Source organism: Equus caballus, chromosome 1, assembly GCF_041296265.1.
Source record: "Equus caballus isolate H_3958 breed thoroughbred chromosome 1, TB-T2T, whole genome shotgun sequence".
NCBI classification, from domain to species: domain Eukaryota; kingdom Metazoa; phylum Chordata; class Mammalia; order Perissodactyla; family Equidae; genus Equus; species Equus caballus.
This window is the reverse complement of record NC_091684.1, coordinates 121,665,023-121,737,111: the sequence shown is the minus strand read 5'-3', so window position 1 is coordinate 121,737,111 and position 72,089 is coordinate 121,665,023.

Genomic DNA, 72,089 nt, shown 5'->3' with positions numbered 1-72,089 from the left:
AAAGCATGTATTGATTTATAATGATCACATGCTAGAAGGGTTTAACTAGGAAAGGGCTATTTAGTATAATAAGATGCCTCACTTATGTTCACATAAAATTTCCTCACTGTCAGTAATAACCCATAATCCTATGGTCAAGGGGGAGATGAGGCATTGCAATTCCTCTAGCTAGTTCCTGCTGAATCGGGACATCATAGGGGAACCATAGCTTGGAAAAGAGTTGCTTTACTTTTGAATTCATCAGAGGGGTCCCTTAAGGAGAGCTGTCAAGCTGTTGACTTGATGAATTTGGAGCTTATGGCAGATAGGCATTTTACGCCCAACTTAAGAATGAGAAAGATTAATACCCCAATAAATAGCAGTGTAAGGCCCCCTTTTATGACTCCCATTAAAACGGAGTGGACCCCTGTTGGTATCCAGGAAAATAGGTTAGTAAACCAGTCACATAAGCCAGAGAAAAAAGGAGTTTTGTGATCAAGGGTTGTCTGTATCCATGTGGCTTGTTCTTTTATTTTGTTGATGCTAGTCTCCACCTGGAAGGAAGTATTTAGGTAAGTGCAACAGGTAGTGTTTGCCACCATGCATACCCCCTTTGCTGGGCTAGGACATAGTCAACAGCTATCCTGTTATCAAGAACCACCTTGGCCAGGGAATTTAGTGATGTTTATAAGTTTATTAGAGAGATAACAGTTTTGTTAGCTATAATTTCTAACATTCTGGACAAATTTCAGCGAACATGCTCATGAGAAGCTAACTCCCACCAAAGTAAGAGGCTATAACCAAAAAAGTAGTCATCACAATCAGGGATTCCACCTGGCAAATCTCGACTCACTCAGGTGAGTAATTTAAGTGAGTCTCTCTGATGTTTAGTATCTTCATTTGACTATAAATTGAAGGGTACTATAAGGATTCCCAGTAGGCATTGCCTTGAGCTGGTCAAGTTTCATAAACAGAGAGGTCATGATATATTTCTGTTGTTTCCTTCTCAGGGGTAGGGTGAGGCACAGAAATGTTCCCTCGTTTTCAGTAGAGAATTGTGCTATTTGCACTCTACATATAATCTTCCTGGTAATTGGCTTCCTGGTCTACCCCTAGGGAAGAAGGGAGAAGTCATGTACTTGTTGAACTAAGGGGTCCCCATGTTCTAGGACAGAGAGGATTTTGGGTGACAGATCCAGAAATTTGTGACATTGGTAGAGGAAGCAATGGCCTGGATGATTCAAACTGGGGCATTATCTTCCCATGCCACTGTAACTGTGAGAGGAAGGGTTAGATAGGAGAGGTCGAAGTTTCCTTTTAAAGAGATATTTTAGCTTTCCAAGTGGTTGTGCCACCTACTCTTCAGTTAATACAGATACAGGTGGGATACTTTCCTGTGATTTTAGGCCTGCCTTGATCTGGGAGAGATGTATCCAGGGTTTCATTCCTGCAAGTTTTATAGGTGAGTGACTGGTGAGAAGAATCTCAAAGGGGCCCATCCATTTATATGACAACTGGCTTTTGGATCCCTGGTCTCTCCAAGATTTCAGCAAAACAGGATCACCAGGTCAGAAGGCATTTGGAGGGACATCAGATGGGTATGCAGACCTATGAGAAGCAAACTCATGGACAGAAATTAATACAGAGCTTAATGATTTAACATAATATGCCATCACAATGTTTCTTAAAACGTCCAAAGATTCAGTTCCAGGGGAAAATGCCTGAAAGAGCCTCCCATATAGAATTTCAAAAGGACTCAATTTAAGTCCACTTTGGGAAGCTACTCTAACCCGTAGCAGGGCAAAGGGCAGTGCCTCATCCTAAGTTAGCTGTGTTTCCTGACAGATTTTGGGAATAGTCTTCTTTAAGGTGTGATTTATTTTCTCTATCTTTCCAGTTGATTGGGGTTTCCAAGTTGAACATAGTAACCATTGGGATGTCTAGGCTTTTGGAAATTGTTGGGTTATTTGGGAGACAAAAGCTGATCCATTATCACTCTGCAAGGTATTAGGTAGACCAAACCAAGGGATGATTTCTTTTAGCAACAAGCAAATGACTTTTAATGCTTTTTCAGTCCAAGTGGGAAAGGCTTCTACCCACCCAGTGAAGGTGTCCACAAACACTAACAAAAACCTGAAATTGCCAGTTACCCAGGACATCTGGGTAAAGTCTATTTGCCAGTCTTCAGTAGGCCAATTTCCTTTATCTTGGATGCCCAGAAGAACAGGAAGACATCTTAGGGTTCTTCTTGAGATTATGCAATTTTTAGTCACCTGTTGTATAGTCTTTTGTGGGCGGGGCCCTATGATGTACTTCTGAACCCACTGGAGGGCAGCATCTCTTCCATAATGAGTGCTCTCATGTACTTGACTCAAAATAGAATATAAGAAGGCCTCAGGTATTAGAATTATCCCACGGGCATCCCCTTTTTATCCTTGTGGGTTTTCAATGTTGTATTCCCATTCTTTGCCTGTTCCTTATCCTTTTCAGAAGATACTGGCTTGTAGGCAGTAAAGTCTAACTGTGGCAATAGGGATTCCATCATAGCTCAATGTCTGTCTCAGCAGCCCATTTAGTTGCTTGATCAGCCCGTCTGTTTTCTCAGGCAACAGAGGTATTATCCCTCTGGTGACCAGGGCAATGCATGATAGCTACATGAGCAGGCTCATTAATAGCATCAAGCAGTTCTGGAATTTCAAGGTCATGTTTGATTTCTCTTTTCCCTGCTGTTAAGAGTTCCCTTTCCTTCCAGACTACTGCATGAGCATGAACTACAGCAAAGGCATAATGGGAATCTGTATATGTATTTACTCTTTTCCCTCAAGCTAGGTGTAGAGCCCGAGCCCGGGTGATGATTTTTGCCTTTTGAGTCAATGTCCCTGTGAGTAGGGCTTTAGCCTCTAAATTCTCTTGTAAAATTATGACCATGTACCCCATGCGTCTCTTACCTCGGTCCATGAAACTGCTGCCAACTGTGAGGAGTTCCAAGTCTGTTATTTCCAATGGACAGTCCAACAAATCAGGTTGTCTAGAATACACTGTCTCAATAACTTGTAATTAGTCATCTTCTAAGGCCTCTGATGTCTCCTTAGGGAGCAAGGTGGTTGGGTCTAGGGAGGATGACACTTGCATCCATATATTTGGATTGTCCAAAAGGAGGGCCTGGTATTTTCTCATCCATCCTGAAGTGGGCCAGTGTCTCCCTTTTTTGTTCTAATAATGTGAGTACTTGATGTGGCACGTATACTGTGGTGAGTTGGCCCCGAGTAAACTTTTCAGCTTCCTGCAGGAAGTTGCAGGTAGCAGCCACTTCCGTAAGGCAGGGGATCCAGCCCTTGACAGTATGATCCAATTTCTTAGGAAAATAAGCCACTGGCCAGGGGGTCATGCCTAGTTTCTGAGGTAAAACACCCAAGTTTATTCCCTGTACAGATACTCAGAAGGGCGTGTCCAAGTTAGGAAGCCCCAAGTTTGTGGCTGAAATTAAGTTTGTCTTGATGGTATCCAAGGCCACCTGACATTCTTTTGTCCTTTCTACTGGGTCTTATTATAGCACTTTAGAGCCTCATTGAGGTGTTTTACTATGAAACCATATTTATGAATCCAGATCTGACAGACCTAGCCATGCCCAAGAATCCTCATAGTTGTACATGGGTGGTGGGAGGGCTTACATGGGCTATAGCTTTCTTTCAACCTGGCAACATTTCCCTTTGGCCTTTTGATAAGGTAAATCCTAAGTATGTAAGTTTTTGTTTGCAGATCTGTGCTTTCTTTTGTGAGATCTTGTACCCACATTTAGGCAAATTATTTGAGGTTTTTATTTTGTTGCTGCTCTTAAGTGGGGCTCATTATCAGCAAGTCATCCACGTACTGTAACAGCAATCCTTCTTGTAATTGTAAGTGGCTCAAGTCTTTAGCTAGGGCCTCCCAATTAGTGTAGGGGAGTTTTTGAAGCCCTGGGGAGCACTATCCAACAATATTGTTGACTGGTCTGAGTATCTGGGTCACATCATTCAAAGGCAAAGAGTAGTTGCAATTCTTCCACAAGCAGTATGCAGAAGAATGCATCCTTTAAGTTCAAAACTGAAAACCATTCATATTCGCCTGGAGTGTTGGCCAGCAATGTGTAAGGGCTGAGCACCACAGGGTGTAAGTCCTGAACTACCTCATTTATGGCACGAAGGTCCTGAACAAACTGATATTCATCTGAAATGAGTTTCTTGACCAGGAGAATAGGAATATTATATGGTGACTGGCAAGGTCTGATTAATTCTGCCACTAGGAGTTTCTGCAGAACTGGCTGAATGCCCTTCTGAGCCTCCTGCTTCAGCAGATATTGTTTCAGACTAGGTTTTATCTTTTTTTTTTTTAAGGATTAACACCTGGGCTAACAACTGTTGCCAATCTTTTTTTTTTTTTTTTTTCTGCTTTGTCTCCCCAAAGCTCCTCCCCCACCCCGTACACAGTTATATATCTTAGTTGCAGGTCCTTCTAGTTGTGGGATGTGGGACGCCGCCTCAACGTGGCCTGACGAGTGGTGCCATGTCCGCCCCAGGATCCGAACCCTGGGCCGCTGCAGCAGAGCGCGCGAACTTAACCACTCGGCCACGGAGCTGGCCCCAAGGTTTTATCTTTTGCGTTTTCAAGGATATATGTATTGGCTGGACCTTCTTTGCTTCCCCAGGCTTCCCATCTGCCCACACATCCAGTCTTACCTCTTTGATTATCTCCAGTGGCAAGGAGACTGGCGGTGATGTTTGACAATCTAGTGGGGCCATCTGGAGCCATAAGGATTGCTCCAGTGGCATTTGCACCTCTAGCTTTCCTGGAGAAAAAGTCACTTTAGCATTCAGTTTACATACAAATTCTTATCCCAGTAGGAGAATAGGGCATTCAGGCATACATAAAAAACTATGTTGTAATGTCTTGCCCCTGACTTGGAATTCCAGAGGTTGGAGAAAAGACCACTGTTGAATTTGTCCTGATACTCCAGTCACCAGAGGGAATCTCACTGTCTTTTGTGTCAATTTGGTGTTCAAAAGCAAAAAAGTGGTTCCTGTATCTATCAAAAAGTCAACAAGCTATTTCCCCACTGTCAATTGTACCCAGATCTCTTGTGGGGAAATGGAGATAAGATGATGAAAGTCCAGTTGAGTCCCCAGACACCCTCCTTCTTCATCTGAATTTCCAGTTCTGCTAACCATTTGAGTTTTTCCTCTCCTCCTACCATAATTACTTTCCTTTCCCTTTTGGGGGGCATTCTCTTGCCCAGTGTCCTTCCTTGCAGTAGGCACACTGATTTTTTTTTTCCCAAAGGAGGCTTGCCTCCATTCCTCTGAGTGAAAGTCTTGTTTTTGAGAATTATTCCCCTCCAAGTCAGACCAGCTACAAGGAGGACAGCAGTCCATTTTGCATCCTCTTGCTTTGTTTTGCACTCACTGTTGTTATACACCTTGAAAGCAATATCTACCAGCTGGGAGAGATTCATGCCCATGCCCCATCAAGATTTCGCAGTTTCTTCTGGATGTTGGAGTGCTTTGTCCTATGAAGGTCATATTGATGTTTTGGATGTTCTCTTGGGCCTCAGGGCCAGCATCTGTGTAATGCCTATAAGCCTCATGTATGTGCTCAAGGAACTCAGGGGGATCCTCATCAGGATTCTGCTGAATCCCCTGTACTCTATTAGGCTTTTCTGTTTAGGGACCCCATTTTTAGCCCTGCCAGGATGCACTTTCTGTATTGTTCCAACCTAGCCCTTCCTGCTGCCTCGTTGGGACCCCAGGCTGGCTCAGCAATAGTAACAGCAGCAGTGGCTTCAAAGTGGCACCTCTAAGGTCCCATCAGGGTCAGCTATATGGAGCCTGGTAGCTTCTTCTTTAGCTTTGTCTATCACCATCTGGTTTTCATCTCCAATGAGGAGCATGTTCATTAAAATATGTATATTTGCCCACATGTGGTGATATGTGGAAAAGATAGAAAAAACAAGTCAGTTATCCTTTGGGGGTCCTGACGGTATGGTGGATTATTATTTTTCCAATTAAAGAGGTCCAAATAGAGAAGGGAGAGTGAATTCAAACAAAGCCAACTGGTTGCCCCTGTCCATTTATGCATATGGGATATTTTTTTAAATGGTACAGATTAATTTTATTTTTAAATTTATAATAGGCAATGGAGACGTTTAAAAGAAATAATTGTTCTAAAGAATATATGGTATTGCTCAGGTAAAAATACCATTAAGCAAGTTGTATATTCTATGCATACAATACTGTTTCTTTCATGCTCTTTTAGAAGCTGAATTTGTTGATTTCCTTTTGGAAAGTGTGGCAGAAAACTGTTGAATAGTTAATTTCCAAATTCAATCATTTTTCTTAACTGCAACTTATTTAATATTGTTCACAAACCTGAGTGATTTTACATTCCTTCATCATGTATGTTAGTTTTCTATGACTGCTGTAACAAATTAGCTTACTTGGTAGCTGAAAACAATACAAATTTATCACCGTTTTTTTTCTTTTTCATTTTCTTTTTTTATTTTTGGATGTAGATCATAATACATTTTGAATTCTGTGTAGATTACATCATGTTCACCAACTGAAAACTAATTATAGCCCATCCCCTCACATGTGAGCTTCATCACCCCTTCCCCCCCACGCAACCCTTCCCCCCCACGCACCCCTTCCCCTATGGTTACCACCAGTCCAATCTCCAATGCTACGTGTTTGTTTGTCGTCGTTTTATCTTCTACTTATGAGTGAGATCATATGGTATTTGACTTTCTCCCTCTGGCTTGTTTCACTCAACATAATACCCTCAAAGTCCATCCATGTTGTCACAAATGGCTGGATTTCATCATTTCTTATGGCTGAATAGTAGTCCATCTTGTATAAATACCATATCTTCTTTATCCATTCGTCCCTTGATGGGCAACTAGGTTGCTTCCAAGTCTTGGCTATTGTGTATAATGCTGCAATGAACAAAGGGGTGCAAGTATCTTCATGCCTTTGTGTTTTCAAGTTATTTGGATAAATACCCAGCAGTGGGATAGCTGGGTCATATGGTAGATCTATCCCTAATTTACTGAGGATACTCCATACTGCTTTCCATAGTGGTTGCACCAGTTTGCACTCCCACCAGCAGTGAACGAGGGTTCCCTTCTCTCCACATCCTCTCCAACCTTTGTTGTTTCCTATCTTGTTAATTATGACCATTCTGACAGGAGTGAGGTGACACATTTTGATTTCCATTTCCCTGACAGCTAAGGATGTTGAGCATCTTTTCATATACCTATTGGCCATCTGGGTATCTTCTTTGGAGAAACCTCTGTTCATATTTTTTGTCCATTTTCTAATTGGATTCTTGTTTTTTTGTTGTTGTTGAGCTGTATTAGTTCTTTGTATATTTTGGATATTAACCCCTTCTCTGATATATGGTTTGCAGATATCTTCTCCCAATTGTTAGGTTGTCTTTTCATTTTGTTGACGATTTCCTTTGCTATGCAGAAGGTTTTTAGTCTGATGTAGTCCCTTTTGTTCATTTTTTCTTTTGTTTCCCTTGCCCGGTCAGACATGGGACTTGAAAATATGCTGCTCAGACCAATGTCGTAGAGTGTACTGCCTATGTGTTCTTCTAGAAGCTTCATGGTTTCAGGTCTTACATTCAAGTCTTTAATCCATTTTGAGTTGATTTTTGTACATGGTGTAAGAGAAGGGTCTACTTTCACTCTTTTGCGTGTGGCTGTCTAGTTTTCCCACCACCATTTATTGAAGGGACTCTCCTTTCTCCATCGTATGCTCTTGGTTCCCTTGTCAAATATTAGCTGTCCATAAATGTGTGTGTTTACTTCTGGGCTCTGAATTTTGTTCCATTGATCTGTGTGTCTGTTTTTGTGCCAGTACCATGCTGTTTTGGTTACTATGGTTTTGTAGTATAATTTGAAATCAGGGAGTGTGATACCTCCAGGTTTGTTCTTTTTTCTCAGGAATCCATTGGCTATTCGGGGTCTTTTGTTGTTCCATATAAATTTTAGGATTCTTTGTTCTATTTCTGTAAAAAAATGTTGTTGGAACATTGATAGGGATTACTTTGAATCTATGGATTGCTTTAGGAAGTATAGACATTTTAACGATGTTAATTCTTCCAATCCAAGAGCACAGAATATCTTTCTATTTCTTTGTGTCTTCTTCGATGTCTTTCAACAATGTTTTACAGTTTTAGGTGTATAGATCTTTCACCTCTTTGGTTAAGTTTATTCCTAGGTATTTTATTCTTTTTGTTGCAGTTGTAAATGGGATTGTATTCTTAATTTCTCTTTCTGCTACTTCGTTGTTAGTGTATAGAAACGCAACAGATTTTTGGACATTGATTTTGTATCCTGCGACTTGACTGTATTCCTTTATTATTTCTAAAAGTTTTTTAGTGGATTCTTTAGGGTTTTCTAGATATAAAATCACGTCATCTGCAAAGAGTGACAGTTTCACTTCTTCTTTTCCAATGTGGGTCCCTTTTATTTCTTTTGTTCCCTTATTGCTCTCGCTAAGACTTCCAATACTATGTTATTAAGAGTGGTGACAGTGGGCATCCTTGTCTGGTTCCTGTTCTTAGAGGGATAGCTTTCAGTTTTTCTCCATTGAGAATGATATTTGCTGTGGGTTTCTCATATTTGGCCTTCATTATGTTGAGATATTTTCCTTCTATACCCATTTTATTTAGAGCTTTTTTCATAAATGGATGTTGTATCCTGTCAAATGCTTCCTCTGCATCTATTGAGATGATCATGTGATTTTTATTCTTCATTTTGTTAATATGGTGTATCACGTTGATAGATTTGCGGATGTTGAACCAACCCTGCATCCCTGGAATGAAACCCACTTGATCACGATGGATGATGTTTTTAACCTATTGTTGTATTCAATTTTCTAGTAATTTGTTGAGGATTTTGGCATCAATGTTCATCAGTGATATTGGCCTGTAATTTTCTTTTTTTGTGTTGTCCTTTTCTGGTTTTGGTATCAGGATAATTTTGGCTTCGTAGAAGGAGTTAGGAAGCTTCCCCTCCTCTTCAATTTTTTGGAAGAGTTTGAGAAGGATAGGTATTAAGTCTTCTTTGAATGTTTGGTAGAATTCACCAGGGAAGCCGTCCGGTCCTGGACTTTTATTTTTGGGAGGTTTTTGATTGCTGTTTTGATCTCCTTACTGGTGATCGGTCCATTCCAATTTCCAATTTTCTACATCTTCTTGGTCCAATTTTGGAAGGTTCTGTGTTTCTAAGAATTTATCCATTTCTTCTAGACTATCTAATTTCTTGGTATACAGCTTTTCATAGTATTCTCTTATTATCTTTTGCATTTCTGAGGTTTCCATTGTAAGCTCTCCTCTTTCCTTTCTGATTTTATTTATTGGAGCCTTTTCTCTTTTGTCTTGGTGAGTCTAGCTAAGGGTGTGTCAATTTAGTTTATCTTTTCAAAGAACCAGCTCTTGGTTTCATTAATTTTTTCTCTTGCTTTGTTAGTCTCTATTTCGTTTATTTCTGCTCTGATTTTTATTATTTCCTTCCTTCTGCTGATTTTGGGCTTTGTTTGTTGTTCTTTTTCCAGTCCCTTTAGGTGCGCTTTTAGATTGTCTATTTGGGATTTTTCTTCTTTGTTGAGGTAGGCCAGAATTGCTATAAACTTCCATCTTAGAATGGCTTTTGCTGTATCCCACAGATTTTGGCATGTCGTATTTTCATTTTGATTTGTCTCCAGAAATTTTTTGATTTCTTCTCTGATTTCTTCATTGACCCAATCGTTGTTCAGTAGTGTTTTGTTCAATCTCCACATTTTTGTGGCTTTTTTGGTTTTCTTTCTGTAGTTGACTTCCAGTTTCATACCTCTGTGTTCAGAAAAGATGCATGGTATTATTTCGATCTTCTTAAATTTATTGAGACTTGTTTTGTGGCCTAATGTGTGATCCATCCTGGAGAATGTTCCATGAGCATTTGAAAAGAATGTGTACTCTGTGGTTTTTGGATGGAATGTTCTGTATATATCTACTAAGTCCATCTGTTCTAATGTGTCCTTTAAGGCCAGTGTTTCCTTATTGATATTCTGTTTGGATGATCTATGTATTGGGGTAAGTGAAGTGTTAAAGTCCCCTAGTATTATTGTGTTACTGTTTATTTCTCCTCTTATGTCTGTTAATAATTGCTTTATATATTTAGGTGCTCCTATGTTGGTTGCATAGATATTTACAAGTGTGATATTTTCTTGTTGGATTGCTCCCTTTATCATTATGTAGTGCCCGTCTTTGTCTCTTCTTACAGTTTTTTATTTAAAGTCGACTTTGTCTGATATAAGAATTTCTACCCCCGCTTTCTTTTCTTTGCCGTTTGCATGGAATATCTTTTTCCATCCTTTCACTTTCAGTTTGTGGGTGTCTGTAGGTCTGAAGTGTGTCTCTTGCATGCAGCATATACATGGGTCTTGTTTTTTTTATGCAATTTGCCTCCCTATGGCATTTGATTGGAGCATACAGTCCATTGACGCTTAATGTAGCTATTGATAAATATGTATTTATTGCCATTTTGTCACTTTTTCTATTTTCTGGGTGTTTTAGTAGTTCTTCTCTTTTCCTTTCTTTTTCTCTTGGTCTCTTCCCTTCTGGTTTGATGGCTATCTTTAGTAATATGTTTGATTTCTTTTGTCTTACTTTTTTCCCTGCTTGTTACATGTTTCTGATTTGTTGTTACTGTGAGGATCGTATTTAATATACTATGCATATAAAAGTCTATATTGAGTAGATAGACTCTTTAGCTTGATGTCTTTCTAAAAGCTCTACCTTTTCACTCCCCTCCTCCCACATTAAATGTTTTTCAAATCATATATAATGTCTTGTTTAGTGTGTGTCTATCCATTACCCTCTTATCATTGAAATAGGTGCTTTTAGTACATTTGTCTTTTTTTTTAATGTTATCATAGATTACAATCTTGTGAGATTTCAGTTGTACATTTTTGTTAGTCATGTTGTGGGTACACCACTTCCCCCTTTGTGCCCTCCCCCCAAACCCCCCCCTTTTCCCTGGTAATCACCGATCAGATCTCCTTATCGATATACTAACTTCCACCTATGAGTGGAGTCATATAGAGTTCGTCTTTCTCTGACTGGCTTATTTCGCTTAACATAATACCCTCGAGGTCCATCCACGTTGCTGTGAATGGGCCAATTTTGTCTTTTTTTATGGCTGAGTAGTATTCCATTGTGTATCTATACCACATCTTCTTTATCCAATCATCAGTTTCTGGGCATGTAGGTTGGTTCCACGTCTTGGCTATTGTAAATAATGCTGCGATGAACATAGGGGTTCAAGGGAGTCTTGGGATTTCTGATTTCAGGTTCTTAGGATAGATACCCAGTAATGGGATGGTTGGGTCATAGGGTATTTATATTTTTAACTTTTTGAGAAATCTCCATACTGTTTTCCATAGTGGCTGTACCAGTTTGCATTCCCACCAACAGTGTATGAGGGTTCCTTTTTCTCCACAACCTCTCCAACATTTGTCACTTTTGGTTTTGGATGTTTTTGCCAATCTAACGGGTGTAAGGTGATATCTTAGTGTAGTTTTGATTTGCATTTCCCTGATGATTAACGATGATGAACATCTTTTCATGTGTCTATTGGCCATATTTATATCTTCTTTTGAGAAATGTCTGTTCATGTCCTCTGCCCATTTTTTGATCGGGTTGTTTGTTTTTTTGTTGTTGAGCCGTGTGAGTTCTTTGTATATTATGGAGATTAACCCTTTGTCGGGTAAGTGGCTTGTAAATATTTTTTCCCAATTAGTGAGCTTTTTTTTTTGTTTCAATCCTGTTTTCCCTTGCCTTGAAGAAGCTCTTTAGTCTGATGAAGTCCCATTTGTTTATTCTTTCTATTGTTTCCCTCAACTGAGGAGTTATAGTGTCTGAAAAGATTCTTTTGAAACTGATGTCAAAGAGTGTACTGCCTATATTCTCTTCCAGAAGACTTATTGTTTCAGGCCTAATCTTTAGGTCTTTGATCCATTTTGAATTTATTTTGGTGTGTGGTGAAAAAGAGTGGTCAATTTTCAATCTTTTGCATGTGGCTGTCCAGTTTTCCCAGCACCATTTGTTGAAGAGAATTTCTTTTCTCCATTGTAGGCCCTCTGCTCCTTTGTCGAAGATTAGCTGTCCATAGATGTGTGGTTTTATCTCTGGGCTTTCAATTCTGTTCCATTGATCTGTGGACCTGTTTTTGTACCAGTACCATACTGTTTTGATCACTGTAGCTTTGTAGTATGTTTTGAAATCTGGGATTGTGATTCTGCCGGCTTTGTTTTTCTTGCTCAGGATTGCTTTAGCAATTCGTGGTCTTTTCTTGCCCCATATGAATTTTAGGATTGTTTGTTCAATTTCTGTGAAGAATGTTCTTGGGATTCTGATTGGGATAGCATTGAATCTGTAGATTGCTTTAGGTAGTATGGACATTTTAACTATGTTTATTCTTCCAATCCATGTGCATGGAATGTCTTTCCATCTCTTTATGTCATCATCAATTTCTTTCAAGAAAGTCTTGTAGTTTTCATTGTATAGATCCTTCACTTCCTTGGTTAAGTTTATCCCAAGGTATTTTATTCTTTTCGTTGCGATTGTGAATGGGATTGAGTTCTTGAGTTCTTTTTCTGTTAGTTCATTGTTAGTGTATAGAAATGCTACTGATTTATGTACGTTAATTTTATACCCTGCTACTTTGCTGTAGTTGTTGATTATTTCTAATAGTTTTTCTATGGATTCTTTGGGGTTTTCTATATATAAGATCATGTCGTCTGCAAACAGCGAGAGTTTTACTTCTTCGTTACCTATTTGGATTCCTTTTATTTCTTTTTCCTTCCGAATTGCTCTGGCCAACACCTCCAGTACTATGTTGAATAGGAGTGGTGAAAGTGGGCACCCTTGTCTTGTTTCTGTCCTCAGAGGGATGGCTTTCAGCTTTTGTCCATTGAGTATGATGTTGGCTGTGGGTCTGTCATATATGGCCTTTATTATGTTGAGGTACTTTCCTTCTATACCCATTTTATTGAGGGTTTTTATCATAAATGGGTATTGGATCTTGTCGAATGCTGTCTCTGCATCTATTGAGATGATCATGTGGTTTTTGTTTTTCATTTTGTTGATGTAGTGTATCACGTTGATTGACTTGCGGATGTTGAACCATCCCTGTGTCCCTGGTATAAATCCCACTTGATCATGGTGTATAATCTTTTTGATGTATTGCTGTATTCGGTTTGCCAAAATTTTGTTGAGTATTTTTGCATCTATGTTCATCAGTGATATTGGCCTGTAGTTCTCCTTCTTTGTGTTGTCCTTGTCAGGTTTGGGGATCAGAGTGATGTTGGCTTCACAGAATGTGTTAGGGAGTACTCCATCTTTCTCAATTTTCTGGAACAGTTTGAGAAGAATAGGTTTTAAGTCTTCTTTGAATGTTTGGTAGAATTCTCCAGAGAAGCCATCTGGTCCTGGACTCTTATTTTTGGGGAGGTTTTTGATTACCGTTTCTATTTCCTTACTTGTGATTAGCCTATTCAGATTCTCCATTTCTTCCTAATTCAGTTTTGGGAGATTGTAGGAGTCTACGAATTTGTCCATTTCTTCCAGGTTGTTCAATTTGTTGGCATATAGTTTTTCATAGTATTCTCTTATGATCTCTTGTATTTCATTGGTATCTGTTGTGATTTCTCCTCTCTCATTCCTAATTTTATTTATTTGCGATTTCTCTCTTCTTTTCTTAGTGAGTCTGGCTAAAGGTTTGTCGATTTTGTTAATTCTTTCGAAGAACCAACTCTTTGTTTCATTGATCCTTTCTATTGTCTTTTTTGTTTCAATATCGTTTATTTCTGCTCTTATTTTTATTATTTCCCTCCTTCTACTGACTCTGGGCTTTGTTTGTTCTTTTTCTAGTTCTGTTAGGTGTCGTTTGAGGTTGCTTATGTGAGCTTTTTCTTGTTTAGTGAGGTGAGCCTGTATTGCGATGAATTTCCCTCTTAGGACTGCTTTTGCTGCATCCCAAATGATTTCTATGTCGTGTTCTCATTTTCATTTGTCTCCAGATAATATTTGATTTCTTCTTTAATTTCTTCAATGATCAATTGTTTGTTCAGAAGCGTGTTGTTTAGTCTCCACATTTTTGCACCTTTCTCTGCTTTTTTCTTGTAGTTGATTTCTAGTTTCATAGCATTATGATCAGAAAAGATGCTTGATATTATTTCAACTCTCTTGTATTTATTGATGTTTGCTTTGTTTCCCAAAATATGGTCAATCCTTGAGAATGTTCCATGTGCACTTAAGAAGAATGTGTAACCTGCTGTTTTTGGATGAAGTGTTCTATATATAACTATTAAGTCCATCTGGTCTAATTTTTCATTTAATTCTATTATTTCCTTGTTGATTTTCTGTCTGGATGTTCTGTCCATTGGTGTTAATGGTGTGTTGAGGTCCCCTACTATGATTGTATTGTTGTTGATGTCTTCTTTTAGTTCTATTAAGAGTTGCTTTATAAATTTTGGTGCTTCTGTGTTGGGTGTGTATATATTTATAAGTGTTATGTCTTCTTGGTGGAGAGTCCCTTTTATCATTATATACTGTCCCTCTTTGTCTTTCTTTATCTGTTTTGCTTTGAAATCTACCTTGTCTGATATTAATATAGCGACACCTGCTTTCTTTTGTTCATTATTAGCTTGGAGTATTGTTCTCCATCCCTTCACTCTGAGTCTGTGTTTGTCTTTGGGGCTGAGGTGTGTTTCCTGGAGGCAGCATATTGTTGGATCTTGTTCTTTGATCCATCCTGCCACTCTGTGTCTTTTGATTGGGGAGTTCAATCCATTTACATTTAGAGTGATTATTGAGATGTGGGGGCCTACCACTACCATTTTATGTCTTGTTTTCTGGTTTTCTTCAATTTCCTTTGTTTCTCGTCCCATGGTTTCATCTGTTCTGATGAAGAGCTGCTACTCTCTGTTGTTGTCCTTCTACTTATCTCCTCTGCTCTTGGTTTTGTAGCCCCTTTCCTTTTTTGGATTTTTCAGGAATGAGGGTTTTCCTGAGGATTTCCTGAAGAGGAGGTTTTGTGGCAATGAACTCCCTTAATTTTTGTTTATCTGGGAAAGTTTTTATTTCTCCATCGTATTTGAAGGATATTTTCGCTGGGTAGAGAATTCTCGGCTGTAGATTTTTGTCCTTCAGATTTTTGAATATATCATTCCACTCTCTTCTAGCCTGTAAAGTTTCTGCTGAGAAATCTGCTGATAGCCTGATGGGGGTTCCTTTGTAGGTTAGTTTCTTTTGCCTGGCTGTCCTTAGTATTTTCTCCTTGTCATTGACTTTTGCTAGCTTCACTACTATATGCCGTGGGGTTGGTTTTCTTGCATTGATAAAGTTTGGAGATCTGTTGGCTTCTGTCACCTGAAGATCCATCTCCCTCACCAGATTTGGGAAGTTCTCAGCCATTATTTCTTTGAATAGGCTTTCTGCCCCTTTCTCCTTCTCTTCTCCCTCTGGTATACCTATAATCCTTACGTTGCATCTCCTAATTGTGTCTGATAATTCTTGGAGAGTTTCTTCATTTCTTTTTAGTCTTACTTCTCTCTCCTCCTCTGCCTGCAGCATTTCTATATTGCCATCTTCCAAATTGCTAATTCTTTCCTCCATATTATCTGCCCTACTGTTCAGTGCATCTAGATTTTTCTTAATCTCCTCTATTGTGTTCTTCATTTCCAATATTTCTGTTTGGTTCTTCTTTATCGTATCAAACTCTTTTGTGACATAGCTCCTGAACTCGTTGAGTTGTCGGTCAGAATTCTCTCTTAACTCATAGAGTATTTTAATGATGGCTGTTTTGAAGTCATCATCATTTAGGTTATATATCTCATTTTCTTTGGGATTGTTTTCTGTGTATTTGTTATTTTCCTTCTGTTCTGGAGATTTAATGTATTTTTTCATATTGCTTGATGTTGTTGATTTGTGCCTCTGCATAGAGATAGAGTTTAGTTGCTCCTTTCACTTGTTTCAGCTGCTGCAGTGGGGGAGCAGCTGTTTATACTGCACCAACCAGGAACCCTATCCGCAGTTGCTAATTGGGCCTGGGCCCCTCCTCGTAGTCACAGTGGTCCTTTGGATTCCCTCCTCTGCCATGGGGGCCGTCACAGGGGGGCTTCAGGCTGCTGGTGCCTACTGTTGCAGCCCACCTAGATGTGCTCCCTCCTTGGGGTCTGCAATGGTGTTATGGGCTTTTCTAGCGGCCAGGGGTAGCATCACTTATATTTGTCGCTCCGTCACTGTCAGCACCCACAAAATCTCACTTGTCCACTATGGGTCGCAGGAGAGCTATTGGCATCTTCTACAATCTGTGGTTAGTTCACCTAGCTATGCTACTTTTGTCCCGGGGTCTTCCAGCCTTGTGGCTGCCGGATGGGTGCTTTCTACTAGTGCTGTGCAGAGGCTTTCCCTGAGGCTGCTGTGAGCCTGTAGGGTTTCCCCCTAGGCTACGGAGCTGGGTCGCTGGAACTCCACCCATCCCCAGTCCTGTTCCCCAGGAACTCGGGGAGCCCTTTGCTCTGTCTTGGGGGATAGCCAGAGATCCTGATTTCAGTGGTAGGTGGTCAGCTGCTGCCCTGCCTGATATTCTCCTCTCCGGGACCCTCCCGGTGTTGTGGATGCTGGGTGTGGCCCCTCCGCTAATAGCAGAGAGTTTTGTCTGCTGCCCAGGCAGAACTCTGGAGCTTCCTCTCCGGGCCGCAGGGCTGGCCTCTGGAGCTCCCCCTAGCCCCAGTCCTCTCTGAGATCTCCGGCAATCCCTTACCCCATGGGGCGGGCAACAGCAGCTGGGGGTCACCTCACCCTCTGGGGTTCTCTCCAGGACTTTCCCGGAGTTGTGAATGCTGGGCGTAGCCCCTCCACTAATGGCAGACAGAGAGTTTTGTCTGCTGCCCCGGCGGAACTCCAGAGCTTCCCCTCCGGGCCCCAGAGCTGGCCTCTGGAGCTTCACCCAGCCCCAGTCCTCTCTGAGATCTCCGAGATCTCCAGCAATCCCTAGCCCCACAGGGCGGGCAATGGCAGCTGGGGGTCACCTCGCCCTCTGGGATTCTCTCTGGGACTTTCCCGGAGTTGTGAATGCTGGGTGTAGCCCCTTCACTAATGGCAGACAGAGAGTTTTGTCTGCTGCCCGGGCAGAACTCTGGAGCTTCCCCTCCGGGGCGTGGAGCCGGCCTCTGGAGCTTCACCCATCCCCAGTCCTCTCCAAGATCTCCGGCAATCCCTAGCCCCACGGGGCGGGCAACGTCAGCTGGAGGTCACCTCGCCCTCTGGGATTCTCTCTGGGACTTTCCCGGAGTTGAATGCTGGGCGTGGCCCCTCCACTAATGGCAGACAGAGAGTTTTGTCTGCTGCCCGGGCAGAACTCTGGAGCATCACCCAGCCCCAGGCCTCTCCGAGATCTCCGGCAATCCCTAGCCCCACGGGGCGGGCAATGGCAGCTGGGGGTCGCCCCTCCCTCTGGGATTCTCTTGCAGACTTTCCCGGAGTTGTCAATGCTGGGCGTGGCCCCTCTGCTAATGGCAGACAGAGAGTTTTGTCTGCTGCCCGGGCAGAACTCTGGAGCTTCCCCTCTGGGGCGCAGAGCCTGCCTCTGAAGCTTCACCCAGCCCCAAGTCCACTCTGAGATCTCCGGCAATCCCTAGCCCCACCGTGCAGGCAGTGAATCCCAGAGGGCGAGGTGACCCCCAGCTGCCATTGCCCGCCCTGTGGGGCTAGGGATTGCCGGAGATCTCGGAGATCTCAGAGAGGACTGGGGCTGGGTGAAGCTCCAGAGGCCAGCTCTGGGGCCCGGAGGGGAAGCTCTGGAGTTCCGCCCAGGCAGCAGACAGTGGCAGCCCGGGGACCTTCATACCCTCAGTGATTCTCTCTGGGACCCTCCGGGCGCCGTGAACACTAGGCAGGATCTCCCCGCCAATGGTGGGGAGAGACTCTCCCCGCAGGCTCAGGTGTGTAACTCTAGAGTTTCCCTCTGCGTTTAGGAGTAATTGCGGGGGGTTTAGGTAGGGTTCTGGTCACCTGTTTCCACCGTCGCTCCTCTGTTGTGTGCTCGCTCCTGCCCTAGATGTGTGTTGATCTTCTGGGGGCGTCCGTTGGAAGAAAGCCGCTTGCAGGTACTAGGCTGTTTGGTCGGGGTCGGAGAGTTTTCACCTATTTCCACATCCTCCCGGAGGAAAGTCCGTCTGCCTTCTGATGTATAGTTGCGTGGGTCTCTCAGACGCCCTGAGATGCTGTCTGGATATCCTTTGTTAAGCGATGTGTCCAAATAATGTAGACTCGAAGGGGGAGAGACAAAGAGGACTACTCACGGCACCATCTTGGATCCTCCTCTCAGTACATTTGTCTTTTAACATTCATGTTACCTTCACAGTTAGTTGATCTGCTGCCTTTACTATATTTTTACCTTAGAGGTGATTGTATTGCCTGTTATTTCTTGTTGTTGTTTTGATTTGGGGTTTTTTTGGATATTTTTTTTAATCTCTATTTGTGTTCATTGCTTTCCCACTTAAATAAGTCCCTTCAGCATTTCTTGCAGAACTGGTTTCTTGGTGATAAACTCCTTTAATTTTTGCTTGTCTGGGAAGCTCTTTATCTCTCCTTCCATTCTTAATGACAATCTTGATGGATAGAATATTCTTGGCTGTAGGTTTTTTCCTTTTAGCACTTTCAATATGTTGTGCCATTCTCTTCTTGCCTGTAGGGTCTCGACTGAGAAGTCCGCTGATAGCCTGATGGGCTTCCCTTTATATGTCACTTGTGGCCTTTCTCTTGCTGCTTTTAGGATTGTCTCTTTGTCTTTAATTTTCAACATTTTGATTATAACATGTCTTGGTCTTGGCCTCTTTGGGCTTCTTTTGTTTGGAGGTCTCTGTGCTTCCTGAACTTGGATGTCTGTTTCTTCCCTCAGGTTAGGAAAATTTTCATCTATTATTTGACAAATAAATTTTCTGCCTCTTTCTCTCTTTCTTCTCCTTCTGGGACTCCTATTATCCAAATGTTAGCCCATTTGATATTGTCCCAGAGTTCCCTTACACTGTTCTCCTTTTGTGTAATTCTTTTTCCTCTTTTCTGTTCTGCTTGGGTGATTTCCTCTAGTCTGTCGTCTAGCTCGCTGATCTGTTCTTCTGCTTCTTCTACTCTGCTATTGAGTCCCTCTAGTGAATTTCTCATTGTGAGTATTGTATTCTTCATTTCTGATTTTTTAAAATATCTTCCAGTTCTTTGTTGATGTGCTCACTGTGTTCATCCATTCTTCTCTGCATATCTGTGAGCATCCTCAAGATATTTTGTTTGAATTCTTTGTTGAGTAGGTCACTAGTTTCTGTTTCATTTATTTCTTTTTCTGGGGTTTTGTACTGTTCCCTTGTTTGGAAAGTATTACTTTTCCTCCTCATTATGACTCTTTCTCTGTGCTATTTTCTTTGTATTATGTGAGTTAGCTATGTCTCCTGCTCTTAGAGAAGTGGCCTTATGTATGAGATGCCTTATGAGGTCCAGCAGTGTTCTTCCCTCTTGTCACCAATCCATAAGAACCAGGAGTGACCCCTTTTTGGGCTACTTGTGTCCTTCTGCTGTGGCAGGGTGCTCCCACTGCTGGTACCCAGGGAGTCTAGTCTTTCCTTCCCTAGCCAGCTGTTTGTAAATCCGGTTTGGGGGGGCCTCAGCACTGTTGGCCGCAAAGTCTATCAGCACACTCTTATTGCAACTCCCCTCTTAATTGGGTTGGTACCCAGTGTAGCTGGTTGCTAGCCTTAGGGGCGCACAGTTGTGATAGGCCTGAGGCCAACAATGCTGTTGTCAGTTCTCTTAGGAGTGCAGCTGAGTGGGGCTAACCCTTGGCATGGGGCACTCAATTGTTTCATGCATTGGAAGGTGGGGTTGATCCTTTTTATGGCTATTTGTGTAGCACAAGTCTTCTGCCACTGATAAGCCTCACTTCCCACAGGACCGCATACACTGTTAACACAGTCCTGGTCCATGCACACTTCTCAACCCCCTGAAGCATACACCAACGTCACACTGCATAGGTCCCCACTTCCCCCCCAGAGCCCCCCCACAGTTCACCTGGTCCTCACACAGTCCCTGCCCCACAGAGGCAGACACCCTTGCTTGCCTGTAGAGGATGAAGGGTACCCAGTCAGCGCATGCTGAAAAGTAGCCTGAGGGCTTGTTTTCAGGTGGGGACAGTCCCTAGGGTGGGTTGCCTGCTTTGGCTGAACTGGATTAAATCTGTGCTCTAGTGGGTGTGGCAGACGCCTGAGCTAAGAGCCAAGGGATGCACCTCAATGGCCCCCACCGGTGTCTTATCACACCTGGGCCAGCTCAGACCAATGGCCCCCACCAATGTCACAGTCCCCGGAGAGGTCCATCCTCTCACCAAGATGCCCCCAGAGCCCACCATGTGAGTCTCGTTTCACCAAAGGACTGTCCGCCTTCTCTGGTGATTTTAGGTTGCTGCAATGAGTCAGTTTATCTGAGAGAAAATGAACCTTTGAGGTGTTCTGTGGGGCCTCTGGAAAACCTCAAAATTATTTCTATACGCCCAACATAGGCGCACCTAAATATATAAAGCAATTATTAACAGACATAAAAGGAGATTGTTCCCTTTATCATTATGTAGCACCTTTCTTTGCCTCTTGTTACAGTTTTTGTTTAAAAGTTTATTTTGTCCAATATAAGTATTGCTACCCCAGCTTTCTTTTATTTGTATTTGCTTGGAGTATCCTTTTCAATCCTTCCACTTTCAGTTTGTGGGTGTCTTTAGGTCTGAAGTGTGCCTCTTGTCTGCAGCATATATATGAGTCTTGTATTATTTTTCTTGAGGAAAATTAGCCCTGAGCTAACATCTGCTTCCAGTCCTCCTCTTTTTGCTGAGGAAGGACTGGCCCTAAGCTAACATCTGTCCTCATCTTTCTCTATTTTATGTGGGATGCCTGCAACAGCATGCCTTGATAAGCAGTGTGTAGGTATGCACCTAGAATGCAAACTGGTGAACCCCAGGTCACTTTCTGAGACAAGTGAATTTGTGAACGGGCCACTTAAGAGATAGCTTTTGTTTTGTCTTATGTTGATTGCTTTTCTTGGGGTATTCCATGTTGCCATTAATAGCCAGAGAAGCCAGATATTAGGAGACTTGTCTCAGTTGTGCTCAGTCTGAAGGATGCTTAGAGCAGTAATGAGCCCCTGCTCAAGTCCCCACTCCTCCAAGGAGGGCTGTGTACCTTAGACTGGCTTATGCTTGGTTGGCTGTGAAGCTCTGTGGCTCACAAAGGTGGATTATTTCTCTCCAGAAGGAATTTCTGCCTCTTCCCCCTCAGTCATGACCATCCTTTGCTGTGGGAGTTCTTTTTATCAAGTTTTAAGTTCTCTCTCTGGTTTAATTTTTCCAAAAATAGTTGTAACCTGGTTGTGTTCAAGGGAGGAGGTGAGTTCAGATTCCACCTATGCCACCATTTTGATATCTCCCTGCTCTTTAATTTTGTTACAATGTCTTCTCTCTCCAACCTGCACATACGGTATCATGAAGAAGTCCCTTAGATCAGTTGACACAGGAAGAAAATATGTGGATCTGGTTTAATGATGGCTCTGTATCAAATGCAGGCATTGAATTTGGAAAGCTATGGCCATACACTCTCTTTCTGGAATATTTCTGAAGGACAGTAGTTAAGAGAAATCCTCCAGTGGGTAGAATTTCAGACTGTGCACCTGGTTGTTCACTTTGCTTGGAAGGAGAAATGGCCAGAAGTGCAAATTATATATATTCATGAGTTGTGGCCAATTGTATGGCTTGATGGTCAGGGACTTGAAAGGAATACGATTGGAAAATTGGTGACAGTGATATTTGGTGAAGAAGCTTGTGGATACAACTCTGTCAATGAGTAAAATAACATAAATGTATTTGTGTCCATTGTGTTTGTTCATCAAAGGGCAACCTAAGCAAAGCAGGATTTCAATAATCAAGTGGATAGGATGACATATTGTATGGATACCATTCAGCCTCTTTCCAGAGATACCTCTGTTTTAGCCCAAAGGTCTCATTAACAAAGTTGCCTTGGTAACAGGGATGGAGGTTATGCATGATCTCAACAACACTGACGTCCTCTCTCCAAAGCCAAGTTCCCAATCTGCCAGCAGTAGACAGTGACACTGAGTTCCTGATATGGCACGTTTTCCTGAGGTATTTACCCAGCTAATTGATGGAAGGTTGATTACATTAGACATTTTTGCTCATCAAAGGGATAATGTTTTGTCCTTACAGGAATACACAATTCCTCTGTATATAGATTTGCTTCCCCTGCAAGCAATGCTTCAACCAAAGCAAACATCTATGTACTCACGGAATGCTTTATCCACTGTCATCATATTCCATACAGCATTGTTTCAGACAAGCACTCACTTCTCAGCAAAAGAAGTGCAGCAATTGGTCTATGTACATGCAATTCACTCTTAATAACATGTTCCCCACCATTCTAAAGCAGTTGATTGACAGAATGGTAGAAGTGCATTTAGAAGACTCAAATGTAGTGCCAGCGAGGTGGCAATACATTGCAGGGCTGTGGCAAGGTTCTGCAGGTGGTTGTATATGCTCTGAATCAGTTTCCAACATACGGTGTTGTTTCTCTTATATCAAGGATCATGGGTCCAGGAATCAATGGATAGAAATGACAGTGGCAACATATTTGCTTCCTGTTCCTTGACTTTATGCTCTGCTGACCTAGAAGTCTTAGTTCCAGAGGAAGGAGCTTGCACCAGAGGACAAAACAATGATTCTCCTGAGTTCCCTTGAGTGTAAATTAAGAGTACAACCCAGCCACATTGGGCTCATATCTCTGAATCAATATGCAGAAAAGGGAATTAGGGTGCTGGCTAGAGTGATTGATTCTGACTATTGTCAGAGAAAATCCATAGCTGGACAATACCTAACATGGTAAGAACAGATTTATACAGGATAATTTTAACAGGGTAAAAGAGTTCTCAGTATTATACTGGTGTCAATTCTCAAGACAGTATGGACAAGTAGGACTTTATATCTATTAATAGTATGAAGCCTAAGGGGGTCAGTGGATGGAAAATTACCAGCAGTAAACATGAAGTGTAGGGAGATTTTGGCTAAAAGATCTAACAAGATTCTTGCCAAAGAATTCTTGCTGCAAACTGGCAAGGCTTGCCAGGCCAAACATCACCTGGTTGATGGTGCAGTATGAGAAACATGATTAGATATTGAGGGTCATTAGACATGGAGAATAAGGGACCCCTAATAAACTGACTTAGCAGGTTTCCAGTTAAGGATTTTACAAGGAAGTGCACAGTTGGGCCTTGTATAAGTTTCAGAGGCCTGTTTAATGTTTGGTGAAGCAAAGAATCTCTGTCACTACCAAAGGAATACTGGACAACTAAAGAGTACATATGGAACACAGGATATACCTGAGGGTTTCTCTTAGTATACCATTCCCTGTGACTAAGGTCAATTGCAAGCTACAATAGCTCTATCCAAGCAGGACTAGTAATGGCCCAGACTATTCAGGAATAAAATTTTTGAGTTACCTCACCAGATAAAGAAACATGACTAGCTGAGGTGCTTGCTGAGGCAAAGGGAATATAGAATTGGTAATAGAAGGTTGCTTTTAAAACCAGTGACCCAAAAAGCTGCTAGTTTTTTTTTTCCTGAGGAAGATTAGCCCTGAGCTAACATCTGCACCAATCTTCCTCTATTTTGCATGTGGCTCACCACCACAGCATGGCTGACGAGTGGTATGGGTTCATACCTAGGATCCAAACCCATGAACCCAGGCCACCAAAGCAGAACACACTGCATCCAACCACTAGGCCACAGAGCTGGCCTTGAAAAAGCTGTTAGTTTTGACTGGGGGCTAGAACAAGAGAAATCTCTGCATAGGTCCTGCATGGTGTGCAAGCTGTTCTTCTACTTGGGCCATATATCCCAGCAGACATAATAGTTATAGAAGTTTTATTGACAAATAGGTATTTTGTTTAGAGTCTTCATATGTACTTAAAGTTTATCACAGGGCTGGGTTTTAGGATTAGGACAAGGCACTGGTATCATCCACGGATATCTACAGTATTAATGAGAACAAACTTTTTTTGACCTGTTACTAGGCCTACCAAAGACTGAATACTTGATCTCAGGTAACCAAGTTACCATGCAACCTGAGCTACCCATCATAAACTGGCTGTTATGTGAGCAACTAAGTCATCAAGTTGGGAGCACACTGAAATTCTGCAAACGCATTTAAAGTGGTATATGTGATGAGGCCAAGGCATTCACTGAATGCACAAATAATTACACGAAGTGGGCCAAATGCCTATGGCCCTTATTACAGCTACACATCCTTCATCTCTCCAAGCTTACACCTATCTCATAATGGTGGGTTTCCTATTATGAGTTGAGAGAGGGTGAAAACATGTGGGGTTCGTTTATAGATGGTTTTCAACTACTTGAAAGTCGAGAGATGTAGCACTACAGCCCATTCCTTGGACATCTCGAGGACAGTAGTGAAGGGAATTGCTCCCAGGAAAAGAACACTGGTCAGGGAGTCTGACTGCTCTCTTTGCTTGGATGTAGAAATGGCCAGATATTAAATTATATATGGATTTATGTGCTTCAGTCAATGGTATGCCTTGATAGGGACATTAAAGGAATCTGATGGAGAAATTGGTGACAACAAAATTTGAGGAAGGTTTATGTAGATAGACCATTCTCACTGAACAAAATAACCTAAAGATATTTTTGTCCAAATGAATGGTCATCAAAGGGTGGCCTCAGCAGAGGAGTTCAATAATCAAGTGGGTGGGATAACATGTTCTGTGGATAAAAGCCAGCCTCTTTCCCCAACTAATTTTGTCATTGCCCAATGGACTTATGAATAAACAGGCCATGGTGGCAGAGATGGAGGTTATGCATGGGTTCAACAACATTGATTTCCACTCACCAAGGCTGACTTCCCAATCTACCAGCAGCAGACAGCAATACTTATTCCTATATGGAAATGTCCCATAGGGTGATCAGCCAGTTTCCTGGTGGCAGATTGATAATACTGAACTTCCAGTTTCCACCATTGAATGGTCTGCATTTTGTCCTTTCTAGAATGTACACTTCTTCTGGATATGGATTTGCCTTCTCTGCATGCAATTATTCCTGAAAAACCACCAAGTGTGTACTTTCACTTCAAGGAACTAATTTCTTAGCAAAAGAAGTATGCTAATGTGCCTATGCACATGGAATTCCCAGGTCATGTTCCCCAAGCTCCCCACCATTCTGAAGCAGCTGGCTTGACAGAATTGTAGAATTGCCTTTAGAAGACTCAATTACATAGCCAATTGGTGAATATATGTTATAGTGCTGTAGCAAGATTTTCCAGTAGGCTGTATATGCTTCTGAATCGACATTCCATATGTGTTGTTTTTTTTTTTTTAATATATCCAGGGTTCATGGGTCCAGGAATCAAGTGGTGGAAGTGGGAGTGGCAAGATTTTTTCTTCCTAATCCTTTGACTTTATGCTCTCTGAAGCTGGAGGTCTTAGTTCCAGAGGAAAGAATGCTTCCTCCAGGAGACAAAATAATGATTCCCCTGAATGGAAATTATGACTGCCACTCGGCCACATTGGCGCTGCTCATACCTCTGAATCAACATGCAAGGAAGGGAGTTTCGGTGTTGAGTCTGGTGATTGGTCTTGACTAATGACATGGAAAACCTATAGCTGGACAATAGTTAAAATAGTAAAAATAGATTCATTCAGGAATATTTTAATAGGGTAAAAGAGTACTCATTATTGAACCAAGGTCAATTCTGAAGACAGCAAGATTATGTAGAAATTTATAGCCAAGAAGCCTAAGGGGATTGATGGAAAGAAATTTACTAGGACAAAACATGAAGTGTATGGAGACTTTGGATAAATGTCCTAACAGAATTCTTGCTGAAGCGAGACCTGGCCAACCAGACATCACCTTGTAGATGTTGGAGGATGAGAAACCTGATTAAATATCAAGGGTGATAAGAGATGGAGGATGAAAGACTCTTGATAAACTGACTTCACAGAGTTCCTGCTAAAGATTTTACACAGAAATGCACAGATGTTCCTTGGGGAAGTTTCAGGATACTGACCAATTTTTGGTACAGAAAAGAACATTTATCTGCCCACAATACTATTCAAAATAATGAATAGATGTTCTTTTCTCCCTAGAACAATATCAGTCCATTTCTTATTCAGTCACATTTTGTTCATTAAGGACCTGCTGAATCTGTTGGTGATATTTGATACTAGAAGATATGCATTGTGGCGCTAGCCATCCAGCGTTTAGTGAAAGGGAATTTCTGTGAAAATAATACAAAAATAAAGATTAATATTAAAAACCCAGTTTCTAATTCTAGAGGTCAGCCTGATGAGATTTCTAGATGTTGCATTGAAAAGTATCTTTAGATGGAGAAGTGAGGACAGCAGTGATAATTCGGATTTCCTGGTTTGCAGTTTCATGTCTGTGATGATGGCATCAGATGCACCAGTGAACTTTCTGAGTGGCCCACACAATAACAGTTATGAAGGTTGCCCCTATGTGATCTGTTGTGGTGATTTCCTTGATGTTCATATTAAGGCATACAGCTTCAAATTGTAGAGCTTTGAGAAAATGGTGGTTTTCATTCTCAATGTTTCCAAATCTGAAAGGAGAAAAATTTGAAATGTTAATTTGGAGAGGGATAACCAGATATTGGAGGAAACTAGAAGAATTCAGTCTTTGGCATTGACTGACAAAATACACAAGATGGAAAGCAAAAGGGTACATTACAGATTGCATTGAAACATAAATTTTTCTCTCTACAGTCACCACCATTCAATCAGAGATAAACAAAGTAAAACTAATTTGTTTGCAAAATAATTCTAATCTCATTAATCTTGGTCTGATTACTTATATAAGTGCAGCAAGTATAGCAATTGGTCTTATACATCTCTTGAGTTTCCTTTGGTAAAATTTTTCATAATGAATCTCAGATTTTAGTTTCCAAAGTCTCTTGAGGATAGGAAGACAAGCCAAGACTTTGACACCTGATTGTGCCTGCAATACCTATGGATTTGGGTGAATATCTCTTTTTTGGGAATCCCCAAAATATGCTGTGATTCCTGCGCCTGTCAGGAAGTGACCTTCCTTACTAACCTGTAAGGTGGAAAACCCTATAAGACAGGCACAGGCTGTTTTTTCCAAGTATGGTTTATAAGGATTGGCTCTTTAAAGTCAACACTAGTTCATTTAACTATCTGGTTAAATTCTAAGTTCTATCTGGTCATATCTAATTCCACACATGTAATTCTCAAATATGACATTCCAATCAAAGCCTTGGTAATATACCTGACGTTTCCAAATGTGTCCTGTTACAAGAGAACAGATTCTTATTGAACTTATGCAAATAATTATATTGACATAAAAATAAGAATACTCAGTAAGAGTTTTTGAATTCTGGAATTATCAGTTAGGGAGAAAAAGGAATTGTCTCATCTTTGTTCACAGAGGTATAATTTACAAAATTGCTATAAGTTGCATGTTGCTTAACAGAAAAAAATAATCCTTCTATGTGGAAAGCAAAATATTTAAAAACTGGCAATGCTTAAATAAAAAGTCATAACAATTTTAATCATCGTATCAGTTCATTCAGGACAATGTAATTAATTCTTGTTCTGCTAGAAATTTGGTTAGTGAGTTTATGAATCTGTCAGCTTTTTCATTATTTTTGGAAATTCTTACTCAGTCAAAAGCATGATCTCAAAGTTATTTGAAGGTTTCCATCACGGAGCATTCTTCCCTGTAGCTGATTGCAAACTTTCAGAGAAAAATCAAAGCAAAAAAATAAATCTGTGAATGACAAGTGACTTAGAGACCATGGTTAAACTTCTGATGAGTGTTCACTGAATAAGGAAAAAATCTTATTTCTGTGGCATACAGTTTAAACATAATAACTGAAACAATGAGGGAATTCACAAATTTCTATGAATTTGATACAATTTCTGGAATACCTGTAACTTAGTAGGACATATTCACATATATATAAACTAATAAGGCTTATCATCACTTCTTATTTTACAATGCTTTACAATGATACATAATTTAATATACCAAAAAAAATCATTAGTTTAGTATTTTCCTTTTACAAGGTGAGTGACAAATACTTTGAGATTTTCCCGGAGCACTCTGTGAAATCTCAAATTTAATCTGAGGTCAAAAAGACATCATTTAGAATTTGATTTGAGGAAGTTGTTTAAAATGTCAAAGACTTGGACACTTAACTATATAGAATCACAAGTCACTGTGAAATGATACATAACTATCCACTTAAACATGGTGATAATTAAAACATTTTAGAGGCAAATGCAGAAAGTTACATAGTTTTTAACATCTAGCTTTTCTAGTATTGAGAAGACTTGCTTTTCTTTCGTAACCAATGACCTGTTAAAAAGAACATGAAACACAGGAAATTATTTTAAGACTCAGAATCTTGTTTTCCTAGGCACAATACTTAATAGGAAAAGAAAAACTTTTTTTACAATTTCTTACAAAAAGCACACCAATAATTTAAGGAAACTTTGATTTTGTAGCAGAGAGAAGGAATGAAATTCTAGTTTTGCATCACTGTACTACTAATTTTAAGGCTAATTTTTAGAAACAAATTATAAATAAATCCATCCTGATCTTAGCCAGCTTTGACTACACAAGATTCATTTTCAATGATTCCTTCCCCATATTCCTTATACAACTTTTTCTTATATACATTCAGTTTTTGTCTTATGTTTGTCCTCTTTTTCATTCTGGAACAACCACTCATTCGATGTTAGGATACAATTATTCTTTTTCCCTTAAAAAACCACACCATTCATATTTTTCCTTATCAAAAAGACATCTTACTTTCCCTACCTGAGAGGCTTTTTTTTACCCTTATTAGTTCTTGTAGTCTCATTTACATGTATCGATTAGAATTCTAACTAATAGCCTCCTTTATTTTAGAGAGAAAACTAGGAAGCAAGTAATTGTTAACTCTGGCACATATTATCATTCTATAGCAAATTTATGACTATATCATAATTTTCTAGAGGCATATGCCTTTTTCATAGTACAATTTATCATGTTTAGAAACAGACCCAAATATCTAGCTTCTCTATATCAGTCAAAACAAGATGGAGTCAAAAAGTATAAACTTCCAGTTACAAAATAAACGTCATAGGATTATAATGTACAAAAAGATGACTATAGTTAATAAGACTGCATTGCATTTGAAAGTTGCTAAGAGCAAATCTTAACAGTTTTCATCACAAGAAAAAAATTCTGTGAATATGTATAGTGATGAATTTTAGAAAGATTCATTGTTCTGATCATTTTGCAAAATACACAAATATCAAATCACTTGTACAAGTGAAACTAATATAATATTGTATGTCAATTATACCTCACTAAAAAATCTTAAAAACAAACAGGATGCCAAAAGTAGATAAACTTCTTTTCAGCAATTAGTTTTAACACTTTATGTGATTTGGAAATGATCTTGATATTCAATGATTATCCATTCTCACCTTAACTTAATATAGCTTCAAAGTATCAAGTTACCAAAAATGTTTGTGAAATTAGTTTTAAGTATACATATTATAAAACATAATTACTATAAAACATATAGTAAATCATAAAACTCCATAAACATAATTATTTTAAAGTTCATTTATAAGTTTTATAAACTGATTGATTTGAACAAACGACCTGAAACCATGAAACATCTGATGTGTTTTTCTGATGCAAGTGCCTGATTTAAGCTTTTGATTGCTGAGGCATCTTCTTCTTAGACAGCTATCTCCAATAAACACATTTCCAGTCACATGACCAATAAACACCTAGGCTGTACTCCTCCCTAAAGTTTCCTTTTTGTTTTAGAGACCTCTGGCTGACTTAGATAACTATTTTAGTTCGACTATCTTTCCCTTCCCGCACTTCAAAGCTCATTTTTATGTTTTAAAGTACCCAGTAAAGAGGAAACTTGCAAAACCCTAGACCTCCTACCCTTGGGCCCATTAAAAGCAGAAACCCAGGCCCACACTCTCTCCTTATCTGTGACCTCACTGTGTAGCCCCAGGCATGCTGTGTGCCTTTCAGGACCTGTGAGTAACAAACGTTGTCTTTCAAAATTTCCTGATGGTTGCTGCTGAGAGTTCTTGCAATCATAACAAGAACCCCAAGAGCCAACCTAGCCACAACATTAATTATCAATAAACTGAGACTGGAACAAAACTAAGTGGTGTAGTCAGCAGAATTGCTTAGCTGCCCTTGCAATTAACTAAGTGGAATGCCTTTTAGCTGTAACTGGCTTACTAACACCATCTGGGAAGAGAACACCACTTGCTGGGGGTCTGTTGTGCTGCTATGTGCTTTGATATATTGTCTCTGTTATGTGTTGCCTTCAGTATATATCCCCAAATGCCACTGCTATCATATTTCAGTTATCTCCCCAGAGCAGCATGATCAAGGCCATATCATCTAATGAGATGATTAGATTTTTCCCAAAGACCCTGTGCATATCACTCTAACCAAGGCAGACCCTAATCCAAGAAAGGTTGATTGGGACCTTCTGGAAATTAAGGGAGCTGCCTACAAAGCAGGCTTACAGAGATGTCATCCACAATTTTTTTTCACTAACATGTAAGATTAAGGTAATGGGAGAAAATCAGGAAGTAGAAACTGAAATCAAAAACTATACCTTAACTAAAATTCAGACCTTTCTTAAGTATTTTGTGCAGCAGAATGGAGAGAAGGGAGTTGAGTGGCTCTTGCAGGGTTTTGGAAGGGGCTATAAATTGATACTCATGGCTGCTAAAATGCATCAACTGGCTGGTATCTCTAAAGACTCTAAAATCCATAATCTTATTAAAGATACATCTAGGCTATATACTTGTTTCCTCCAAGATACCACAGATCATGAGCCCCCTTGGCTTTCCCCTGAATGGGGCAGAACTGACGAGTGCACCTCATGAGGGATTCCTGTCACCAAGAAAAAGGCTGACAGGGTTATTGACACCTCTAGGGAGGAGAAAGTAGGAAAAGGGAAAGGCAAAATCCCCTAGAGCCACCAATATTTGTAGCAGGGCCCACTCCTCACTTGGATATTTATTGCCCAGTGCCATGACCATCCTTTCATCACAGAGATCACTGCGAAGGCTCACAGTTAATGGGATACATTAGATGAGGCACGTCTCCTGCTGTGCAAAATTGACGTGGTCCAATTAGTTTATCATTTTCATGACCACAGTGACACAAATGATTCCCTCTTTACTTCCAACCATGAAGGAGCTCTGTTTGACCATGACTCAAGATAATTCTCCTTACAGGGAGCTCTCACTAATTACGGGATGGCACTACTTCACTTTGTTGGGATTGTTTAAATCATCCAAAAGGCATTGGAGGGTGCTGATATGGTTGCTAGACATGGAGGAGATTTCCACCCAGACATCCAGACACTCCAGACTCATGCCCTTCCTCTCTCACTGCCCTGGAAGGGTCTCTCTTGAACTAATTTTCCTAAGAGAAAGGGTTCCCCACTCCCTCCCCTAAAACCCCCCCTCACAGGGGAAATAAATGATCAGAATTTCTCTCAGGCCCTCCTAAACATTATTAAGAAAAGAATCAGCTGGAGGCTGATAGTCAGCAGCCGATAGAAGCAATAGTAGAGGCTTTTCCCCCTAAGGTGAATTGGTCCATGGTTGAATCACACACTCATTAAAAAAAGGGGGATAACATTTGAAGGCCTTTGTTGAACACTTTATACAAACTTTACAAAGGCTTACTACAATAAACCCCGAAGCACTGGAACATAGAAATCTTTTCATATCCATCTTAGTTGGAAATATTATCTCTGATATAAAGAAGCAAACTGAAGAAAATGTAGTTGGATGGGTGGTTCAGTCATTTGATATCATTCAGGCTGCAACTCAATTCTTTGAGGAATTAAAAGCAATTGTCCTCATCTTACAAATTTTTGCAAAACCAGAAACGCATCTCTAGAAACAATTCAAAGTCCACTATCTTTACCATCCCCCAAACGTCCCTTATTTATCTCAAAATGCTTGTAGATACTGTAAAAAATCAGTACACTGGAACAAAATTATTCAAAAAATAAGAAAAAAATAGTAATTACCCTAGACTTCCAATAATGGAGAAATATGTCCCAAAACCCCTAGGAGAAAACTTGCATTCTTTCTCTATCCCTTGAAGATGTAAAACTATATCCTTGAAATGTAAACATCCAGAATTACCTTCAGCTGAATAAAACAGAGGGGGAGAGGCTTTTTAAAAGACAAACTGCTATAAAAAATCTCTTGTCCAAAATCTAGTCCACAGCTTCCATAAGATTACTTGTCAAGAATAAATAAAAATCATAAAAGTCTTTCCAAAGCCAACCCTGATGACCTAGTGTTAAAATTCAGTGCTCTCTCTGCTTCAGTGGCCCGGGTTCATTTCCTGGTTGCAGAACCATGCCACCTGTCTGTCAGGTGTCATGCTGTGGCAGTGGCTCACAAAGAAGAAATAGAAGGACTTACAACTAGGATATAAAACCGTGCACTGAGGCTTTAGTGAGAAAAAAAAAAAAGAGGAAGATTGGTAATAGATGTGAGCTCAGGGCATATCTTTTCCTGAAAGAAACAAAAAAGATCTTTTCCACAAATATTAGTAAAAACCTTTAGCCCTCTGAGAAAATGAACTTAACTGTGTCGGAAACACAGCTTAGATGAAAATTTTATTTATAAACTAGCGAGTTTTGTATTATTATACCTGATTCATGCCTAAAATGTTAGAACAAAAGCTGTAAAGTCTCTGCATTTGTCTGTATGTTTATGCTATGTATGTATTTGTCTTTCTGTTTATGTATGTTATGCTATGGCTGTATGTTATGCATATGTGATATTTATGTATCTCTGGATGGCATTGCCAAAATTAATTTGTAAAAAAGCTCTATTTAATTGGCTTATGGAAAAAATAAATATCAAATTAAATATTTCTAAACTCTCAAAAATATGAGAGTTTATCAAGGACTTGCAAAACGTAAAAAACAGAACCTACAAGAGTAAAAATGTGAATAGCCTCCTCAAGAGAGTTGTCACCTATGACTACAATCAAATCAAGGCAGGCCTCGAAAGGTGATATACAAAGTGTGACCTAGGAGGTAGTACACTGCATTCCAAAAGAACTACTTGAGTTTTGTAAATCATACAAGCAGAAATTTGGGGAATATGTATGGGAATGGATATTAAGGATGTGATAATGGTAGAAGAAACATAAAGTTGGATCAGATAAAATTTCATGATATAGACCAACTACTCATAGATTCTGCACTTAACGTTGCAGCACAGGGAGTCAGAAAGTGCACTACCACTTTCCAAGAATGGTTGGCTTAAACATGGATCAAAAGGTGTCCACCACATGTGCAATGGAAATGCCCAATCTCCCTTGGTTAACGTTGAGGAAAGAATTCAAAAGCTTAGTGAGATAGGAATGTTAAAGTGAATTCATAATTTAAAACCTGCTCACCCACTCTAGGAGTGTCCAGAAAACATATCTTTCATTAATACTTTGAGAATAAGTTTGGGATTGGAACCCCAGCATCCTTGAAGAGTTTTGTGATTGCTTTTCTCCTGAGGTCATACTTTAGAGTCTGAAACACAGGCACACATTGGGAAAATCTAAATGGACTGGGAATAATTGTATGCTAGAGTGTTAGGAGCTAAATGTCTTCACTCAACCAGAAAGGTAAGGTAGGTGTAGTTACTATAATAGACAGCAGAGTCAAATCAGCAATCAGTAGTCTGACTTTCCAAGACCTATGGTGTTGGCTAGTTAATCATGGCGTTACTAGAAGTGAAAGAGATAGGAAACCTACTAAATTCTTTTTATTTGTATAAGCAGAAAATTTCTAGGTCAAGAGAAAAAGTCTAGCTTGATAATAAAAAGAGTGAGTCACAGCCCCTCAATCAACCCAAACTTGATCCAATTTATACACCCAGAACCCCTTGAATGAAGAGGAGACTAGGTCCCCTTGAGGAAGGGCCCAAACACTATCATGAGAAAGGCCAAATGAAAGCCATTAGAGCTGCCTCTACCTAGGAAAAAAGGGACACAGACTATTAGTGTTCTGTTTACTACTGCAAATAGAGTCATCAGCATCCTTATATCTAAACATATTAGAGAGCCAATTATAAGGAACCAAGGAAGCAATTCAGAAAACTCACCTTTAAATTCTGTACTTCTAGGACCACTCTTGGCATCGACATTTATATTAGTTAGAGTCTCCAGAAAAATAAGGCCAATAGGTTAGCTCTATATAAATGAGAGAGAGAGAGAGAGAGAGACAGAGAGACAGAGAGAAAGAGAGACAGAAAGAGAGAGAGAGAGAGCACAGAGGAAGTTTGTTACTGAAATCATCTAAGGTGTTTATGGAGAACAAAACGTCCCATAATGAAACCATCTGCAAACTTGAGAACCAGGAAATAAAGTTGAATACTTCAGTTGCAATCTGAAGTCCTGAAATCAGAGAAGCCCACTGTATAACTCCAGGTTCACTGATTATTAGTCTTGCCTGGTTTGGGTTGCTGTAATTTTCCATTGATCTTATCACAGAGCATGATAATACTAAGAGAAATCCTAAGTGATGTACTGTATAACAGTATACTCTTCCTTATCTCTATTTTGTAGCAGTACTCCAAATTCCCCTTGGTAGTGACAAAGATGCTTTGTTTGATCAAACTTTAGTCAGAATCCTGAAATTTCTTCTAGGATCATTCATGCACTTCCTTGTAAAACCCTTAGCAATAATGCCACTAGGTCAGTTTAGCAAGAATCTCTCATCCTCCATATCTGATCACCCTCAATGTCAAATCGGGGTTCTCATCCTCCACCTTCCACAGGTGCTGTCTGTTATCCTGTCCTGCCTTCTGCAAGAATCCTGTTAGGTGGATTTAGCCAGAATGTCCCTTAACTTTAACGTTTCCTCTTAGTAATTTTCCACCACTGACTCCCACCCTACTCCTTGGCTATAAACTCCATTTGCCCATGTTGTATTTATAATCCATCCTGGTTCTATAATGAGGTCTCTTTTCCCTTGCCAAATATCCTGATAAAGATATCTGATTTTATTGCTTTAACTACTATGTAGCTCTAATTTATATTTGACAGTTATGGTGCCACAACTAGGATAGTATCAGATTTATCATTGGACTCCAAGACCGCTTACCCAGAAGCCTAAGTGTGTACCTTTGAAGAATTTGATTCACTCCTGACTGACTGGGGATCCATTTGTTCCATTTATAGAGCACAGAAAGAGTAGATTTAGCATAATTCTTAAGAGCCTTAGAATTTTCAAAATGGTAAATGAGTATTGGCTTCATCTGAAAGTCATCAACTACATTAGCCCCTAATAAAGAGAGGCTGCCTATCCTTCAAAGCCTTGAAGCCAGGCATTGACTTATCTTCTTCAGCTATAAAAGTCCTAGATCTTCTTCCAATATAAGGTTGTTTCATATACATTGAAAATCCGTTGTTTAATTTAGTCACCTTCATTAATTACCTTAGCTTCATCTTCTGGATAACTTGCTGCAGCTTCTACATCAGCACTTGCTGCTTCATCTTGCACTTTTATGTTATGGAGACAGCTTATTTCCTTAAACCTCACAAACGAATCTCTACTAGCTTCAAACATTTTTTGTGCAGCTTCATTACCTCTTTCAGCCTTCATAGAATTGAAGAGAGGTAAGGCCTTACTCTGGGTCAGGCTTTGGATTAAGAGAATGTTATGACTGGTTTGATCTTTTATCTAGATCACTTAAACTTTCTCTACATCGGCAAGAAGGCTGTATCACTTTCTTATCACTCATGTGTTCACTGGGGCAGCACTTCTAATTTCCTTCAAGGACTTTTTCTTTGCATCCACAATTTGGCTAATTGTTTGGCTGAAGACGTATAGCTTTCAGGATATCTAGGCTTTTGATGTACCTTTATCACTAAACTTAACCATTTCTAGCTTTCGATTTAAAGTGAGAGACGTGTGACTCTTCCTTTCACTTGAACACGTAGGGGCCACTGTAGGGTTATTAATTGACCTAAATTCAATATTGTGTAGAATAAGGAGGTCCAAGGAGATACAGAGAGGTTAGGGGAATGGCTGGTGGTTGGAGCAGTCAGAACACACACAATGTTTATTAATTGTTTGCTGTCTTATATGGGTGTGGTTCATGGCACGTCCAAACAATTACAGTAGTAACGTCAAAGATCACAGATCACCATAAGAAATATAATAATAATGAAAATGTTTTAAATATTGTGAAAATTACCAAAATGTGACATAGAGACAGAAAATTAGCGAATCCTGTTGGAAAAATGGGAATAGGTGCTCAACACAGGGTTGCCACAAACCTTCAATTTGTATAAAATGTAATATCTCCAAAGTGCAATGAAGCAAAGTGCAACAAAATGAGGTATGCCTGCATTGGGTATATTACTGAGGCTTTGACTGGAATGCCATATTTGAGAATTACATACATTGAATTAAATATGACAGACAGCTTTAAAGAACTTAGGTTGACATTAAGGAACCAAGGCTTACAAAGCTAGCCTTGAGAAATCCATCCTGTACTTGGCTTATGGGGTAGCATGCCTTATGGGTGAGTAAGTCAAAGGACTTCCTCATGAACCTCATGTCCAGGAACATCAGGATATTTTAGGGACCTCAAATCTATATGTATTGTGGCAAAATATGGTGACAATGTCTTGGCTTTTCTTCCTAGCCTCAAGAGGCTTTGAATGGTCCAATTGAAGATTCCTTATAAAAATTTCTAGCAAAGCAAACTCAAAAGACCTATGTGGTCAATGACTACTCATGCTGCACTTATGTAAAAAATCAGGTCAATTTTAATGAGACTATACTTATTTTCTGAACAATTGCCTGGCTTTGATTATCTTTTCAGAAATGGTGGTGAAGATGGAGAGAAAAATAATGTTTCAATGGAAAACTGTACACTTGTGGCTTCTGTATTGCACATTTTGCAAATATCTTCATGTTTTTGCTCATTAAGAGAAATCTATCCACATATCTCTTCCCTGAACATCATCGCCATCAATTTTCCACTAATGTTCCTTTTGAATCCCTGATCATCAAGCCAAACCATTGGCCACAACCCATGATCAGTATAAAATCACACATCTGGCCATTTCTCCTTTCAAGCAAAGTCAATAACCAGGTGCGCTGTCCAAAGTTCTGCCCACTGAGAGAATTTCCCTTTGCCTCTGTCCTTCAACGATGTCCCAGAAAGGCGCTGTATTGCTGATGCTGTCCATTTTCAGGTTGTGACTGCATATTGTGCAGCACCATTATGAAACCAGACCTTCATATTTTCTTCGTCTATCAAATAATTTTAGGGAGCTTTCTATGAGGCCATAGATGTAGACTAGGAGAGAGAATGCAGTAGCAGGAGTAGGGATCATGAGCATTTGAGCCACTACTTCACACAACTTACTTTCCCTTCCTGGCTTGCCCGGGTCACATATAATGTATACACCACTTCTATTTATGATGCAGTGTTGCTGTCCATGTCCAACTTTAAGACTTATTGATTCAGATAACACCCAGTTCGTAATGGGCAGCTCTGGGGCTGCATGGAATCTTGGTGACAAATGGTCAAGTATTCAGTCTCAACTAATGCCCAGTAGCAGGCCAAGAGTTGTGTTTCCTAAGGAGATTACTTATCTGTGGATGATAGCAAGACTTTGCTTCAAAATCCTGAACACCTGTGCTGTGATTCAACTATAGGAGCTGCCAAAGGCTCCGAAGAGCATCCCTATGTCCAATGAAACTTCAAGTACCATCGGGTCTGCTGTAATATATTGCCCAAGTGGCAGAGCAGTTTGTCCAGTAGTCTGGAGCTTCTATTTTTTGGCCCCACTTAAAACTAGCACCTTTTCAGGTTACTGGATAAACGAACATGGGAAATTCACTCAAACGAGGAATACGTTGCCTCCAAGATCCATTGAGGTGCACCAGGCATTATTCCTATTCCTTGGCTGTAGGAGAAACCAGATGTGACAACTTATCCTTCACCTTGAAAAAAATATCCATACATGTCCCACACCACTGAACTCCTAGATATTTCACTGAGGTAGTCAGCCCATGAATTTTAGTTGAATTTTTTCCACACCTCCTGCACACAATGTGTTACCAATAAATATGGAGTAATTGCTATTTCTACACACAGTGTGCAATCAGCATGTCATCAATTTAATGGAGCAATATGATATCTTGTGGAAGGGATAGGTGATCAAGATCCTTGCAGACAAAATTTTGACACAGGACTGGAGAGTTGAGGTAGGACAGTGAAAATGTATTGCCAGCCATACCAGCTGAAAGACATCTGCTTCTGGCGAGCCTTGCGGAGACGTATGAAGAAAAATGTATTTGCCAGATCTCTAGCTGCATACCTAGTCCCAGAGGATGTGTAAATTTGTTCAAGTAATAAAACCACATCTGGTACATTAGCTGCAGTTGGAGTTACCACTTCATTAAGATGGCAATAATGAATTTTCATTCTCCAAGTTCCCTCTTTCTTCTACACAGGCTAAAGAGAAGAGTTGAATGGGGATTTATGAAAATCATCACCCTGCATCTTTCAAATCCTTGATGGTGGCAGGAATCTCTTCAATCCTTCCAGGGATGAGGTATTACTTTTGATTTGCTATATTCCTAGATTTCAGTGGTTCAAATGGCTCCCATTTGGCCTTTTCCACCTTAACAGCCATCACTACTCAGATCAGGAAACGAATGTGGGCATTATGTCAGCTGCTAAGTATGTCTATTCCAATGATGAATTCTAGAACTGAGGAAATAACCACAGGATGGGTCTGGGGACCCACTGGACCTACTGAGGGAGGAAAACTCTATCTAAGACTCTATTAATCAAATGACTCCTAATCCCCTCCTCTGACTGGAGTCCACAGTGATGTTTTGGGTCTCCTAGAAACAATGTGAGTTCAGAACCAGTGCCCAGTAGTCCCTAAAAGATCTGATTATTTCCTTTCCTTCAGTGTACAGTTAATGTGATAAAGGGCCATAGGTCACACTGCAGAAGGCTGGGGAAGAGACAACAGCATAAATTTTTGGTAAATGTACCAGAGTCCTTCCTCAAGGAAATCTGGTCACTCCTTTGTTCAAGGGACTCCAAGTCTGTAAACTAGCTCAAGAGTAGGAATTGATTGAGGGACTCTGACCCTTTATATATTTTTTATTTATTTATGTTTTTGAGGACGATTAGCCCTGAGCTAACATCTGCCACCAATCTTCCTCTTTTTGCTTAGGAAGACTAACCCTGAGCTAACATACATGCTCATCTTCCTCTACTTTATATGTGGGACGTCTGCCACAGCATGGCTTGACAAGCAGTGTGTAGGTCCGCACATGGGATCTGAACCAGCAAACCATGGGCCACCGAGGTGCAATGTGCAAACCCAACCAGTGAACCACTGGGCTGGCCCCTCTGGCTCTCTGTCTTTAAAATTCAAGTTACTCTTTTGCTCATTTGAATTAGAACATTTCTTCTTATGCAGCTCATGTAAGAATGTCGTAGGATTCTAATCTCTTTCACTTCTAGGACAATCATGATTAACTAGCCAACACCATAGGTCTGTGTACGTCAGACATATAGCAATGAAATCACAGCTGATATTTAGAGTTACCACTAGGTTAAGCTTGATATAATCCACTGTTATTCTTCAAGATATATCTGTCTTCTGAGCAGGCCAAATAGAAGTGATGAATGGGAATGTGGTAGGACTCACCACCTCTGTATCTTTTGAGTCCTATACCTGGTGGCATAATTATCTGAAATACCTCATGGAATGTGGTATATGTTGGTTTTGAATGACTATTTTCACAGGAAGAATGAGTTCTAATGGCTTCATATGGCCTTTCCCGCCACAATATCCCTCATGCCTCAGGTCAAGGGATTAATGAAGGGATTCTTTCAGCAGCTAAGTATCCCTATTCCAATTATGCATACTAAAACTGGGGAAATAACCATAAGATGGGTCCAGGGACCACTGGACCCACTGTGAGACAGACTGAACTAAAACCACAGATCACCTGACCCCCAAAGGCACTTACTTTGACTGGAGGGCTACAGTGACATTTTGGGTCTCCTGGAAACAATGTGACTTCAGAACTACTGTCAATTGTTCCTGAAAATTCTGATTATTTCCTTCCCTCTAATGCTCAATTTCTCTGTTAAAAGGCTGTGGGTACCTTTGTGGAACCTAGGGACCAGGTCTCCCTTTAATTCAAGTTCAGTTATGCCTCTGTAAATTGTCTCAGGTCTGAGAATTGCTTGAGGGTTCTGTGACTCTATTTTTATAATTCACTTTATGCTTTTGTTCACTTGTCTTAGAACTTTACTGCTTAAACATATCAAGTGAGTAATTAAAAGGCTTCCTATATTTTTCACTTCCAGGAAAACTGGGATTAACTAGCCATAGCCATATATTTGAGCTGGTCAGACTATTCAGAAAGCTGCATTACCTATGCTGTCCGCTACAGTAAATATATCTCCTTCGACTTTGGCAGATGAGCAAAACCACTTAGCCCCTGTCACCCTTGGATCCACTGATACCCACTGCATTCATACTTTCCAATTGTGCAGCAGCACTTCCTAATGTAAGTTCTGGCCTACAAGGAAAACCAAACACTCAAGCCCTTCAAGGATGCTGGGGCTCCACTCCCTAACTTGATTCTCAAAGTATTGGTGAAAGGTATGTTTCTGGACCCTCACAGTTTGAAAAGTAGGTTTTAAATGACAAATCCAATCTAACATTCCAATCTCCCTAAGCTTTGAATCTCTTCCTGTACACTAAACCAAGGGGATCAGGCATTTCCATTTCACTTAGGGTGGGCCAACGTTTGATCCATATTTCAGCCAACCAACCCAACAAACTAGTGGAGACCATTCTATTCATTGGGCTGCACCATTAAATGTAGAATCTCTGCTTAGTTGGCCAGTATCAATAAATTCAGCCTGATCCAAATTTATATCACTTCCACTATTATCCCACACCATTAATATGCTTTTCCATACATATTCCCAGGTTTCTGCTTGCATAAATTAGAAAACTCAAGTAGATCTTTTGGACTGTAGCACACCTCCTCTTGGGTCACACACTTCACCTTACCTTTAGGGGCCTGCTGAGCCCTGAGTGTAGTCATAGATGGTAACTGTCTCAGGAACAACCATTACTGTTTTCTAAGGCAATGCAGGGTTAATCACCACAGACTGAGATGAAAAGATGAATACCTCCCTGGATTTGGAGACTGCTACCACTTGGGGTGGGAATAACACTGCACTGAGCTTGAGGGTGGTACTTGTGTTGGGAGTGGTGATACCACTTCCACTGGCAAAGAAGGCTTTCAAAATTTAGAGGCTCAATATCCCCACCTTCATCAGGGTCATCCTAACAAGTTCTGATACCACATTACAGGATCCCATTCTTTCCAATCAATGCCCTCACTTTAACAGTAGGCACTCCAGCAGCCTGGGAGTATGACTTGCCTTGAAATTCAGCCAAATATAGTTTGATATTCAGCCATTTAAGTCCCTCCTGGAAATAAGGCTCTCCTTCAGGCACATGTAGTTCTTAGGTCATTGATACAAGCTTGAGCTGATATGAATCCCTGAGCTCATCATTTTATTTTACCACTTTGTCCAAAGATATTAGGAAGGACCAATCAACATAATTGTATTCCTTAGCTTTCCAGAAATGTTTGAATGTATCATACACATAGGTACTTAGTTCTTCGCTTCTTATAAATGGTTAATTAAGATTATCTAATGCAGATATTACTCTTATGACTACAAATATTTCACATCTTGGACTGTCAGTGCTGTATTACTGCTGGACAAGCTGTTAGTGTCTTTAAATCTGATCATATTAGAGAGATGATTCAAGAAACCTCAGAACCAATTTAAAAAACTCATCCTGAAAATTCTGTTCTTCTAGAACCACTCTTGGTACCAAAAGCTGTATTAGTCAGGGTTCTTCCAAAGCAGAACCAATAGAATAGATATAGATAGAGGAAAGATAGATAGATAGATAAATAGATGACAGCTAGGTAAATTGATTGATTGATAAATGGATATATAGATCAACATAAAAGGATATTTATTATAGTAATTTGCTCAGATGGTTATGGAGGCCCAGAAATTTTACTATCTGACATCTGCAAGCTGCCAAACTGCAAAAGCTGGAGGTATAATTCAGTTCAACCTTGAAGGCCTGATTACTAGGGGAGCTGATTGTATAACATTTAATCCCAGGCAAAAGGCCTGAGAACAAAAGGCCCACAGGTTTAAGTCCCAGAATCCAAAGCCCTGAGCATCAGGAGCACTGCTGCCCCAGGGCAGGAGAAGATGGACTTCCAGCTTAGGAAGAGAAATATGAATTTGCCTTTCATTTGTTTGTTTGTTTTTTTTATTTTATTCAGGTCCTCTATTTTCAGACTGGATGCTGCCAGACCACATTGGTGAGGAAGAATCTATTTACTCAGTCTACTGATTCAAATGCTACTCCCTTTAGATGTCCTCACAGACACACTCAAACATAATGTTTTATTACTCATCTGTAATTCCCTTGGCCTAGTCAACTTGACAAACAAAATGAACGATCGCAAGTTCACCCTTCGTCAAAATGACACTAATATAAATTACATTAAATCATGGTAATCTCCAAATAAAGACAATAATGAGGTTGTAATTTTGCCTAATATAATACATTTATGCTGTATACAATCAACACACACTAACTTGTTCCCCAGAAGAGGACAGAAAGCCCTTGAGCAATATTTACTCTTTTTCTTTATATCCCATACAAGTTGTATGATGTAAAATTAACAATATATAAATATATGCTATAAAGTCAATGTGTCCTACATATCTTGATAAGGGAATAATACAGCTGGAAAATAAAAATATTTTCTTAATATATGTATGTAAACGCACATACTTATTACACAAAATAAGGAGGAAATAATCGTGACAATTACAGTGCTCATTTCAGTAACTGGCCACGAGGTTAAAACTGGTATTTATGCCTTCTTTCTTCTATTGCGCATTCTGTATTCCCTTTCTGTCAGCAAGTCAGCAATAGCCTTGTTTGGTTGCGGTTCTTCAACAGGTTGAGTGACCAAAACCTTCATTCTTGGCAGGTTTGGGTCCTTATTAGTGTTGTTTGGATTGGTTTGTTGTAGTTTCTCATTGACATTAATAGGGCACTGTAATACTAAGAGAAACCCTAAGGGTTGTTGTGTATTCCAGACTACTCTTCCTTACCTCCGTTGTAGTATTTGTCTAATATAACTTTGATATTGACACAGATAGTTATTTGATAGTGGCATGGTTTCTTTGCTTCACCAAATATTAGTCAGGCTCGTGAACATTATCCTAGGATCATCTGTGCACTTCCTTGTAAAATCCTCAACAAAAGCCCTGCTCAGATTGTGTAGCAAAAGTCTCTCATCTTCCATGTCTGATCACAATTTATATCTAATCACGTTTCACAACTTCTACCCTACAACAGGTGATGTCTGATCAGCCTAGCCTGTCTTCAGCAATCCTGTTAGATCAAATTAGACAGAATTGCCCTTACCATTAATGTTTCCTCTTAGTAATTTTCCATTCACTGACCCACACCAGGCTCCTTGGCTATAAATTCTCAATTGCCTATGTTGTATTCAGAATTGAGCACCATTTTATATTGAAGTTTCTTTTCCTCTATTGTCATAATCCTGAAAAACATCTGTTTCTACTGCTTTAACTACTGTCCATCTCTAATGTATTTTCTACAGTCAACGTGCTGTGACTCAGATAAAATCAGATTCTTTATTGGAGCCCAGTACACCTCACCCAGGACTGTAAGTGTGCATCATTAAAGACTTTATCTTTACTCCTGACTAACCGAACAGGGATCCACTGGTGAATCTGATTCCTAAACCACTGGTCAAGAGAAATGTTCCCTTAGGTGATGGGGACAGATTCTGATTCTTAGGATTTTAAATATATTCTAGAAGCTTGGTTGGTCCCAGAAAATAGAGGATGGGTTACAGTCCTAGGTTTCTCTGTTTGTAAGAATTTGGTTTACAGTCCCAAGGTTCTCTGTCCATAAGTATAAAGTTACCAGTAGTTAAGATTTTGGGAGTCTCTCAGTGAACTTAAAACCCACTTCTTGAACCCCTGCTGAAACTATGCTCCACGAACTCTGTCTTCTTCTTTTCTTGTTCGCATGATTTTATGAAAGATAATTTGGAACTTCAATGGTCTCTTTGGGAAATGTAAGGTCTTCCAAAATTGGCTCCTTAAAGCTCTCCTGTTGTATCACAGCTGCTCCTGCTTCCTCCTAAAACTTCTTTGCATCATCCCTCCAATTCCATTTAATCCCTTGATGTGTTCCCCTTCAAGCCTCCATGTGATCTTTGCCTCTGTCCACCCCGCCGGGATTTTACCTCCACATCATCCCCTCATCTACTTGAAATCACTTGAACTTCAGTGCCCCTACCCTCCATAAAGGGTGCTCAAGGGGCTGAGGGAACCCAAAAGCAATTGCCTCAGGCTTAAAATAGGAAAAAAAAAATAGTAGGAAATAGAACTGGATGTTTAGTCCCCTCAATTGGGTTTTGGAAAATTCCAGACAGCTGCTAGATGTCTCCTCAGTCACTGGTCTAAAATTTATTCCAGAGCCTCTATCAGGTTACATATAAGGGCAAAATGAATTCTTAAAATTCTCCTCCAGAAATATTGGTAACAGATACGTTAACTTTCTCTTTTAGCCAGAAACACAAATCAGATGAAAATAAAGTAGAGCTAAAACAGTGATATTGTTTATTAAATTTCACTGAGTCAGACCTAAAATTTTAGATTCAAAGCTATAAGATCTCTCTTTGCATCAGTGCCTTTGTTTATGTATGTATGTATCTAAGGATGCATTTTTTGTCCATGACATTTATATACATCTGGATGATATTATCAGAATAATTTTAAAAATACCGCTTAAAGAAGTTATATTCATTAGAGATAAATGAGCAAGTTTATATATTGAGTATTCCTACTATGACAAACTATATGCCAAGAAATAGAAAATCTAGAAGAAATGGATAAATTCTTAGTATCATACAACCTTCCAAAATTGAATCAAGAAAAATTAGAGAATTTGAATAGACCAATCACCAGTAAGGAGATTGAAACAGTAATAAAACAACCTCCCCAAATATAAAAGTCCAGGGTCAGACATAATACCTATCCTTCTCAAACTCTTCTAAACATTTGAAGAGGAGGGGAAGCTTCCTAAATCATTCTATGAAGCTACCATTAACCTGATACCAATATCAGACAAAGACAACAGAAAAAAAGAAAATTACAGGCCGATGTCAGTGATGAACATCAATGCAAAAATCCTCAACAAAATACTAGAAAATTGAATACAACAATACATTAAAAATCGTACACCATGATCAAGTGGAATTTATTCAAGGGATGGAGGGATGGTTCACCTTCCACAAATCAATCAGTGTGATACACAACATTAACAAACTGAAGGATAAAAATCACATGATCATCTCAACAGATGCAGAGAAAGCATTTGACAAGATACAGCATCCATTTATAATAAAAACATTAAATAAAATGGGTATAGAAGGAAAATACCTCAAAATCATAAAGGCTATATATGACAAACCCACAGCAAATATTATTCTCAATGGAGAAAAACTGATAGATGTCCTTCTAAGAACAGGAACCAGACAAGGATGCCCACTGTCACCACTCTTACTTAACGTAGGATTGGACGTCCTAGCCAGAGCAATCAGGAAAGAAAAAGAAATAAAAGGGATCCAAATTGGATAGGAAGAAGTGAAACTGTCAGTATTTGCTAGATAGAAAACCCTAAAGAATCCAATAAAATATTTTAGAAATAATAAATGAATATAGTCAAGTTGGAGGACACTAAATCAACATACAGAAATCAGTTGTGGTTCTATACAATAACAACAAAGTAGCAGAAATAGAAATTAAGAATACAATCCCATTTACAATTGCAAAAAAAGAAAATACCTAGGAAGAAACTTAACCAAAGAGGTGAGAGACTGTACACTGAAAACTATAAAACATTGTTGAAAGAAATTGAAGAAGACACAAAGAAATGGAAAGATATTCCACTCCCTTGGATTGGAAGAATTAGCATTGTTAAAATGTCCATACTTCTAAAGCAATCGATAGATTCAATGCAATCTCTATCAAATTTAAAACAACAGTTTTCACAGAAATAGAACAAAGAATCCCAAAATTTATGTAGAAAAACAAAGACCCCAAATAGCATACGGAATCCTGAAAAAAAGAATGAAGCTGGAGGTATCACACTCCCTGACTTCAAAATATACTACAAAGTAATACTTACCAAAACAGCATGGTACAGGCACAAAAACAGACACACAGGTCAATAGAACAGAATCAAGAGCCAAGATATAAACCCATGCATATATGGACAGCTAATTTTCAACAAGGGAGCCAAGAACATAGAACAGAGAAAGGAGAGTCTCTTTAATAAATAGTGTTGTGAAAACTTGACAGCCACATGCAAAAGAATGAAAGGAGACCATTGTCTTACACCATGCACAAAAATAAACTCAAAATGGCTTAAATACTTGAATGTAAGACCTGAAACCATGAAACTTCTAGGAGAAAACATAGACAGCATGCTCTTTGACATCGATGTTAGCAACATTTTATCAAATACCATGTCTGACTGGGCAACGGAAACAACAGAAAAAATGAACAAATGGGACTACATCAAACTAAAAAGCTTCTGCACAACAAAGGAAACCATCAACAAAATGAAAAGACAACCTAACAATTGGTAGAAGATATTTGCAATCCATATATCAGAAAAGGGGTTAATATCCAAAATATACATAGAACGCATACAGCTCAACAACAAAAAAACCAACAACCCAATTAAAAAATGGGCAACAGATTTAAACAGACATTTTCTCCAAAGAAGATATATGGATGGCCAACGGGCACATGAAAACATGTTCAACATCATTAACCATCAGGGAAATGCAAATCAAAACTACAAGTAGATATCCCCTCGCTCCCATCAGAACAGCTATAATTAACAAGACAGGAAATAACAAGTGTTGGAGACGATGTCGTGAGAAGGGAACACTCAGACAGTGCTGGTGGGAGTGCAAACTGGGACAGACACTGTGGAAATCAGTATGGGGTTTCCTCAGACAATTAAGAATAGATCTGCCATATGATTTAGCTATTCCACTGCTTGGTATTTATCTGAAAAAGTTGAAAACACAAATGCATAAAGATACCTGCTCCTCAGTGTTCCATCGCAGTCTTACTCACAATAGCCAAGACTTGGAAGCAATCTAGGTGCCCATCAAGGGACAAGTGGATAAAGAAGATTTGGTATATATACACAATGGAATACCACTCAGCCATAAAAAATGATGAAATCTAGCCATTTGTGACAACATTGATGGACCTTGAGGGCATTATGCCAAGTGAAATAAGTCAGAGGGAGAAATTCAAATACCATATCATCTCCATCATAACTAGAAGATAAAAACAATGACAAGAAAATACAAAGCAACAGAGATTGGATTAGTAGTTCGCAGAGGGAACGGGGGGATGGAGGAGGGCCAAAAGGGTGATTAGGCACATGGGTCTGGTGATGGATTGTAATTGGTCTTTGAGTGGTGAACATAATGTAATCTAAACAGAATTCAAAATATATTACGATGTACACCTGAAATTTATGTAATGTTATAATCCAATGTTTCTGAAATAAAAATTAAGATGGATTATGGAAAAAAAGTGTCAGCAAATATCATGAAAACATGGATGGCAAGTATATCAATGATGAAATGCTGGTGAATTTTCATAAGGTTCTGCATAGTTGATCTGAATTCAATTTAAAATGATGGTTAGAAGGGTGATAGCATTATCTCTCCTCTTTAAACTTGCAAAATAAAATCTTATAAAATAAGTCATGAAATTATAAAATTATGAAATCTTCTCACTATTTTAAGCCATCAAGGGCAATTAACACTATTCTTGTATTACTCTTTACTTCCAGCATATACCAGAGACCAAAACTCTCTAAGTGGCTGCATAAGAAACAATTACCATGGGACATAAATGTCATCAGGGATAGGGTAGTGAGTCTCATAAAAACACAATTTTCATTTCTATTCAAGAAATTTTTCCATCTATGATTGTGAATTTGAAAATGATTGTGAAGTTGTCAAAGTTAATTAGCTTAATTTTCATTGGTTTATTTTTTGTTCTGTAGGCTAGAACTTGTTTTTTATATTGTAATGAACTCTCATACAATAATTGGCTCTACCAAATTTAAAAAATAAATAAATACATTGAGTATTGCTAAAACTCTCAGAAATATAGAAATTAATCCTTTTTTTTTTAAATTCACATGATCTGGGATAATCTTTGCTAAATAAAGCTAATTTTAAAACTGTTAAAATTTTAAAAAAGAATGTCTTCAGAGTTTTCAGCATTAAATATAATGTATACACATAATTTTTTCTACCTAGGATTAGTAAACAAGTTTATTTATCTACTAGGTGTTTAAGGTTATAAAACTATAAATCCAATATAATACCAGAATATACAATAAAAATACATTGCTTGTTGTATGCCATGTATGGTAGAAATATTTTTAAAATGAAGAACTATATTTTTAATTTTTTAGGTTCTTTTCTTCTGATATTTCTTGATACTTGCTTAATTTTGAACTAGAAAAATAATTTAGGATGACGGCTAGATTTGTTGATTTAGCTTATGAAATTTTTGTGATCATTTGAAACACAATTGATAAGCACAGTGAATTAAATAGATGTTAGTGGGAAAATTTATTAATTAACTTTTCAATAGTTATGTTTTATAATATGTTTCTTTTTATACTTTTCCTTTGCAATTTCTATTTTTATCACAATTTTATTCACATAATTAACATGTAACATTGTATTCATTAGGGCAAAGTGATTTGATATATGTATATATTGTGAAATATTAAACACAATAAATTTAGTTTACATTGATCACCTCACATAATTACAAAGATTTTTATCTTACGCTAGAATTTTTAAGATCCACTCTCTTAACAACTTTCAATATATAATACAGTATTTTAACTATAGTCACCATGCTGTACATTCCATCCCCAGAACTAATTCATCTTATAACTGGAAGTTTGTAAATTTTCATCACTTTCACCCATTTCCCCCATCCCCTACTCTCAGCTTCTGATTACAACCAAAGTGTTCTCTGTTTATATGAGTTTTGTTCCTTTAGATATCACATATAAGTGAGATAATACTGTATTTTTATTTCTCTGACTGACTCATTTCACTTAGAATAATGCTCTGAAGGTTCAATCATGTTGTTGCAAATGGGAGGGTTTCCTTCTTTATGGATGGACTATATCCCTACATATATATATTCCACACTGTATACGTTTGATATTCCATTATATATATACGTGTATAAATAAATATATATATATAATTTTCTTTATACATTTATCCATTGATGAACACTTAGGTTGTTTCTGTCTTGCCTATTGTAATTAATGCTTGAATAAATATGAGGGTGTAGATTATCCCTCCAACATATTGATTTTTTTCAGTTGATATATACCCAGAGAAGTGGAATTGTTACATAGTATAATAATTCTATTTGTAATGTCTTGACGAACCTCCATACTATTTTCCGTAGTAGCTGCACCAAATTACATTCCTGAAACATGGAACAAGAGTTCCCTTTTCTCCAAATCGTTGCCAACAACTGTTATCTATTATCTTTTTCACAGTAATTCTAGGAGGCATGTGATGATGTATTATTGTGGGTTTCATTTGCATTTCCCTTATAATTAGTGATATTGAAGACCTTTTCACGTACCTGTTGGCCATTTGTGTGTCTTCTTTGGAAATAAGTCTATTGAGTTCCTCTGATTATTTTTTAGTCAGATTGTCTGATTTATTGCTACTGCATTGTATGAATTCTTTATGCACTTTTTATATTACTCCCCCATGAAATATATGACTTATACATATTTTCTCCCATTCCTTAGGTTGCCTTTTCATTTTATTGATGCTTTTCTTAGTTGTGCAGAAGCTTTTTGATTGATGTAGTCCTGCCTGATTATTTTTGCTTTTGTTCCCTTTGCTTTTGGTGTGAATATGAAAAATCATTGCAAAGATTGATGTTGTGGACCTTATCCAATAAGTTCTCTCCTTAGAGTTTAGTGGCTTCAGGTATTATGTTCAAATTAAGTCAATTTATAAAATTTATAAATGAACTTTAAAATAATTATGTTTTATAATATTTTATGCATTTTATAAATTACATTATAAAATATGTCTACTTAAAACTAGTTTCACAAGGGGCTGACCTGGTGACACTAAATAGTGCTGAAGTCCATGTGCTTCCACTTCAGCTGCCCAGGTTTTTCAGGTTCAGATCAGGAGTGCAGACCTACACACTATTCATCAAGCCATGCTGTGGTGGCATCCCACATACAAAATAGAGGAAGCTTGGCACAGATGTTAGCTCAGGGCCAATCTTCCTCACCACACACACATAAAATTTTTCACAACCATTTTGTAACCTAAAACCTTAAAGATGTACTAATATAAGGTAAAGAATGAATAATCATTCAATATATATATCATTAAGATAAAATATGGAAACATTATTGATGAATATGTTTATCTTCTTTTTGCCTTCTGCTTTTATCTGGTGTAAAGAAGCTAAATATGTGTCTGCTTTTAAACATAAGAAATTATGCTATGGCATATGACTAGAAAATCACAGAATGTTGTATTCATTAATATGCTACAGAATGATACTATGTGCTAGATAGTTAACAGTTGTTTACTTCCTAGCTTTCTCTGTAAAAGAAATGAGACTATTGTTTAAAGATATTAATTGGTATATATAAACACAATTAGGCTAATATGGGTAATGATATAAAAACCTCTATTGTAGGGAAAGTAATGCATGTTCTATTTAAATAATAAAGGAAAGACGGGTGTGTTTTTCTTAACGAATAAAAGTACTTTTGTCCTAACATAGAATGAGAAAAAAGGGATAAGAAAAAACCTGAATGGATATAAGAAAAAAAAGTTGTGTAAGGATTGTAGGGAATGACTTCCAAAAAAGAATCTTATCTTGTGTTCTAAACCTAGCTAAGATTCAGATGTATTTACTTATAAAATTACTTAAATCTAGCCTTTGAATTAATAATACACTGGTTCAAAACTAGAATTTGGCTTTCCGTCTCTCTGCTCTAAGAAGTTTTCTTAGATTATTGGTCTGCTCTCAATAAGAAATTATTTTTAAAAAACCAAAGTATCCCTTTACCTTCTAAGTATTCTGCCTGGGAAACCAAGATTTTGTATCTTAAAATAATTTCCTATGCTTCATGTTGTCTTTATCAAGTCATTAATTACTAAAGAAAACATAGTCTTCTCAATATTAAAAGAGATATTTTACAAGTATGTAACTTTCTGAATTTCCTTTGACATCTTTAAATTGTCACTTTGGTTAAATAGATAACTAAGTATACTTTCACAGTGGCATGTGATGCTATTTAATTAAGTGTTCAAATCTTTTGACATTTTGACAACTTCCCAAAATTAAATTCTTATAGGAGTCTTCCCGATCTCAAATTAACTTTGAGATTTCCAAGAGAACCTCTGGAAAATATCAAAGGAGTTTTCTCTCACCTTATAAGAGACATGCTAAGCTAATTAGATTTATTTATGTTAAATAACATGGAAAGTATTGTCAGGAAGTAGTGATAAATGTTCTTAGGTTATATGTATGTGGATATGTTATTAATATAGATATTCCAGAAATTGTTTGAAGTCCAAAGAAATTTGTTAACACTCATAGTCCAGTTATTATGTTTAAATGTTGTATTCAACAAAAATGAATGATTTTTCTTAACAAATGAACTCTCATCAGAAGTTTGCTATGGCCTTTTAAGTCATTTCCCATTCACAGAAAGTTACTGTTTCGCTTTTATTCTTCTCCAAAAGTGTTTATAATCGTCTACAGGCAAGATTTCTCCATAAGGGTATCACTTGACTAACTTTGAGACCATGCCCCTTGACTGAGTAGGAATTTCCAGAAGTAATGAAGAAGCTGATGGATTCACAAACTACTAACTCAAGATCTAGCAGAGGAAAATCTAAGTACATAGGGTTGAATGAACTGATGAGGACCGTTATAATTTTTATAACTTTTTGTTTAAATTTTGCTGTTTTTTAACATTTTGTTTTCCATATAGAAGAAATTGTTTTTTCTTTTAAGCTACATGTAACTTATAGCAATTTTGTAAAGTATATTTTTGAGAACTAAAATGAAAGAAAAATCACTTTTTTTTTCACTACTGGATCCCTCCATAATTGGAAAACTCTTAGTGAGTATTCTTATTTTTATGTCAATATAATTATTTGCATAAACTCAATAAGAATCTGTCCTCCTTCTAGCAGGACACAGTGGGAAACATTGGGTATATTACCAAGGCTATGATGATATGCCATATTAGAGAAAAATGTGTGTTGAATCACATATGATCAGACAGCTTAGAGGAAAAGGGAAACTTTAAGGAGCCAATTCTTACAAAACATCCTTGGAAAAATTAGCTTTCACCTGTCTTATGGTGTTTCCCACCTTACAGGTCAGTGTGGAAGGCAACTTCCTGGAAGGTCCAGGAATCACAGGGTATTTTCAGGATCTGTAGAAGAGAAGAATTCACTCAATTCTGTAGATATTGCGGGCAAATTCTGGGAATGATTGCTTAGCTTATCTTCTTAGCTTCAAGTGGCTTGAAAAATCCAATCTCTGAACTCATCTCCTCCCATGAACACAACCAGGTTACAACTGTTTTTGGAAAAATTACTCTGCAGATAAAATTGAAAACTGCATAAAAAGAACCCCCACATCAAGGGACAGTCCTGATGAAGGCAGAAGAGGCAGAAATTGCTGTTGGAGAGGAAAAATGCCACCTTTGGGAGTAGCAGAGCTTCTCTGCTGGCCAGGCAGGAGCCAACGTAAGTTATGCAGACCTCCATGGAGGAGTGAGGACCTGAGCAGGGGCGATACTGCTATAAGCATCCTTCAGACTCAGCCCAACTGAGACGGGCATCATACTGTCTGGCTTTGCTGGCTATTAACTGCAGGGAGGATACCCCCAGCAAAGCTACTGGCTGAAAGACAAAAAGACCCTGGTCTTAAAGGGCCCATGCACAAACTCACTCATTGCAGTAACCTAAAATCACCAAACAGAAGGCTGACAGTCCTTTGGTGAAATTAGACTCACCTGGTGGGCAATGGGGGCAGCTTGGAGAGAGGAGGCACCTCCCTGGAGACTGAGACATTGATGGGGGCCATTGTTCTGAACTGCTCCAGGCGTGCTGACACAGAGCCCAGTGGGGGCCATTGAGGTTCATCCCTTGGCCTGTTAGCCCAGGGGTCTGCCACGCCCACTAGAGCACAGATTTAATACAGTTCAGCCAGAGCAGGCAACCACCCCTAGGGACTGGCCCCACCTAACAGCAAGCTCTCAGGCTACTTTTCAGCCTACATTGGCTGGGTGCCTTGATCCTCTGCAGGCAGGCAAGTGTGTCTGCCTCTGTGAGGCAGGGCCTATGTGAGGACCAGGTGAACTGTGGGGGGCATTGGTGGAGAGGTGGGGGCCTCTGCAGGACACTGTTGGGGTATACTCCAGGGGGTTGAGAATTTTGAATGGAACAGGACTGTGGTGACAGTGTGTGTGGTCCCGTGGGGGTTGAGGCTTATCAGTGACAAAAGATCTGTGCTTCACAAGTAGCCAAAAAAGGATCAGCCCCATCTTCCAAAGCCTGAAAAAATCGATTGCTCCTGTGCCTAGGGCAAGCCCCACTCACCTGCACTCCTAAGAGAACTGACAACAGCCTTATAGGCCTGAGGCCTATGGCAACTGTAAGGCTCTGAGACTAGCAACCAGTTACACTGGGTACCAACCCAATTAAGAGAAAAACTGCAATAGGAGTGTGCTGATAGACTTTGTAGCCAATGGTGCTGAGGCTCCCCAAACTGTAATTACAAACAGCTTGCCAGGGAAGGAAAGACTAGACTCCCTGGGTAACTGCAGTGGGAACAAGCCTACCTCAGCAGAAGGACACAAGTAGCCCACAAAGTGGTCACTCCTGGATCTTCTGGAATGGTGATGAGATGGAAGCACACTGTTGGGCATCATAAGGTATCTCATACATAAGGCCACTTCTCCAAGATCAGGATACGTAGCCGACTCACCTAATACATAGAAATAAGCACAGAGAAAGAGGCATAATGGGGTGACAAAGGAATACTTTCCAATAAAGGGAACAGGGCAAAATCCCAGGAAAAGGACTAAATGAAATGGAAACAAGCAACCTACTCAACAAAGAGTTCAAACAAAATATCATGAGGATGCTCAAGGTATGGGAAGAAGACTGGATGAACACAGTGAGCACATCAGAAAAGAATGGGAAGATATAAAAAAAATCAGAAATGAAGAATACAGCACTGGAAATGAGAAATTCACTAGAGGGCCTCAATAGCAGAGTACAGGATACAGAAGAACAGATCAGTGAGCTAGACGAAAGACTAGAGGAAATCACCCAAGCAGAACAGAAAAAAGAAAAAAGAATTAGACAGAATGAGAACAGTGTAAGGGAACTCTGGGACAATATCAAGCTTGCTAACATTCCGATTACAGGTGTCCCAGAGAGAGAATAGAGAGACAAAGGGTCAGAAAATTTATTTGAAGAAATAATAGATGAAAATTTTCCTAACCGGAGGAAGGAAACAGACACCTAAGTTCAGGAAGAACAGAGAGCTCCAAACAAGATAAGCCCAAAGAGGCCCACACCAAGACATATTATAATTAAAATGTCCAAATTTAAGGATAAAGAGAGAATCCTAAAAGCAGCAAGAGAAAGGCCACATGTGACATACAAAGGGAAGCCCATCAGGCTATCAGTGGACTTCTCAGCTGAGACCCTACTGGTGAGAAGAGAAGGGCACGACATATTTAACGTGCTAAAAGGAAAAAACCTACACCCAAGAATACTCTATCCATCAAGTTTGTCATTCAGAATGGAAGGAGAGATAAAGAGCTTCCTAGACAAGCAAAATTTAAAGGAGTTTATCACCAAGAAAGCAGTTCTGCAAGAAATGCTGAAGGGACTTATTTAAGTGGAAAAGCAATGACCACAAATAGAGATAAAAACAAAATATTATCAACCAAACAAAACAACAACAAAAAACAGGCAATAAAATCATTTGTAAAGGTAGAAATATACTAAAGCTAGCAGATTAACTACCTGTGAGGATGATATGAAGGTTAAAAGACAAATGTACTAAAATCAACTATTTCAATTATAAGAGGGTAATGGATGGACACACACTAAAGACGAGACTATAAATGATTTTAAAAACATAAAATGTTTGAGGAAAGGAGTGAAAAAGTAGATCTTTTAGAAAGAGGTGAAGCTAAAGAGTCTATCAACTCAACATAGACTGTTATAGACATAGAATATTAAATAGGATCCTCATGGTAATCACAAATTAGAAACATATAACAAGCAAGCAAAAATGTAAGACAGAAGAAATCAAACATGTTACTAAAGATAGCTATCAAGCCACAAGGGAAGAGAGCAAGAGAAAAAGAAAGGAACAGAGAAGAACTAGTAAAACACCCAGAAAATCAAAAGTAACAAAATGGCAATAAATCCATATTTATCAATAGCTACTTTAAACATCAATGGACTAAATGCTCCAATCAAATGCCATAGGGTGGCCAATTGGATTAAAAAACAAGAGCCATGTATATGCTGCATAAAAGAGATGCATTTCAGACCTAAAGACACTCACAAACTGAAAGTGAAAGGATGTAAAAAGATATTCCTTGAAAATGGCAGAGAAAACAAAGTTGGGGTAGCAATACTTATATCAAACAAAATAGACTTTAAAACAAAAACTGTAACAAGACACAAAGACTGGCACTACATAATGATAAAGGGAACAATGCAACAAGAAAATATAACACTTGTAAATATCTATGCACCCAACATAGGAGCACCTAAATATATAAAGCAACTATTACCAGACATAAAAGGAGAAATAGACAGTAACACAATCATAGTAGGGGACTTGAACAATCCACTTACACCAATGGATAGATCATCCAAACAGAAGATCAATAAGGAAACGCTGGCCTTAAAGGACACATTAGACCAGATGGACTAAGAGATATATACAGAACATTCCATCCAAAAACCACAGAGTACACATTGTTTTGAAAAACAAATGGAACATTCTCCAGGATTGATCACAGATTAGGCTACAAAACAAGTCTCAATAAATTTAAGAAGATCTAAATCATACCATGCATCTTTTCTGACCACAAAGTATTAAAACAGAAATCAACTACAGGAAGAAAACCAGAAAAGCCACAAAAATGTGGAGATGAAACAAAATGCTACTGAACAACGACTGGGTCAATGAAGAAATCAAAGGAGAAATAAAAAATTCTTGGAGACAAACAAAAATGAAACTATGAAATGCCAAAATCTGTGGGATACAGAAAAAGCAGTTCTAAGAGGGAAGTTTATAGCAATTCAGTCCTACCTCAACAAAGAAGAAAAATCCCAAATAGACAGTCTAAAACTGCACCTAAAGGTACTGGAAAAAGAACAACAAACAAAACCCAAAATCAACGGAAAGAAGAAAATAATAAAAAACACAGCAGAAATAAACAAAATAGAGACAAAAATATAGAAAAAATTAATGAAACCAAGAGCTGGTTCTTTGAAAAGACAAACAAAATTGACAAACCCTTAGCTAGACTCACCTAGAAAAAATGAGACAAGGCTCAAATAAATCAAATCAGTATTAAAGAGGAAAGATTACAACAGACACCTCAGAAATACAAAAGATAAGAGAATACTATGAAAAGCTATATACCAAAAAATTGGATAATCTAGAAGAAATGGATAAATGCTTAGAAACATACAACCTTCCAAAACTGGACCAAGAGGAAATAGAAAATTTGAATAGACTGATCAGTAGTAGGGAGATCGAAACAGCAATCAAAAACCTCCCAAAAAATAAAAGTCCAGGACCAGATGGCTTCCCTGGTGAATTCTACCAAACATTCAAAGAAGACTTAATACCTATCCTTCTCAAACTCTTCCAAAATATTGAAGAGGAGGGGATGCTTCCTAACTCCTTCTACGAAGCCAAAAGTATCCTGCTACCAAAACCAGACAAGGACAACACACAAAAAAAGAAAATTACAGGCCAATATCACTGATGAACATCAATGCAAAAATCCTCAACAAAATACTAGCAAATCGATTACAACAATAGATTAAAAAGATCATACATCATGATCCAGTGGGTTTCATTCCAGGGATGCTAGGATGGTTCAACATCTGCAAGTCTATAAACGTGATACACCACATTAACAAAATGAAGAATAAAAATCACATGATCATCTCAATAGATGCAGAGAAAGCATTTGACAAGATATCTAAAACATTTATGATAAAAACTCTAAATAAAATGGGTATAGAAGGAAAATACCTCAACATAATAAAGGCCATATACAACAAACCCACAGCAAATATCATTCTCATCAGAGAAAACCTGAAATCTATCCCTTTAAGAACAGGAACCAGACAAGGATGCCCACTGTCACCACTCTTATTTGACATAGTATTGGAGGTCCTAGCAAGAGCAATCAGGCAAGAAAAAGAAATAAAAGGGATCCACATTGGAAAAGAAGTAAAACTGTCACTCTTTGAAGACAACATGATTTTATATCTAGAAAACACTAAAGAACCCACTAAAAAAACTTTTAGAAACAATAAGGAATACAGTCAAGTCGCGGGATACAAAATCAATGTACAAAAATCGGTTGCATTTCTATACACTAACAACGAAGTAGCAGAAAGAGAAATTAAAAATACAATCCCATTTGCAATTGCAACAAAAAGAATAAAATACCTAGGAATAAACTTAACCAAAGAGGTGAAAGATCTGTACACTGAAAACTATAAAACATTGAAAGAAATTGAAGACACAAAGAAATGCAATGATATTCCGTGTTCTTGGATTGGAAGAATTAACATCATTAAAATGTCCATACTTCCTAAAGCAATCTATAGATTCAACACAATCCCAATCAAAGTTCCAGCAACATTTTTCACAGACATAGAACAAAGAATCCTAAAATTTATATGGAACAACAAAAGACCCCAAAAAGCCAAAGGATTCTTGAGAAGAAAGACTAAAACTGGAGGTATCACACTCCCTGATTTCAAAATATACTACAAAGCCATAGTAACCAGAACAGCATGGTAATGGCACAAAAACAGACACACAGATGAATGGAAAAGAATCAAGAGCCCAGAAATAAACCCACACATTCGTGGACAGCTAAAATTCGACAAGGGAGCCAAGAGCATATGATGGAGAAAGGAGAGTCTCTTCAATAAATGGTGTTGGAGAGGAAGATGGGCACGCATGTTAGCTCAGGGCCAATCTTCCTCATCAAAAAGGGGAGGATTGGCAGTAGTTACCTGAGGGTTAATCTTCCTCAAAAAAAAAAAAAAAAAAAACAACGAAAAAAACGGTGTTGGGAAAACTGGACAGCCACATGCAAAAGAATGAAAGGAGACTATTCCCTTACACCATGCACAAAACTCAACTCAAAATGGATTAAAGAGTTAGATGGATGTAAGACCCGAAGCCCTGAAACTTTTAGAACAAAACATAAGCAGTGCGCTCTTTGAGATCTGTTTTAGCAGCATATTTTCAAGTACCGTGTCTGACCAGGCAAGGGAAACAAAAGAGAAAATGAACAAATGGGACTACATCAAACTAAAAAAGCTTCCTCACAGCAAAGGAAACCATTGAGAAAACAAACAAACAAAAAAAACAACCTAGCAATTGGGAGAAGATATTTGCAAACCGTATATCAGATAAGGGGTAAATATCCAAAATATACAAAGAACTCATACAGCTCAACAACCAAAAAACCAACAACCCAATTAAAAAATTGGCAAAAGATCTGAACGGAGGTTTCTCCAAAGAAGATATACGGATGGCCAACAGGCATATGAAAAGATGGTCAATATCATTAGCTATCAGAGAAATGCAAATCAAAACTACAATGAGGTATCACCTCACTCCCATCAGAATGGCTATAATTAACAAGACAGGAAACAACAAATGTTGGAGAGGATGTGGAGACATGGGAACCCTCGTACACTGCTGGTGGGAGTGCAAACTGGTGCAGCCACTATGGAAATTAATATGCAGTGTCCTCAGAAAATTAAGGATAGATCTACCATGTGATACAGCTATTCCACTGCTGGGTATTTATCCAAAGAACTTGATAATGCAAAATCATAAAGACACCACCTGCACCCCTATGTTCACTGCAGCATTATGCACAATAGCCAAGACTTGGAAGCAGCCTAGATGCCCATCAAGGGACAAATGGATAAAGAAGATCTGGTATTTATACATGATGGAATACTACTCAGCCATAAGAAATGATGAAATCCGGCCATTTGTGACAACATTGATGGACCTTGAGGGTATTATGCTGAGTGAAATAAGTCAGAGGGAGAAAGTTAAATACTGTATGGTCTCACTCATAAGTAGAAGATAAAAACAACAACAAACAAACACCTAGCAATGGAGAATGGGTTGGTGGTTACCATGGGGGAAGTAGGGAAGGGCAAAAGGGGTGATTAGGCTCACATGGGAGGGGATGGACTATAATTAGTTTTTGGGTGATGAACATGATATAATATACACAGAATTCGGAATGTATAATTATGTACACCAGAAAGCTATATAATGTCATAATCCAATGTTACTGCAATTAAAAATAAATAAATAAGTAAATAAATAAATAAATAAGAAGTTCCAGCAAAACAAACTCTAGTGATCTATGTGTCCAATCACTACTCCTCCCGCACTTATGTAAATAATCAGGCCAAGTTTAGTGATACTAGACATAGTTTGCCAATAAATTTGTCTTTGATTATCTCTGAATAGTTGTGACTGTAGAGAGGAAGATTATGCTTTAATGCAAACTATTATGTACCCTTTTGAGTTGCATGTTACACATTTTGTCAGTCAGTGCCGAATCATACATTCTTCTAGTTTCCTCCAGTATTTGACTACAAATCTCCAAATCAATGTTTTCAGTTTATCTCCCACCTGATTTGAAATCATTGAGAACTAAAACTGTCCTTTTCCTAAAACTCTACAAGGCAAAACTGTATAACTTGATAAAAACTTCAAGTAAATCACCAGAAATGATCATATCAGGGCAAAATTTGTGCTCATTGTTACATGGACCACTCAGAAAGTCCACCAGAATACCTAATGCCATTAGCACAGACATTCAAACTGCCAACCACGAAATTCATTTGATTGCCACTGTTGTCCTCTTTCTCCATGTAAAAATGCTTTGAGTGTAACATTTATAAATCTTCTTGACTGGCTACCCTCTGAAATCAGAAACTGGGTTTTGACATTAATCTTTGTTTTTCCATTATTTTTATAGAAACTACATGCTTTAAATGTATAATGGCTAGCACCATAAAACATATCCTCTACTACTAAGTATTAACAGTTGATCCAGCAGGTACTCAATGAACAAAAGGTGATCAAACAAGAAATGGGTCTATATTGTTCTAAGGAAAGAAGAAAGTCTCTTCATTTGTTTGAACAACAGAATGAACTGACAAAGATGTTTTTCCTTGACTACCTAGTCGAGCTCCTGTACTTTCTCCTAGGCCCATCTGTGCACTCCCTTCTAAAATTCTCAGTAAGAACTCTCCTAAATCAGTTTAGCAAGAATCCTTCACACTCCATATGTTATCACTCTCAATATCTAATTAGGTTTCTCATCCTCTAACAACCACCAGCTAATGTCTGATAAATCTGGCCTGTCTTCAGCAAGAATCCTCTTAGCTGGGCTTAGCCAACGTCCCCTTACAGTTCATCTTTGCTCTCAGGAATATTCCTTCCATTGTACCCCTCAGGCTCCTTGGTTTTCAATTCTTACTTGCACATGCTGTCTTCATAACTGATCCCACTTCAGCGCTGAGGATACTTTTATGCTATTGCAACAGTCCTGAATAAATCTGTTTTTATGACTTTAACCAGCTATGGGTTTTCTCTGACAGTAGTCACCAACAATTGCCCTAGCTGTCATCAAACTCCCTTCTTTGTATGATGATTCAGAGGCATAAGGAGCCCAACATGGCTGGTGGCAGTCTTAACTTCCATTTAGGGGAATCCTGCTTTTGCTCCTGGTAGAAGCATTCCTTTCTCTGGAGAAGGGTTCCAGTTCAGCAGAACATAAAGTCAAGGGAACAGGAATTAAAAATGGTGCCCCTCCTATTTTCATTCCTTGACTCCTGGACTCACAAATCCTGGATATGAGAAACATTATCATATATTGGTTGCTGATTCAGAACATATACAGCCTCCTGGAGAACTTTGCCACAGCCCTGCAGCATATTGCCACCTAGCTGGCTATGTGACTGACTCTTTTAAAGGCGCTTCTACCATTCTCTCAAGCCGTTAGCTTCATAATGGTGGGGAACATGGCATGACAAGTGAATTTCATGAGCATGGGCCCATTGCCACACTTCTTTTGCTATAAAGTGAGTTCTTTAATCCCAAATTGTGCCATATGTTATAACATGATGGTGGACAAGGCATTCTTTAAGTCCATGCACCATAGTTTTGGCAGTAGTTTTGCATGCAGGGAAAGCAAAGCTGTACCAATGTTTAATGTCTACTCCAGTGAAAAAAAAAAAAAAAGGAGGGAGTGTCCAATATAATCCACCTACCACCAGGAAACTGGCTGATCATCATATAGAACTGTAATGTATGAGAAAATCAATGTTGCTCTTCACAGTTGGCAGATTAGGCACTAGACCATGGGACGGAAAGTCAGTGCTGTTGAGCCCATGCATAACATCCATCTCTGCCACCATGCATAAGACACAAAGAAATGGAAAGATATCCTGTGATTTTGGATTGGAAGACTTAACGTAGATAAAATGCCCATGCTTCCTAAAGCAATCTATATATTCAGTGCAATCCCTATCAAAGTTCCACTTACATTTTTCACAGAAATAGAACAAAGAATCCTAAACTTTATATGAAACAACAAAACACACCAAATAGCATAAGGAATCCTGAGAAAAAAGAACAAAGCTAGAGGTATAACACTCCCTGATTTCAACATATACTACAAAGCTGTAGAAGTCAAAGCATCCTTGCACCATTGTCTTATGTCAAATGCTTTCTCTGCATCTATTGAGATGATTATTTGATTTTTATTCTTCATTTTGTTAATGTAATGTATCATGTTGATTGATTTGTGGATGTTGAACCATCCCTGCATCCTTGGAATAAATCTCACTTGATCATGATGTATGATGTTTCAATGTACTATTGTATTTGATTTCCTAGTATTTTGTTGAGCATTTTTGCACTGATATTCGTCAGTGATATTGGCCTGTAATTTTCTTTTTTTTATGTTGTCCTTGTCTGGTTTTGGTATCAGGGTAATGTTGGCTTCTTAGAATGAGTTAAGAAGCTCCCCTTGCTCTTCCATTTTTTGGAAGAGTTTGAGAAGGATAGTTATTAAGTCTTCTTTGACTGTTTGGCAAAATTCAGCAGGGAAGCTGTGTGGCCCTGGAGTTCTATTTTTGGGGAGGTTTTGATTACTGTTTAATCTCCTTACTGATGATTGGTGTATTCAAATTCTCTATTTCTTCTTAATTTAGCTTTGGAAGATTGTATGATTCTAAAAATCTATCCATTTCTTCTAGATTATCTAATTTGTTCACATATAGCTTTTCATAGTATTCTCATAATCTTCTGCATTTCTGCGGTGTCCATTGTAATTTTTCCTCTTTCATGTGTGACTTTATTTATTTGATGCTTCTCTCTCTCTCTCTCTCTTTTTTTTTTTTGGTGAATCTAGCTAAAGGTTTATCAATTTTGTTTATCCTTTCAAAGAACAAGCTCTTGGTTTCATTGAGTTTTTTTTTTTTTTAGTCTGTATTTCATGTATTTCTGCTCTGATTTTTATTATTCCCTTCCTTGTACTGGTTTTGGGCTTTGTTTATTCTTCTTTCTTCCAGTTACTTTAGGTGCACTGTTAGATTGTTTGAGATTTTTCTCATCTGTTGAGGTAGACCTCTATCACTTTAAACTTTCGTCTTAGAACTGCTTTTTCTGTATCCCATAAATTTTGTCATGTCTTATATTCATTTTCATTTATCTCCAGGTATTTTTTTTATTTCTCCTTTGATTTCTTCATTGATCTATTCGTATTCAGTAGCATTTTGTTTAATCTCAAAGTATTTGTGGCTCTTTCAATTTTCTTTCTGGTTTCATACTGGTGTCATCAGAATAGACGCTTGGTATTATTTCAATCTTCTTAAACTTATTGAGACTTTTTTTGTGGCCTAATATGTGATCAATCCTGGAGAATGCTCCATGTATATTTGAAAAAGAATGTGTATTCTATGGGTTTGGGATGGAATGTTCTCTATATATCTACTGAGCCCCTGTGGTTTAATGTGTCATTTAAGGCCAATGTTTCCTTACTGATCTTCTATTTGGATGATCTATCAATTGGTGTAAGTGAACTGTTAAAGTCCCCTACTATTATTGCATTGCTGTCTATTTCTCCCTTTGTGTCTTTTAATAATTATTTTATGTATTCAGGTGCTCCTATGTGGGGTGCCTAGATATTTATAATTGTTTTGCCCTCTTGTTGGATTGTTCCCTTAACATTATGTAGTGCCCTTCTTCGTCTCTTGGGCTTTTTTTTAATCCAATCAGCCACCCTATGCCTTCTGATTGGAGCATTTTGTCCAGTCCACTGAAATTGAAAGTTTCTATTGATGAGAATGTACTTATTCCCATTTTTCTACTTTTTTTCCAGGGTGTTTTAGTAGTTCTTCTCTGTTTCTTTCTTCTTCTCTTGCTATCTTCCCTTATGGTTTGATGGCTTTCTTTAGTCTTATGTTTGGGTTCCTTTCTCTTAGTTTTTTGTGCATTTGTTATAGGTTTCTGGACTGTGATTACCATGAGGTTAATACATAATAACTTATATATATATATAACAATCTGCATTAAGATGGCCTATTTAGCTTGACCTCTTGCTAAAAGCTGTACTCTTTTCCTCCTCTCCTCCCACAGTCTATGTTTTTGATATCACGTCTAACCTAATGTTTCTGTATGTCTATCTGTTACCCTTTTACCATGGAAATAGGCAATTTTAGGACTTTTGGCTTTCGACCTTCATATTAGCTTCATAGATGGTTGATCTGTTACCTTTACTGTATGTTTGCCTTTATCAGTGATTTTATTGTTGTTCTTGTTTTAAATAATTTTCTTATTCCTATTTGTGGTCTTCCCTTTTCCACTTAAAGAAGTCCCTATAGAATTTCTTGTAAGGCTGATTTTTTGGTGATGAACTCCTTTAGTTTTTGCTTATCTGAAAAACTCTTTATCTCTCCTTCCATTCTGAAGTGAAAACCTTGCTGTGTAGAGTATTCTTTGCTGTATGTTTTTTCCTTTCAGCACTTTAAATATATCATGCCACTTCCTTCTAGCCTGTAAGGTTTCTGCTGGGAAGTAAGCTGACAGCCTTGTGGGGATTTCTTTGTATGTCACTTGTTGCCTTTCTCTTGCAACTTTTAGGATTCTCTCTTTATCTTTAATTTTGGAAACTTTAGTTATAACGTGTCTTGGTGTGGGCCTCTTTGAGTTTATCTTGTTTGGTGCTATCTGTACTTCCTGTTCCTGGATGTCTGTTTCCTTCCCTACATTAGGAAAGTTTTCAGCCATTATTTCTTGGAATAGACCCTCAGTCCCTTTGCCTCTCTCTTTGCCTTCAGGGACACCTATAATGTGGATGCTAGTGTGCTTGAAGTTGTCCCACAGGTCCCTTAGACTGTCTTCGTACTTTTTAATTCTTTTTCCTTCTATCTGTTCAGTTGGATGATTACACCTAGTCTTTCATCTAGCTCTCTGATCCATTCTTCTGTATCATCAACTCTGGTATGGAGTCCCTCTAGTGAATTTTTCATCTCCAGTATTGTGTTCTTCATTTCTGATTGAATACTTTTTATATTTTCCAATTCCTTTTTGAAGTTCTCACTGAGTTATTCCTTTATTCTCCCAAGATCAGTGAGCATCTTTGTGACTATTCATTTGTACTCTTTGTCAGGTAGATTGCTTATCTCTGTTTTGTTTAATTCTTTTTTCTGTGGTTTTGTCCTGTTCTCTTACTTGAAACACACTCCTTTGCCCCCTCATTTTATGCCTTTCTCTGTGCTTATATCTATGTATTATGCAGGTCAGCTACATCTCCTGATCTTGGAGAGGTGGCCTTATGTAAGAGATCCTTTATGAGGCCCAGCAGTTGCTTCCCTCTCGTTGTCAGTTGAAAAGGTTCCACGAGTGTCCCCTGTGTGGGCTACATGTGTCTTTCTGTTGTGGCATGGTGCCTGGGAAGACTAGGCTGTCCCCTGGCAAGCTTCTTCTAATGCTCAGCTGTGTGTGGCTTCTATGCTCACTTCAGCCAACTAATTAGACATGGAGGGCCCCAGAACAGTTCACTACAAGGTCTAATAGTACATTCCTATTATAGTTTTTCTGTTAGTGAAAAACTAACAAAGAATAATTGAGTACACCCCCAACATGGCTGGTCATAAGGCTCAGGGCCTTACAATTGCTATAGGCCTCTGGCCTGCCTGGGGCTGTGGTTAGCTCTCTCAAGATTGCAGGCAAGTGAAGCCAGCCCCAGGCATGGGAATACTCAGTTGTTTCAGGCTTTTGAATATGGGGCCAATCCCCTATGTGGCTGCTTGAAAAGCACAAGTCTGTTGCAGCTGACAAGCCTCACCACAGACAAGTCCACACACCCTGTTAACATAATCCTGCTCCATGTGAATACTCTTATCCACAGAAGTGGACTCAGCTGCCCTGCTGCAGAGGCTCCACACACTCTACCAATTCAGGCCCACCCCTTGCACATGTCCTGCCCTGCAGAGATGGACCCACTCGCCTAGCCAAAAAGGTTCCAGGCACCTTGTCTATGAAGGCCCACAAGTTTTCTGAGTGCTTTCTGTTGGGTGGGGCAAGCCCACAGGGTGAGCTTCCTTCCCTGGCTGAGCTGTATTAAATTGGTGCTCTACTGGGTAGGGCAGACCCATGGGCTAACAGGTCCATTGGTGTCTGGAAGTATCTGTGTCTGCATGCCTATACTTGGTCACAACAATTGCTGCTGCCAATGTCTCAGCCCCTAGGGATGTTGTCTCACCCTCAGGAAGTCTCACCTCTCACCGAGATGCACCCAGAGCCTATCAAATGAGTCTCTTTTCACCAAAGGACTGTACAAATTTCCTTCTGTTTATTTTAGGTTGTTTTCCAAAATGGGTGAATTTGTAAGTGGGCCCTTTAAGAACAGGCTTTTTTCGCCCCATTTATGTCTCATAGCTTTTCTAGGGGTATTCCCTGTTATTGTTAATAGCTGTCAAAGCCAGATATCATGACACTTGTCTCAGTTGTGCTGAGTCCAAAAGCTGCTTATTGTGGTAAAGCTCCCCTGCTCAGATCCGCCATTCCTCCAGGGGAGGGCTCATACCTTAGGATTGCTCCCAGCCAGCCCTGAAGCACCACAGCTATAAGGTGGCACTTTTCTCTCCAGAAAGGAATTTCTGCCTTTTCCACCTAAGTCAGCACCATCCCTTGTTGTGTGGGTTCTTTTTATCCAATTTTCAGTTCTCCCTCTGTGTAATTGTTCCAACAGTAGTTGTAAAATTTTTGTGCCCATGGGGGGAATTGTGTTCTGAGTCCACCTACACTGCCATCTTGACACTGGTCTCCCTTCTTGTTTTTGTCTTTCTCCATTGAGAGAAGTCTATTCATATACGTCTTCCTCAAATTTTGTCACTAATTTTACAATCAAGTTCCTTTCAAGACCCTGACTATCAAGCCAAAGCATTGGCTACAGCCCATGATCCAATATATAATCACACTTCTGGCCATTCCTCTTTCCAAAGTAAGTTATCAGCAAGGTACACAGCCTGAATTTCTGCCCACTAGGAGGATTTCCCTTTACTACCATTCTTAAGAGATGTCCCAGAGAGGGGTGTATGACTGCAGCTCTCCAAATCCATTACTTGCATATTTTGCAAAACCATCATTAAACCATGCCCATTTCTTTTCTTCCTTTATACACTGATCTAAGGGAGTTTTCCATGACCCATATGCCCAAGTTGGGAGAGAGAATTCAATGTCGCAGGAGTAAGGACATTGGGAATTTGGGCCAAATCTATATGTAACTTACTTGTGTCTTCAGGGCATACTCTGGCCTGATCACATATATACAACTTTCATTTCAAGATGCAGTTCTTCATTTCACTCCCAAATATATGACTTTCTGGGTCAAATGACACCCAGTTCATGATGAATAGCACTGGTCACATGGTTACTTGGTGGTCTGTGGTCAAGCATTCAGTATCTGCTAGGCCTAGTAGCAGGCCAACTACTTCTCAAAAGTAGAGACCTTGCTCCAATATCCTAATAGTCTTCCCTGCATTTGACCAATTGGGGCTTCCAAAGGCCTCAAACAGAAATCTCTATCTACCAATGAAGCTTATAAAATGTTTGGTCTGCTGGAAAATATGACCCAAATGGCAGAGAAGCTTACACAGTGGGCTGGACCTTTTGAAGAACTTTCTCTTATTCTGGGCCCTTCTAAAACTAGCAGCTTTTTGTATCACTGGAAAAATGGGCCATAGTCACTACCCAAATGAGGATATGCTGCCTCAGAAATCTAAAGTGGACCATTAGGCATTGTGTCTATTTCTTGGTTGAGGGAGGAACCTGCTGCAGAAACTTATCTTTCACATTAAAAGGGATATCTGGGAAATCCCCATACCACCAGAGTTCTATAAAATCACTAAGGGTGAAGGTCCTTGAATATCAGATATATTCCACACCCTCTGACACATAACTGTCTTCCTCAGTCTAAAAAAGTTGTTATTCATACTCATTAGGTCCAATCAACATAACGTCATCAGTGTAATATGGTAGGGTGATATCTTTCAGAATGGAAAGATGATAAAAATCCCTGAAAAACTGAATAGTGACATATAGCTGGTGAGTTTATATGCCTCTGAAATAAAACCATGAAGGTATTTGCTGGCCTTGCCAGCTGAGTGAAAAATATTTCTGGTGGGGCCTTATTGACAGGTAGAGACAAAAAGGATATAGCCAGATCAATAGGTGCATACCACACACCAGGGGATGTGTGACTTTGCTCAAGCAATAAAATCACATTTGGTATAGTAGCTACTGTTGGACTCACCACTTGATTAAGCTTGTAATAATCCAGTCTTTGTCCTAGATCCATTACTGTACTACATAGGTCAAATAGAAATGAATGGAAGTGGTGTGAAACACCACTCCTGCATCTCGCAAGTAAGTCCTTGATGGTGGCATGAATCACTACAATCTGTACAGGGATGTGAGGTACTACTTCTGACTGGTTAATTTCCTAGGTGAGTTACGTCTAATGGCTTCCATTTGGGCTTTCTCTCCATAATATCTATGGCTCCACTTTACAGAAACAATATGAGAATTCTGCCAGCTGCTAAGTGTTTCTACTCAAATTATGCATTATAGAACTGGTAGAAATAACCACAGGATGGGTTCAAAGACCCACTGGACCCACTTGTGAGATGGACCTATGATGAAATGACATTGCTCACCTGACCCTCATAAGCCCCAACTCTGACTGGAGAGCCACAGTGATGTTTTGGGTTTCCTGCAAAGAAAGTCAGTTCAGAACCGGTGTCCAGTAGTCTGTGAAAGTTCTGATTATTTTCTTTCCCACAGTGGACAGTTACCCTGGTAAAAAGCAGGAGGCACCATTGAGGAAGGCTGTGAGAAAGATTAACACTGTAAAATCGTGTTACTGTAATAGGGTCCTTCCTCCAGGGAACCTGTTCTCCTCTTCATTCACGGAGTTCTAGGTCTGTAAACTGTCTCATATCTGGGAACTGATTGAGGGGCTGTGACTCACTATGTTTATGAATCAAGTTAGACTTTTTTCACTTGTCTAAAACTTTTCTGCTTATATAGATCAAGTAAGAATTTATTAGGCTTCCTATGTTTTTCACTTTAAGGAATATCATGATTAAATAGCCAAAGCCAAAGTTCTGTGCAAGTCGGACCACTCTGCTGCTTTGACTCTACTTTTCTTACAATAGCTACGTCTACCTTGTCTTTGGTAGTTATGTGAAGCCACTTGGACCCTTCCACCACATGATCCAATTACTTCCACTGCACTTAGATTTTCCACTTAAGTGGCTTTGTTCCCGTTGTAAGGTATGGTCTATAGAGAAGGCCAATCATGAACTCTTCAAGATGGTGTGGTTCCATTCCCAAATATTTTTTCTCAAAATATTGGTTAAAGGGATATCTTCTAGACCTTCCCAGTGTGGGTAAGTAGGTCTTCAATGACAAATCCACTCTAACAAGGCAATCTCTCTAAGCTTTTGAATCCCTTTCTCTACATTAAACCAAGGGAGATGGATATTTTCATTTTGCTTAAGATGTGTCATCTTTTGATCCATGTTTCAGTTATCCATCCCAACAAAATCTAAGAGCCTTTTCTAACTCATTGACCTGCAATATTAAATGCAGATAAACTCTGTTTAGTGGGCCCATATCAATAAACTGGCCTGATCCAAATTTATGTCCTTTCATGTTTATTCCACATCTTTATTATGCATTCTCACACATATTCCCCACATTCCGCTCATATAAAAAGAAAACACGTCATTCTTTTGAAATGTAGTGCACCTCCTCAAGGGTCACACTTTCTATCTCTGCTTCAGTGCTTTCTGGGACTTGAGTCTAGTCACAGGTGGCAACTGCCCCAGGGGGGCCATTACCATATTTTTAGGAAATGCAAGATTAATCCCCTCAGATGGCAATTGAAATGCTGATATCACTGTGGATAAGGAGAGTGCTCACACTTGACTTGGGCTTGCCACTGCCACCGGTGTTTGGGTGGACACTTTTGCAGCGGGTGGACAGACCACATTAACGTGGCATGGGAACACTTCAACTGGCAAAGACAGCTCATCAGATTTTAGAAGACTCATCCGAGTTTCATTAGAGGCTTCTCACATGTCACATCCCAATTTTTAGGATCTCACTCTTTCACAGTAAATGCCTTCACTTTAACAGGGTACATCCTTTGAACCTAGGAGTTCAACTTGCATTGAAATTCAGTCAATAACAATTTGATTTTCATTAATTTCAGTCCATCCAGGTGATAAGGCTGTCCCTCATGGCAAACCTAGACACTATTATGTCATTGACGCAATTCGTGAGCTGAGAATTTGAATCCCTGAGCACATCTTTTTTTTTCTTAATTCACTACTTCAGCCAGAGATAATAGGAAGAACCAACCAACATCACTATATTCCTTAGTTTTGAAAAATGTTCAAACTATAATATACAAAGTTACTTAGTGCCTTACTTCTGCAAGTGCTTGATTAGGAGAGTTAAATGCAGATATTTTGCTTGTTTGTATAAACAGCTCTCACCATTATCTACCAGTGCTCTATTTATTACTGGAAATGGTGTCATTAGCATCTTTAAATTGAATTATATTAGAGAACCAATTACAGAAACACCATACCAATCTAGAAAACTCATGTTTAAAATTCTTTCCTCCAGACCATCTTACAGTATCAAAATTTAGATTAGCATTCTCCAGAAAAACAACAAATAGGATAAAGAGAAAGATAGATAGATAGATAGATAGATAGATATAAAAGAAGATTTATTTGTAGGAAATGTGTCATCCAGCTACAGAAACCAAAATGTCCCGCAATATGCCATTACAAGCTGGTGCAACAGGAATGCAGATGGTACAGTTCAGTCCATTTACAAAGGCCTGAGAATGAGAGGAGTTAATGGTGTAATTCCCTCTCTCATGTCAAAGGCCTTAGAACTAAAGAGCCATAGTGTAAGTCCCAGAGTTTAAAGTCCAAGAAGCAGGAACACTGATATCTGAGGTCAGAAAAAAGATGTATGCCCAGCTTCAAGAGTTAAGAGAATTTACCTTTGCTTAGATTTTTGTTGTATTGGGTACATCTGTTTGGATTGAGTGATGCTTGTTCACATTTGTGACAGAGATTTCTTTACCAAGTCTACTGAATCAAATGCTAATCCCTTCTATAAACACCCTCACAGACATACCCAGAAACAATGTTTAACCAACTCTCTGGACTTCCCTTAGCCTAATCAGGTTGACACATAAAACTATCAAAAGTCCACCCCTCATCATCGTGACATTTATACATATCACATTCAATCAACCATAATTTTCAAATAAAGACAATAATGTTGTCACAATCCTGCCTAACAGGATAAAAGTATCCTGTATACAATCAAAAACACACTATTTCCTTACTCAGCGGAGCAAGTAGCATTATCTAATGATGTTTACACTTCTCCTTGATATCTTATAACATATAGTATGGTGTAAAATTAACAATAGTTAAATACTATTATATGAAGTCAATACATCTCATTTTGAATAATTGGGAATAAGAGGAGATAGAAAACAATGATATTTGCTTAATGTAAGTATACACACAAACAAATGTATTCATAACACAATAAGGAAAAATACTTATGTTTCTGCAACTCTTTATATAGTCGTAGCTGGCTTTATAACTACTCTCTTCTAGTACCCATTCTGTATGTAC